Source organism: Zea mays, chromosome 1 (genome assembly GCF_902167145.1).
Source record: "Zea mays cultivar B73 chromosome 1, Zm-B73-REFERENCE-NAM-5.0, whole genome shotgun sequence".
Classification (NCBI taxonomy): Eukaryota; Viridiplantae; Streptophyta; class Magnoliopsida; order Poales; family Poaceae; genus Zea; species Zea mays.
In genome coordinates, this window is record NC_050096.1 from 183,789,337 (window position 1) to 183,861,425 (window position 72,089).

The window sequence follows — 72,089 nt, forward strand, 5'->3', positions numbered from 1 at the left end:
CAATGGCGGAGTCCACGGAACTTATAAGCTTACGCCCCCATGGATCTCGATGTGCAGCTGAAGAAGCGGTCGCGATCCCCGCGCGGATTTCGGAGTTACAGTTGTGCCGGCGCGGCGTCCACGGGCGAACGGAGTTGAGCTGCGCGCGGAACATGCGCGCGACGATTATGACATGTGGACCCAGCGAAGTAGTCACACAGCGAGCGCACGGATAGCGGTATGACAACGTGGGACCCAGGCGTCAGCGGCTCACAGCGCAAGCAACGCTCTCGCCTGGGCTGCGCAGAGGGGGAGTGCGGAGCTGGGCCGGATTGGAGACAGTCGGCCCAGTTAGGGGTTTATTCCTTTTTTTACTTTCTTTTCTTTTGTCTTTTCCCTTCTTTCCTAATTCAAACTTCAATTCAATTTCAAACTTTGTGGCACTTTGTACACTGGCTAATTATTTATTTTTATCATACCAACCGTGATGAAGTTATTAAATTATAAATTTTATTTGTATTGAACAATATTCCTTCCTCTCTATTTTCATGGTTTTATTCCCAAGTTAGAGTTTAAATTTTTATGGATCCATTGATATGTTGTTAATGACTCATTTATTTTATTAACCACAAATGCGCAATCGAGTAAAACTCAGCATGATGCAAGATTTATTTAGGTGTCTTTGGGGTATTTATTTAATTGTGTAAGTGGTGTGTTCACATATGATAGTAAGTAGAAATAACACACACAAATAGATAAAGGGATTAATTCCTTCTATTTTATTATATGTTACAAACTGGGTGTTACATCAAGTAATGGAGGAAGAAGCACAACCGGCACCTCCAACTCAAGTCCGAGCGATGATTCAAAGGGATCATCCCGTCGACCAAATTTTGGGTGACATTAGCAAGGGAGTAACTACTCGATCTCGATTAGTTAATTTTTGTGAGCATTACTCTTTTGTCTCTTCTATTGAGCCTTTCAGGGTAGAGGAGGCCTTGCTAGATCCGGACTGGGTGTTGGCCATGCAAGAGGAGCTCTATAACTTCAAGAGAAATGAAGTTTGGACACTGGTGCCTTGTAACACCCTAAAAGGTCAATCATGCGAAAATGAGGAAAATTCTCCGGAGGTTTTTAAATCAAAACACCTTTCCTTGAGAATAGTCATAATTTCAAAGTTACTACTCCCAAAAGTAATATAATATTTTTTTAAGACTAAAAAAAATACCTAGATAAAATAAATTATTCTTGGAGTGAAATTATATGAACTATGACTAAACTAAATCTTAATATATAAATTATATTTCCCTAAAATTTATGAGAAGTGAACTATTCTCTAAGTTCATGATTGGAATGATGTGTAAAAGAACTAAAATAAAACAAATATATATATATATGGTTTTGCATCCATGCTGGTGTTTTATTTGTGCATCTAAAAGTAAAAAACTTTGGAATTCAAACTTGAGTTTGATTTGAATTTTTAAATAGAAGGAAAAATAAATAAATAAAAAGAAAAAGAAGAAGGCCTCACCCTGTGCTACGTGGGCCACTTCTTCCCTCGCGGCCCATCTCCCTGGACTCCGCGCAGCCCAACTGGTGGAAACTCTGCGTGCCTGTTAAACCCTCGTGAGTCGCTGACATGTGGGCCGGCATGTCAGGCTACGATTTTGGTCACCGCCGTGTGGGGCCGCGCTGTCTGGTGCTTTCCCCTTCCCCCGCTCGCTCGACTTTGACCCAATCTCAACAGCTCACGCCTAAAATCGCCGATAATCTCGCCGGATTGTTGCGTCAACTCGACATCTTCCACCGTGCCTGGCGTGTATAAATGGACCTCCCCTTGGCACTCGACACCGTTCCCCAACCATGGGGTGAACCACCGTCGCCGCCATTGATTCAAGTGCAGATGGTCGTTCGGGCCACGTATGGCTGATCTATGTACTTACCGGGTGCTTTGGCACCTGTTCGTTGTGGCAAATACCGACGTGATGGAGAGGAATAGCTTGAAGTCGTGCAGCCCTGCCGTGGTTCCGCTGCACGCCATGGGCGGATGGTACCTTCGGCGTTCAGAGTCTAGCTGCTGGTCGGGGGGAATCGCATGATCGGGTCGATTCTCTTCGTGGCGCCTTCGGACGGTGAAAGCCACCAGCTCCAACAGAATTCCAGTCGGTGGGAGCATGTGATGGGCAGGATTTCTCACCGGCGGGCCAGCATCGTCGCAGACCCGCGTGCCGCGGTGGGTGGCCCTACTGCCACCTTCATCGTCGATGTGGTACTCCCCTCTTGTTTTGCTATCGCATCCCCTCGGTTTCGGCATCAAACAGAAAACAAATGGCGCTAGGAATCAGGGTGTGTGTGCTCGTCGGCGAGCACCACCGCGAGCTTAGCGCCGCCGCATCGTTGGGGTCTGTGGTTGGGGGTGGCGTTGTGGCCGTTGAACGGTTGTTGGACGGCCTAGATTAAAAGCGGGGAAGAAACTACTCGGACCGTCGATCCTAGTTGGATGGCTGTGATTAGAACCACGTATTCCCCGTCGCCGGTGTATTCTGTGCCGTGGATCTCAAATCCGTGGGTCGGTATGGGATCTCGTTTGCGTTAAATCTTGAGCGTTGGATCTTGATCCAACGTCCAGGGCTGCATACCGGTTCAATTTAATGTTGATCTAATCCTAGCCACCGAAATCTAATCGGGCGGTTGTGGTTTGCCCGTACCCCTTCACCGTGCACTTCTTTCAAAAGAACCCCTCGGTTTTCTTCAAAATAACCCACAGTCCCCGCGGGAGTAGTCTGAGTCTGGTAAAGTTTTGCAAACTTAACCCTGGGCTCTCTGATATTAGTGTCCATGGTCCAGAATACTTAGGATATTCATAAATTAATAAAGAAATAGGTTTTTAGTATAAAAATAAATCCATAAATTTGTTTAATCTGTATTTAATTTATTCTAACTCCGAATTGACCCATTTCAGTTTCTATAATTTTGTATTAATATTGTTTATCACCTAGTACCTTTGTTTAACCATGAAACTTGAATTAAAATTTCTCAATTCAATTAATCTATTCTAAGTGCTAAATAATTTCAGAAATTTATAACTTAATAACTGTAGCTCCGAATTTAGTGGTTCTTGTTTCTACGATCTCGTTACGCAGCGTAGAATATTACTATGCAATTTGATCTTATGTTTGGTGTGATGTTAATTTTGCCCATACCATGTTTGTTTGTATTGCTACGACTAGCGCGAGGTTACGAGTCATATGAAGATCATCCTGGTACCTGGAATCTCAAGTCCCAGGCAAGTTGTGCCCTTGATCACTTCTTTTACCAGTCATGTTCTGATTAATCATAATGATCTGCATAGGTTAATTTTGATGGGACCCAATAGGTTACCCTAGTTTGATTATCTTTATACCTTGACTCCACTAAACTTTTTGGGTAGTACCTGCTATTGCTTTATGTGGTTTTGGGTATGAAGATTACACTATTCATGATTATACTTTTGTTATCAGTTGTTATTTATTGTTCATGTTAAGATCATTATGTTAATTGGAACATGGAGAACCACCCGGGAAAACAGTGCTACCACAAGGGTTTATGGACGCCCTTGGCTGATTAATTAGAAAAGCTAGTGGATGACTACCTTACCCGAAAGGGGCAAGGGCAGTAGGGGAGTGGTCAGTGTAGGGAGGCCCTTGGGATGATTTTGCTGCAATGGCGGTCATGCGAGGGATTCCTGCATTGGAGCTTCCTATAAACTGTAGCGGGTTTTCTGAAGCTAGTGGAACTTTGTAAAGGCCTCGTATTGTTACCCTGCCTCGCCTCCTCGGTAGAGGTGTATGGGATTGACCGTCTCTTGGCAGATGGGTAACATGACTTGTGGGTAAAGATGTGCAACCTCTGCAGAGTGTAAAACTGGTATACTAGCCGTGCTCACGGTCATGAGCAGCTCGGACACTCACATGATTAAATTATGGAACTTAAACTCAATTTGTCATAAGCATTGCATCGCAGGTGAGGTTGTTACTTTTGTTCTACTATTTAATTGGGTTGGTAGTTACTTGTACTTAGTAACTGCTAATAAAATTTTGACCAACTTTAAAAGCAATGCTCAGCTCTAACCATCCTCTTTGGTAAGCCTTACACTTCACGTGAGCTCCCATCTTTGGCGAGTTCATGCACATTATTCCCCACAACTTGTTGAGCGATGAACGTATGTGAGCTCACTCTTGCTGTCTCACACCCCCCCCCCCCACAGGTCAAGAATAGGTACCGCAGGATGAGGCGCATGGAGGATGCTGTGGCGAGTTCGTGAGAGGTCTAGGCCGTCGTCTCCCAGTCAACTTTGGGTTGCTGGACCGTTGTCTCCATATAATGTAATTATTTATTTATTTTGTACAAAACTCCGATTATATAGTAAAGATGTGACATTCGATCCTGTGCCATGATTCATCATATGTGTGAGACTTGGTCCCAGCACACCTGGTGATTATGTTCGCGCCCGGGTCTTGGTGCCCCGAAACCCGGGTGTGACAGAAGTGGTATCAGAGGAATGTTGACTGTAGGACGAAACCTAGATAGAACTGGACAACCATTGTCTACTTACCTTTGCTACTCTATTCTTTTCTAAACTTATCTTAATCTTTTCTCATCTATTTCCGCTTTACTCTGATTATTCTTACATTTTCTTTCTAAAGACAGATGTGGATTTCGCACTTTGAAATCCTGTACCTAAAATGACTTCTAGGAATAGGAGACCTAATCTTAGGAACAAAAAAATCAAAACTATTTTCGTAAATATTGATATGCTTGAATGCTTGTTCTTATGATACTTGTGTGATTTGGATCTTTGATTGATTGTGATGAGTTGTGGAGTAATATCCACGATTACATCTACATATACGTATAGGCATAAATAAATAAATAAATAAATAAGATGAAAACTAAGAATACCCCCTGTTAAAATATATCTAGTTTATTAGCCATCTTATCTTACAAGGTTCTCTCTTATCTTAATAGATCCATCTTATCTTAAAGGATACTCTATTACCTTAGTGGATTCATCTTATCTTGAAAAGATTTTTATCTTATCCGAATAGATCTAACTGATCCCAAAAGATTCTACCTTATCCCTATGGATTCATCTTGCCCTAATTAGCATATTTATTCCACGCTAGAATAACAACCTTGAGCTAATCCACAGTTTATTTAGATCTTACCTAGTCTAATCTAATCATATCTAATCTAATCGAGATCTGATCTAATCTAATATGATCTAATCTAGTGTAAGTTACTTAATGCTGGTACGAAGGATAAAACCATACCCCTAGGTCACTTAAGCCTAAGTTAGTGCCGTAGATCAACTCAGCCATACACTCCCAATAAGTTACATAATCCATCTATGTGAACCTATCGATTAAAAAAATGTATCCCCCATAGACCCCAACTATCTCAACTATATCTCCCTAGCTCAGATGGAGACACCAAGATTGGAGACCAAAGATGATCAACCTCATCAAGAAAGGATAAGCACCAATTCAAGTCTTCAAGGACCAAGCGGGATCACCAGATGAGTCAGGATCCACTACCCATGATGAAGTATTTTCCTTGCCATAATCTTTCACACCTCAACATGTCCAGCCTATATCTCACATACCTATGCTCTCCTAATCATCCACTATTGACTATAAAGAAAGTGAGACTCTGAATTTTTGAACCAATGATAGACTAAAAGCTGAATTACAAACCAATCATGTTGTACCCCTTTTATTACAAATCTCGAGGACGAGATTATTTTTAAGGGGGGTAGGATTTGTAACACCCTAAAAGGGTCAATCATGCGAAAATGAGGAAATTTCTCTGGTGGTTTTTAAATCAAAACACCTTTCCTTGAGAATAGTCATAATTTCAAAGTTACTACTCCCAAAAGTAATATAATATTTTTAAGACTAAAAAAATATCTAGATAAAATAAATTATTCTTGGAGTGAAATTATATGAACTATGACTAAACTAAATCTTAATATATAAATTATATTTCCCTAAAATTTATGAGAAGTGAACTATTCTCTAAGTTCATGATTGGAATGATGTGTAAAAGAACTAAAATAAAACAAATATAAATATATATATATGGTTTTGCATCCATGCTGGTGTTTTATTTGTGCATCTAAAAGTAAAAAAATTGGAATTCAAACTTGAGTTTGATTTGAATTTTTAAATAGAAGGAAAAATAAATAAATAAAAAGAAAAAGAAGAAGGCCTCACCCTGTGCTACGTGGGCCGCTTCTTCCCTCGCGACCCATCTCCCTGGACTCCGCGCAGCCCAACTGGTGGAAACTCTGCGTGCCTGTTAAACCCTCGTGAGTCGCTGACATGTGGGTCGGCATGTCAGGCTACGATTTCGGTCACCGCCGTGTGGGGCCGCGCTGTCTGGTGCTTTCCCCTTCCCCCGCTCGCTCGACTTTGACCCAATCTCAACAGCTCACGCCTAAAATCGCCGATAATCTCGCCGGATTGTTGCGTCAACTCGGCATCTTCCACCGTGCCTGGCGTGTATAAATGGACCTCCCCTCGGCACTCGACACCGTTCCCCAACCATGGGGTGAACCACCGTCGCCGCCATTGATTCAAGTGCAGATGGTCGTTCGGGCCACGAATGACTGATCTATGTACTTACTGGGTGCTTTGGGACCTGTTCGTTGCGGCAAATACCGACGTGATGGAGAGGAATAGCTTGAAGTCGTGCAGCCCTGCCGTGGTTCCGCTGCACGCCGTGGGCGGATGGTACCTTCGGCGTTCAGAGTCCAGCTGCTGGTCGGGGGGAATCGCATGATCGTGTCGATTCTCTTCGTGGCGCCTTCGGACGGTGAAAGCCACCAGCTCCAACAGAATTCTAGTCGGTGGGAGCGTCCGATGGGCAGGATTTCTCACCGACGGGCCAGCATCGTCCCAGACCCGCGTGCCGCGGTGGGTGGCCCTACTGCCACCTTCATCGTCGATGTGGTACTCCCCTCTTGTTTTGCTATCGCATCCCCTCGGTTTCGGCATCAAACAGAAAACAAATGGCGCTAGGCATCAGGGTGTGTGTGCTCGTCGGCGAGCACCACCGCGAGCTTAGCGCCGCCGCATCGTTGGGGTCTGTGGTTGGGGGTGGCGTTGTGGCCGTTGAACGGTTGTTGGACGACGTAGATTAAAAGCGGGGAAGAAACTACTCGGACCGTCGATCCCAGTTGGATGGCTGTGATTAGAACCACGTATTCCCCGTCGCCGGTGTATTCTGTGCCGTGGATCTCAAATCCGTGGGTCGGTATGGGATCTCGTTTGCGTTAAATCCTGAGCGTTGGATCTTGATCCAACGGCCAGGGCTGCATACCGGTTCAATTTAATGTTGATCTAATCCTAGCCACCGAAATCTAATCGGGCGGTTGTGGTTTGCCCGTACCCCTTCGCCGTGCACTTCTTTCAAAAGAACCCCTCGGTTTTCTTCAAAATAAACCACAGTCCCCGCGGGAGTAGTCTGAGTCTGGTAAAGTTTTGCAAACTTAACCCTGGGCTCTCTGATATTAGTGTCCCTAGTCCAGAATACTTAGGATATTCATAAATTAATAAAGAAATAGGTTTTTAGTATAAAAATAAATCCATAAATTTGTTTAATCTGTATTTAATTTATTCTAACTCCGAATTGACCCATTTCAGTTTCTATAATTTTGTATTAATATTGTTTATCACCTAGTACCTTTGTTTAACCATGAAACTTGAATTAAAATTTCTCAATTCAATTAATCTATTCTAAGTGCTAAATAATTTCAGAAATTTATAACTTAATAACCGTAGCCTCGAATTTAGTGGTTCTTGTTTCTACGATCTCGTTACGCAGCGTAGGATATTACTATGCAATTTGATCTTATGTTTGGTGTGATGTTAATTTTGCCCATACCATGTTTGTTTATATTGCTACGACTAGCGCGAGGTTACGAGTCATCTGAAGATCATCCTGGTACCTGGAATCTCAAGTCCCAGGCAAGTTGTGCCCTTGATCACTTCTTTTTACCCAGTCATGTTCTGATTAATCATAATGATCTGCATAGGTTAATTTTGATGGGACCCAATAGGTTACCCTAGTTTGATTATCTTTATACCTTGACTCCACTAAACTTTTTGGGTAGTACCTGCTATTGCTTTATGTGGTTTTGGGTATGAAGATTACACTATTCATGATTATACTTTTGTTATCAGTTGTTATTTATTGTTCATGTTAAGATCATTATGTTAATTGGAACATGGAGAACCACCCGGGAAAACAGTGCTACCACAAGGGTTTATGGACGCCCTTGGCTGATTAATTAGGAAAGCTAGTGGATGACTACCTTACCCGAAAGGGGCAAGGGCAGACGGGCAGTAGGGGAGTGGCCAGTGTAGGGAGGCCCTTGGGATGATTTTGCTGCGATGGCGGTCATGCGAGGGATTCCTGCATTGGAGCTTCCTATAAACTGTAGCGGGTTTTCTGAAGCTAGTGGAACTTTGTAAAGGCCTCGTAGTGTTACCCTGCCTCGCCTCCTCGGTAGAGGTGTATGGGATTGGTCGTCTCTTGGCAGATGGGTAACATGACTTGTGGGTAAAGATGTGCAACCTCTGCAGAGTGTAAAACTAGTATACTAGCCGTGCTCACGGTCATGAGCAGCTCAGACACTCACATGATTAAATTATGGAACTTGAACTCAATTTGTCATATGCATTGCATCGCAGGTGAGGTTGTTACTTTTGTTCTACTATTTAATTGGGTTGGTATTTACTTGTACTTAGTAACTGCTAATAAAATTTTGACCAACTTTAAAAGCAATGCTCAGCTCTAACCATCCTCTTTGGTAAGCCTTACACTTCACGTGAGCTCCCATCTTTGGCGAGTTCATGCACATTATTCCCCACAACTTGTTGAGCGATGAACATATGTGAGCTCACTCTTGCTGTCTCACACCCCCACAGGTCAAGAACAGGTACCGCATGATGAGGCGCATGGAGGATGTTGTGGCGAGTTCGTGAGAGGTCTAGGCCGTCGTCTCCCAGTCAACTTTGGGTTGCTGGACCGTTGTCTCCATATAATGTAATTATTTATTTATTTTGTACAAAACTCTGATTATATAGTAAAGATGTGACATTCGATCATGTGCCATGATTCATCATATGTGTGAGACTTGGTCCCAGCACACCTGGTGATTGTGTTCGCGCCCGGGTCTTGGTGCCCCGAAACCTGGGTGTGACATGCCTCGTCCCAAGCAAAATGTTGTGGGAACCAAGTGGGTGTTTCGCAACAAACAAGACGAGCACGGGGTGGTGACAAGGAACAAGGCTAGACTTGTGGCAAAAGGTTATGCCCAAGTCGCAGATTTGGACTTTGAGGAGACTTTTGCTCCTGTGGCTAGGCTAGAGTCCATTCGCATTTTGCTAGCATATGCCGCTCACCATTCTTTCAGGTTGTTCCAAATGGATGTGAAGAGCGCTTTCCTCAACGGGCCAATCAAGGAGGAGGTGTATGTAGAGCAACCCCCTGGCTTCGAGGATGAACGGTATCCTGACCACGTGTGTAAGCTCTCTAAGGCGCTCTATGGACTTAAGCAAGCCCCAAGAGCATGGTATGAATGCCTTAGAGACTTTTTAATTGCTAATGCTTTCAAGGTTGGGAAAGCCGATCCAACTCTTTTTACTAAGACTTGCGATGGTGATCTTTTTGTGTGCCAAATTTATGTCGATGACATAATATTTGGTTCTACTAATCAAAAGTCTTGTGAAGAGTTTAGCAGGGTGATGACTCAAAAGTTTGAGATGTCGATGATGGGCGAGTTGAGCTACTTCCTAGGGTTCCAAGTGAGGCAACTCAAGGATGGGACCTTCATCTCCCAAACGAAGTACACGCAAGACCTGATCAAATGGTTTGGGATGAAGGACGCCAAGCCCACAAAGACTCCAATGGGAACCGACGGACACACCGACCTCAACAAAGGAGGTAAGTCCGTTGATCAAAAAGCATACCGGTCCATGATAGGGTCTTTACTTTATTTATGTGCTAGTAGACCGGATATTATGCTTAGTGTATGCATGTGTGCTAGATTTCAATCTGATCCAAGGGAGTGTCACTTAGTGGCCGTAAAGCGAATTCTTAGATATTTAGTCGCTACGCCTTGCTTCGGGATCTGGTATCCAAAGGGGTCTACCTTTGACTTGATTGGATATTCAGACTCCGACTATGCTGGATGTAAGGTCGATAGGAAGAGCACATCGGGGACGTGCCAATTCTTAGGAAGGTCCCTGGTGTCATGGAGTCCCAAGAAACAAACTTCCGTTGCCCTATCCACCACTGAGGCCGAGTACGTTGCCGCAGGACAGTGTTGCGCGCAACTACTTTGGATGAGGCAAACCCTCTAGGACTTTGGCTACAATTTGAGCAAAGTCCCACTCCTATGTGATAATGAGAGTGCTATCCGCATGGCGGATAATCCTGTTGAACACAGCCGCACAAAGCACATAGACATTCGGCATCACTTTTTGAGAGACCACCAGCAAAAGGGAGATATCGAAGTGTTTCATGTTAGCTCCGAGAACCAGCTAGTCGATATCTTTACCAAGCCTTTAGATGAGCAGACCTTTTGCAAGTTGCGTAGTGAGCTAAATGTCTTAGATTCGCGGAACTTGGATTGATTTATAGCATACATGTGGTTATGCCTTGATCATGTTCCTTAATAAATATTGTTGTTTATTTATGGTGCTCAAGTTGTACAAGCACTCCCCGGACCTCACAAGTCCATTTGCAAGTGATGCACAAATTTAGGGGGAGATGTGCTACAACTTGACCCTTTGAGACTAACTGTGCGGTTGAGTTTGCTTAATTTAGTCTCAAAGAAGGTTTGAAAGGGAAAAGGTGGACTTGGACCATGCAAGACTTCCACTGCACTCTGATGAAAGAGTAACTTATTCCAAGTTCATCTTTATACTCCTATTGCCTTTTTCCCCTTAGTTGAAGATTTTGGTGAGGCAATGAGGTTAAAGGGCCAACATTGATCCCGTTTTGGTGCTTGATGCCAAAGGGGGAGAAAATAAGGCCAAAGCAATAAATGGATCAGCTACCACTTGTGAATTTTGAAAATAGTAGAGTTAGAGTTTTTGTTTGTCAAAATACTCTTGTTTGCCTCTTATTGTCAAAAGTTGGTCTCTTGTGGGGAGAAGGCTTAATTATGGGAAAAGGGGGAGTTTTTTAATCCTTGATCAATTTTTCGTGAAATATCTCTCTTTATGTTTAAACATGTGTGTTTGACTTCGAGATAGGAAATTGAGGTTGATTTGCAAAAACAAACCAAGTGGTAGCAAAGAATGATCCATATATGTCAAAGTTGAATCAAAACAATTTTGAGTTCTTATTTGAATTGATTTTGCACTCGTTCTACTTGCTTTATGTTGTGTTGGCATAAATCACCAAAAAGGGGGAGATTGAAAGGGAAATGTGCCCTTGGGCCATTTCTAAGTATTTTGGTGATTTAGTGTCCAACACAAGTGCCTAAGTGTTAAATGGTGGACAAAGTACAAACCAAGTATAAAGGTATGTTTCTCAGACTTAGTACATTGTTTTAGAAACTAATGTATTGTGTCTAAGTGCTGGAAACAGGAAAAATCAAGTTGGAATTAAAGATGACTTTGTTCAGCCTATGTCAGCTCTGTCTGGGTGCACCGGACTGTCCGGTGGTGCACCGGACAGTGTCCGGTGCGCCAGGCTGGCTCAGGCGAACTTGCTGCTCTCGAGAAGTAATTAACGGCGTACGACTAAAATTCACCGGACTGTCCGGTGAACCAACGGTCGGTTGGGCCAACGGTCGGCCGCGCGATCCGCGCGGGACACGTGGCCAAGCCAACGGTTGGAAGGGGGCACCGGACTGTCCGGTGCGCCAACGGCTCCCAAGTGCCAACGGTCGGCTTCGCCAAATAAGGAAAGAGATCCGCACCGGACAGTGTCCGGTGGTGCACCGGACTGTCCGGTGCGCCAGGCGACAACAGGCAAGAATTGCCTTCCTGGAATGCACTCAACGGCTCCTAGCTGCCTTGGGGCTATAAAAGGGACCCCTAGGCGCATGGAGGAGTACACCAAGCATTCCTTGAGCATTGTTGATCACTCACACTTCATTCTTGCGCACTTGTTCGATATTCTTAGTGATTTGAGCTCCGTTCTAGTGTGAAACTCGTGATAGTCTCTTGAGCTCAAGTCTGGGTCTTGTGTGTGCGTATTTGTTGTGATCTTTGTGTCTTGTGTGAGTTGCTCATCCCTCCCTTACTCCGTGCTTCTTTGTGAACATCTTTGTAAGGGCGAGAGACTCCAAGTTGTGGAGATTCCTTGCAAGAGGGATAAAGTAAAGCAAAGCAAAACACTGTGGTATTCAAGTAGGTCTTTGGACCACTTGAGAGGGGTTGATTGCAACCTTCGTCCGTTGGGACGCCACAACGTGGAGTAGGCAAGTGTTGGACTTGGCCAAACCACGGGATAAACCACTGTGTCTATCTGTGTTGATCTTCTTGTGGTTATTGTGTTTTGCTAAGACTCCTCTCTAGCCACTTGGCATTATTTGTGCTAACTCCTAATCAAGTTTTGTGAGTTAAATATCAAGTTTTTACAGGATCACCTATTCACCCCCCTCTAGGTGCTCTAAATAACATATATTCTATCTGGTGTATTAACTTGTGTTGGACTGTATTTGAAAGTTCCCTTTACCCGAGAACAGATCTGGATGTCGCCTAGAGGGGGTAAATAGGCGAATAAAAAATAACACTTAAAAACTAGAGTTTCTTACTCTACTCGAAGGCTGTACCGCAGAGGAATGAAAAACACTTCGAGTAGATCGTAACGGAAATATAATGAAGTTCATGTCTCAAAATACCCTGCACTTCAAAGACAACTTATACCACAGATAAGTATTGAAGTGCAAGTATAAAAACAATAAAGGCAAAGAGACAGAACACAAAGCAAAGCACATAGACACAAGGATTTATCCTGATGTTCAGCCAAGTCTGAAATGCTTGCCTAGTCCTCGTTGGAGTTAGCCACACCTTGGGTTGGAGTATCTTACTACGTCCTCTGTTGGTTTAGATATGTCAAGCTGATAGACAGATCCTTCCACTATGTCGATGTTGGTTACAACGATGTCGTAACTGTTTATAGTCTTCTCGACAGCACTCCGGCAGGGTAACAGTACGCTCAAGATATTGCTCTAACTCTTAGCAGCACTTCTCTTCTCTATAATGGCTTATAACTTTATCACTATAAAAACTAGAGAGGTACACACGAGAGAGATATAATTGATCACACATTGTCTATGCTTGTTGGCTGCACGTTTGCCCTTCAAATGGGCGTCTAGGGGTCCCTTTTATAGCCCCAAGAGAGCCCCTAATCATTGTCCCTTTTCTTGTGAAGAAGATCCAAATTTCCTTCTGTTCGCGGGTGCACCGGACACTGAACAATTAACAATTTGTTTCCTTCTACGACCGAGCCGACCGTTGAAGCTTCGACCGCCTGACACACCGGACAAGGCGCGAGCACGACTCGCATGAGGCCACGACATGCCCGAGGCCACGACTCGTACGAGGCCATGACTCGTTTGAGACCACGATTCACCTAAGGCCACAGCTCTCCCAAGGCCACGACTTGTTCGAGACCACGATTCACCTGAGGCCACAGCTCTCCCGAGGCCATGACTAGTTCGAGGCCATGGCTCGTCCCATACCACGATTCACCCGAAGACACAGCTCTCCCGATGCCTTGACTCGTTCGAGGCTACAACTCGTCCGAGACCATGATTCACATGAGGCCACAACTTTGTCGAGGCCACAGCTCGCCCGAGGCTAATCGTCCGATACAGTCACGACTTGCCTGAGGCCAACATTGGTGGAATACGTAGCCACGGTTCGCCCAAGGCCATCCTCGGATGGGAGACATATTCACGGCTCACCCGAGGCCATCATCGGACGTGAGACGCAGTTCCGATTCGCCCGAGGCCAACCTCGATGAGAGACACGGTTCTGATTCGCCCGGGACCACCATTGGACATGAGACACTATTCTGACTCGCTCGAGCACAATCACGACTCACCCGAGCGTAGTCACGACTCGCCCGAGGGTGTCTCGGGTGACTATCTAGAGAGGCACAGGTAGATCCTAACTTCTCCAACTCTTCTCCACTTGATTTCAACTCTTGGAAGGATCTTCCTGTGACTTAGACAAACACATTTAGAGTGCAATTCAATTGACTAAGTCCCAGAAGATTACCTCTTCTCCTAGCTTTTCTGTTTCAGGTCAAACAGAGGTCCAGATGACACTTTCTCTATAGACAAGGTTAGAGAGCAAAACCAAAATGCCATATGCATAGTAGAAGGTGTATGCAACATATTTGAACACTCAAACCTGCATACTTAACCTTTTGTCTTCATTTTGCTCCTTTTGGCATGTTTGAGGCCGATGTTGGACTCCAAAACTCCAAGTCCCCAAGACTTGATCTAGATTGTCATCTATGAGCTCCAACACCCTGCATAGGTCACACAAAACATATCCAAACACCGGAACAACCCAAACTCTAGGTCCAACATATATTTGGAGGGTGAAAGAACCTTATAACCAAAAAAAGAAGAAAAAAATTCGCTGTCGTAGCGAGGTTAGCTAGAATCCTTCGAGAGTCGACGAGCGCTATACTGAAAGTCAATTGGGACCCGAGATCTGTTAAACCATGGGGAAATCCTCTATTAAGGTTAGAGTACGAGGAATTCCACAGATACAGATTTAGGAAAAATTCTCCCCCATTGGGTATAGGTGTGGGGAAGCAAAATCAGAATATGATTATCCATGAATAATATTCACTCATTAAAATTAGACGTGTAGCCTAATAACCAAAAAGTCCAACAGCTAACCCATGCCTCTCCCAAACCTTTTAAGCGCCCATCCACCCCAACGTAGGCGCGCAGCCGCCCCTGCACACTAGTCCATGTGTCACTTTGTGTGTTTTGCTGTTTTCGATGACTAAACAACGACGTTTTTGCTTGTTACGTGTTAGATTCATTTCGTGAGGTGTTTTTGTTGGATGCCGTGTATATACTGTTAATGTCATACAAAATATGATGTGATAATATTTTTATTATCGGAGATAGAGACCTATTGAAGATCCGATACTTGAATAAGGATGTGTATGGAATGAATCTTATGTCCATAAGGTACGAGGATGAGGATAAATAATGCGGATATATATAGAACGTCACCCGATATAAAATTCTTCATTAACACCTCTACACTACACGTACGGAAATGCAGAATGCTTGCACGGACGGATGGACGGACGGACGGACGGTCATGAGTCTCGTGACGCTGCCGTGCGTACGTGACTGCAAACCAAACGATGGAAGAAAAGTGACGGAGACGTCCGGCAAGGCGGCCACGTACCTTGGCCGGCCCAGCGGACCCTGCCGTGGAAGAAGTTGGCGCTTCACATCTCGTCCGTCCGTCCGTCCACTACAGGCGAGACGGGGTTTGCGTTGGGCCTGGGCCTTGACATTGACCCACCCGAGCGACGAGTCCCGGTCTACTACTACTACCTACTAATCTGCTATGTACAGACAGTGGCCCAACGCGAACGCGTTCCCTAATCCCTTCTCTGACCGCTTGTTCGTCATTCAGCTTTGTCTACCATGCTTCGTTCAATACGATAGTCCCCATGCATGGGAATGCGAATGTGTAGCGCTTGACTGGGTGGGTGTGATCGATGGCGACACGTACGATAGATGCCACCGATCGAAACGTCCAAGGTCCTCTGGTCATTATTCTACTATTTCTTTGGCTGATGTGGCGGCCAGGCGTGCTCAACAATTCAGCCGTCCAGTCCAGCTGAGCATTTCATATTGTATATTAGGTGAGTGCTCGTGCGTTGCGACGGAAGTAACAATGGAACTGAAAACGAATAAAGAGTGCAAACATCACTATAATATACAAAATCCGGACAAGTACATAACTTCTGTTCATAGCAAGAGCCATATAAAGCTGATAAACAAGATTAGCTCAAAAAAATATGATACCAGCAGGAACAAGATTGCTAAGAAACTCGATTACATTTACTTCAACAAAGGTTCCTCATAATACTCTGTTCTTGCAGCTGGTTCTGTCATAAAGGTCATTTTACATCTTACAGGTTCACTATAAATCAATCACTGAAACATGACGCATCAGATGAAATAGCACCAAGATCTAAAAAAACTTGAGTTACATGTAGCAAGCTAGAATAGTAAGGCACTTACGACAGGCACATAGAGATCCTGGTAACTCCAAAGAGCAAGCATGTACTTATCCAAGAAGATAGGTCTATATCCAAGTAATTCAGTTTACAATGCGAAATTACAAGTCGTGTAAAATGCAGAGAAACAAACAAATAAAAAATGATGCCCCACCGCATAGCTGTAGCCCGGTGAAATCAGCAAGGAGACATATGAGATCTAAGATTTTTTTTACCAAAATTTCAAAATCGTGCTGAAACAGCTGACGAATTCAGGGTATTAAGAACACCACACAAACAAATCGATCCACAGAAGTTAAGAAATGAGCACAACCTCATAATCCTTTTCTCCTCTTTCTCTTGTACAGTACACTTTGCCCTGAGGCGTGGAAACGAGCGAGGCATGGATCATGTAGTCTAAATACAATCATAGCATAAACAATCCCCCCTAATCCTTCAAACAGGCCGCAAGCGGAGAATACAAAGCAATGGAACATCAGGACAAGCAGAAGAGCTGTCAACAAACAACCAGAAAAATCTACACATGGTTTCCATCTGTAATTCATGACTTGCCTATGTGGTGTTATCGGGCTACCGTGTAATCGTCATCTGCAGCGATCCATCCTTTTGCAGCTTAAGGCTCAGGCTTGTGAACCGCTCTCTCGAGTACTGTCTGGATGCTTTCCTCCCGTCTGTTCCGGCCTTCATCATCGTCGCAAACTCATCGTAGCTTATCTTGCCATCCTGAGGAACACGACAACGAGAACAGTTTGAGATACTCTGAACCACAAAGTTCAGACTTTTGATCATTACACCGAATGAGCTAAACAAGAAACGAGAAAGAAGCTGGCATCCATTTACAACTAATCGATCAACAAGTACCAACCTTATCGGTGTCTACATCACGGATGATGGCATTGATAATCTCTTCACGGTTTTGTCCAAGGTCATCAGCTAATGACTCACGGAGTTCATCAATTTCAATATAATCGCTCTGGTTCCGGTCGAAGTATGCAAATGCCTTATGCAGATGCTCATCATTTCCGATCTTTCTTAGATGAACAAATAATGTAACAAATTCTCCATAATTCAAGGACCCATTTCCATCAGCATCCGCCTGGTACAACATGCACAACAGTAACTATAAAGCGCCCAACACATCACCTTCGTGACAGAATGCTCGATTAAAATGAAAAGGAAAAACATTAAACCGAGTTGATAAAACACTATCCAAAGGTATTTGACATAAACAAAAAAAACTCCAGTACAATATTAAAGGGGTGCAAATTAAGTTTCTGTTGTGGGGGAAAAGAATGTAAACTCACCGCTTCCATTAGTGTTTGAACATCTGCATCAGGCATTTGCTGACCAAACTTATGCAGACCAAGCTTCAGCTCCTCGAAACTAAGCATTTGATCCTTGTTAAGATCCATCTTCTCAAACATATCCTTTATGTCAGCAGCCTCTTCTACCCAAAGATGCTCAGCTATAACCTGTTTTCAAATATGTGAGAAAATTCAAGAGTAAGTATGACAATTAAAGGGGTACCATTTGTGGTCAAGTCAAATTGAAATGTACCCTAAGTGCATGCTTCTTGAACTTGTTCATCACAGAGAATTGTTGGAGTCTGGCCTTAACGGTTTCACCCAAATTAACATTTGGAGCCTTCTTAATGTTCTGCAACCATGGGTGACCTGGAGAGAGATACAAGGTTATTAGACAAATATATAGGGAAGAACACTAATGAAATATTATAACATTATCTTCCATCAATGCTAACGCAAGGTTCAGCAATCTAAGATAATAATTTTTCACCGGTTTAAGATTGAAAAAACTGAGCAAAACACAATACAACCATCTAGTGTGAAAATGGTTATTACCAAGCACTTGGTGAGCTGTCAATCGTCGTTTTTGGTCCGGATTCAGCATTCCTCTGACAAGGTCTTTGGCATTATTAGACACCCTTGGCCATGGATCTCTTTTGAAATCAATGACAGATCGAATGATTGCCTGAGCAACACCCTGTTCCGTTTCTACATTGCAACATTGAAACACACAAAAAGTAAAAAAAACATTTAACAAAAAAAATTTAAGATGCATTTTTACATTTTTATCTTCTACAGCCCCATCTCCCAATCACCACACCCAAATTCAATGTCAAGAAAATGAGTATCAGTCCACAGCATACCATATTGAGCATTTGAATTTACAAGTGATTAGAACGTATTTCTTTTCTGTTATTCTCAACATTCTAAACAGTTAATGTATACAGATGTATCAAAACTGTCCACCATTCCAGATACAAAACTAACCTGCCCAGAATGGGGGGACACCACAAAGAAGAATGTACAGAATCACTCCTGCACTCCAAACATCAACCTCTGGGCCATAGTTTCTCTTTAGCACCTCTGGAGCCATGTAATAAGGACTTCCAAAAATCTCAGAAAACCGTTCGCCTACACAAATTCAAATTCGGTTCTTCAACATATGCCATGAAACCAAGCAGCAAAAGGGATAAGACAGACCGCCACAGTCGAGTGATCATATTGTCAACAAGATGACATTATTGACAATGGCTGATGAAGAAAAATGACAAATAGATAAAGGAAAACAAACTGCACCTGGAATGAAAAATACAGACAGGCCAAAATCAATGGCCTTAAGTACCGCTGATTCTTTCTTGTTTGCAAACAAGAAATTTTCTGGTTTGAGATCCCTGTGCATCACTACATGCTTATACCTAGGAAACGGAGGGCAGCGGGGCGGTCAGGAGTGCGGTGACAAGATAATGGAGTCCTCTCCTTGATCCCCAAACCCCTGAAGAAAAGACACAATGAAATCAGAAGCGAACAACCCTACCATATTTTCTCTTGAAACAAAGTTGAACCATCGTCACCAAGAGAAAGAGAAAAACAACACTTTCCTGCTCGGTTTCATGTGCGTTTAAGATTTTTCTAGTTCAATTTCTCTGATTGGCAGATATTTTTATATCTACGATTAAGCACGAGAAGAAATCATGAGAATTCCAAGTCGCCACCGCCACGAATTGGCATCCAAAGGTGTGCTCACCTCCATGAAGCTGCGGAGAGTCTCCCCTACTCCTGCCATTGCCTCCTTCTTTGGCTCATCCTGCTCCACCTCGCTGCCCACAGCGGCGTTCTCAACTACGAACAATTTCCCCACCATGAGACGGACGCAGTATCCTTGAACCTATTCATGATAGCATAACTATCATATGAGTAGCAGTATCCTTTATTTAATTTATCTATTAAATATCTCCATAGGTGCAGTAAGTAGAGCACTACATAACTGAAAACGACAACTATCAAAAATAGTTCTAGAAATTTATAATTATAGCCTTGAGTCTTGACACATTACTAATATTCTTGTGAATAAGCATTTATTCATTCCATCTGTGATTTGGCCAGAATAAACCTGCGAAAACAAAACATAACAGATTTTAATGCATGAAACCCAGGTCTCCTGTACAGAAAAATATATATATAAGAGGTCCAAATTTCAAAACCACATACTGCAATTTTACCTTGCAATAATCAGTTTATCCCGTTGGAGTTCTTATATGTTTTAGTAGTTCTTCTATAGGAGAAAAAACTGCAATACCTAGGAACAGATGTACGAAACAGCACGCAATAAAATCAAGAAACGTGAACTAATCAGTAATTAGAAGCTCCCCCCAAAATCTGGTTATGCGTGTTATTTTAGAGCAACCAACACTACATGAACTAATAAGAGTTTTTGTGACTGAACATAAAAGTTTTTGTTCATTTTCTGTATTCCAAATCAGAGTATACATTTTAAATCAGACTACCATATGTGATTCCAAATCAGACTACCATATGCCATTCCAAAAAAAAAGCTGGAATGGCTTACTGTTGTGAGTTTTCTTTATTTTTATGTTGATTGGTAGCAAAGATATAAAATTATGTGTTTATATAGACGGCTGGTCTTGAATAATCCTAGCTGGAAAATAATGGTGCTGAAAAAATTGGTGGCCTTTCTAATTCTAGTAGTGGTTCTTCAATGGGCAACAGTGATCCTAAGAACAATATTTAGTTTAACATTTAAAGAAACTATTTATGTAAGAACCAAAACAGTCACTGATCAACCAAAACAGTCACACAGGATGGGAATTGTTACCCTCTATGCTAGGCTGATGAAGTAAGATCATGGTACTCTGAAGCTATCTACGAAGCAGAAAATGAACTTGTAACTATCACTGGCACATATTTGATTAACCAAAATAAAAACAGAATAGTTTGTTATTATCACTCATAATCCAATAACCACAAACACAACACTATGTTAGATCAGTACTATGTTTAGAATAGTCTAAGTTGATTCTGGTTACTGTATGATTGACAATCTTCATCTATTGTTCCAAAAAAGCTGGTTTGGAATCGTCTAAGTTGATTCTGGTTACCCCCTATATGCAAACCAGCTTAGAAGGTTTGCTCCTAATTAATCCAGTTATTCAGTCTGCATCTACGCCACCTCCTCCTAAGAGTGACCAATGCACTACCAAGTAATTTAGTCCATGTTATTTCTTCTATTGTTTCTCCTGATGTATTAACAGTTTCTGAGGTAGTCCTATAATTTGGATGAGGAGATGGTTGATCATGAACTAATCCAGTTCAGCTTATTAAAGTTCAAATACACTTTATACTGACATAAAAATGACATAAAAACTGGATTACTGTCTGCGCATAGTGTAACTTTAATTTGAGACGTGGTATAAAAAATCTCAGAACTGGTTTACCGCCAGCATCATATGCAAAACTGGTTTACTGCCTGCGCAGAGTGTAGCGATGTGGCAGAGAATATTTTGTCAGGCTGAGAGGGCAATAATAAAGTGCACACAATAGTAGTCTGTGCATGGAACATTCGGTTGCTACTTTACTATTGCTGTTCTTCCTAAAGTCCTTTGACATATAAGTGTTGGCTTGTTAATGGTCTCTACAATTTCTCCCTTTGATTAATGCAACTTATGAGATTAAGGTTTTCTACTTCTTGTGCATCAAATTGAATCATCCTTTAGCTTATATTAACTGCTCCTACATTTTGAGATATCATGAGCATGAGCGAAAGTAATTGGTTCTATGTCTATTTTATAAATCATATCACCAACCAATACAATCATTACTCTATAATATTACTGTAAACACATGTTCTTTTTTGTTTTATTGTATTCGATGCCTAAATAATCAAGACTACAAGACACAACAATGTCACAGACTCACAGTAATTACAAGCAGCTATAATGAAGTGTATGCTGGGGGCAATGAACTACAACAATGCTCACCTGCTCACTCATAAATCTTCATGCTTCTTATTTTTAAAAATTGGAGAAATGTTTTCTTTCATAAGCTCTTACCATTTGGGCACCCCGACACATTTGGTGAATCTACATGCAGCAGGGACATGGATGCCACTAAACAGATGATGTTGGCACTCCTTGAAGTGGTGGGAGTAACACTGGTGGCTCTAGGACTGGCCTATTTAGAATACCTATTTTAGGTGGTTTGCACAGTGCAACTATTGGTCATAATTTAAATTGCATTCATGAGATCTAGACCTCAAATTTTCTTACTTCATCCTCTTATGAGCTACTTTCAGAGCTGCTGCTATCAAGCTTAACATGTTTTGAACCATTACCAACTGCTATGACAGGCTTCTTTGAAAGGACAGTGGTCTTTTTTACAGGTTTGTTAGCTTCCTCGACGACATCTGCTGAACGACATATGCACTCATCATAATTGACATCTTGATCACGGTTCAATATCGATTTATTTTTACCTAGGCCATCAATTTTGTCTTGAGTGATAATGACTTGCTCTATTAAGATTATGACCGGTTGTCATATCCAGAAAATTACAGTTGGAATTTTGCATCTATTCCCAATATCATGGTGTGTGAATGGTTGTGAATTATAAACATCAGTAAAAATCCATGAGCATAATGAAATTAGCAGCCAAACAGAGGATAAGAGAGAATAAGGCTGACCACACCACAATGGAATCATCTCTGGTGGATAGACAAATTCAGGAGTGAAGCTTGTGACCTCTTCACCGCCGAGCGCGAGCGTCACCGGCCTGCTCTCGCCGTTGAACTGGTCCACCGTGCTGAGTTGCGGCAGAGAGGGAAACCATGGTGAGCTAGACTGAGACCACCGGATTACCTGGACTCGATCTGACTCAAAGTCTGGAGCTGTGCAGCACGCGTCTCCAGTGCACGCGTCGAACAGCAACGCTATGGCGTCTGGGAACTCCACCACGCACCTGTGCACGAAGTAGTTGTTCGCGCGGCGGCACACGTAGTTGAACTGCACCAGGTCGCCCTCCCGCACCTCGCCCCCTTGATGACATCTTCAGAGTTCAGATCAAGAAGCGAGCACAATTCTTCCATGAGCCATCAGAATTCAGAAACATAGCTCAAAACCACGAGAAACATGTATGTATGTGACCGCTACCTTTGAGTATGACTCCACTCCCCAGCTTCCGGTACCTAAAAGCTTGAAGAAATAGAAGCATCAGGTCAGGTGGTTGCGTGGCCACCGGAGAAATATGTATGTCTACGACGACGACTCGTGCCACGGCGTTACCTGGTGATGTCAGGCTGCTCTGCTCGCGCTGGCGTGGGCGTGGAGAGGGCCATGGCGTCGACAACCGCCATGTCTGAGACCGCCCTCCGCCTGGAGAGCGCGCAGGTCGCCTTCAGATACGGAGCCCTGCTGCGGGCCGTCGGCCCGACGGCCGCAGGTACAGGGAGTAGCCTCGAGGTCGGAGACACCCATGGCGAGGAGGAGCTTGTCCGGTCGATCTGCGGGGACGAATCGACGCCGGGTGTCCTCGTCACCGGGGTGGAGGCGCGGTCGCTAGGGTTTTGAGCGAGATGACCGCGATCGCCGCGCGGGGAAGGGGTCACAGAGCGAGATTGGGGTGGCGAGGGCGAGATCACGGAGCGAGATTGGCGCGGACCGGGGGCGTGCGCGGACTGGGGGGGGGGGGGCAGCCGTCGGGCAGAACCGTGCACCGTGTGATTGTGGACGTCTACGTTAGTGTCTTATGAAGTAGTATAGATATACGTATGCAGGGATAACACAATCTCTTGCATGCTGCTCTCTATGCTTTGGTGGTCATGAGATAGAAACATTGAATCCATTAACTAGAGCACCTCAATTGTCATATTTGGCACAACTTATTTTCAGCTTCTTCACAGATTTAAATAGAAGTTGTGCCAAAATATGTAGCTTCCGCAGCAGCTTATCAGATAATAATAATAAGCCACTTTTTTAACAAGCAACAGCTATGACAAACATGGCTAGTACTATTTTTTTTTGGTAAATTTGACTGGTAGGTAAACCTATTTTACTGCAGGCACAGGTCGACCTCCAACGGTACGTACGTTACGTCCTTGGGTTTACTGGCCGATCTTGATCAACTCGATGATGTCCCTATATATCCTGAGGGGATATCTATCGGATAAGAGAGTTTTAATATTTTCTTATAGTTTTTTTATACAACACGTTTTGAATACATTTTTATGGAAATTAAAAGAGGAGGTAGGCAGCAGACACAGGCAGGGGCAGCTGGAGAGGATATATAAAACAGTGGCAAGGTAGCAGTAGAAGGAGGTGATGAAGCAGCGCACGTACGACATGAGATCACCATGCATCACATCGAAGCGGGTGACCCCTATATTGCTTAGCTTAGCTTTAGCTAGGTGGTGGATCGGTAGCACCGAGGTCCCGGTGGTGAACGGCGGCGATGCATCTGAGGAATGACCTCGATATTCTACTCGATCTATTCCCCCCGTCCGGCGAAACTGACGAGCACGAGACGACGACTGCCATCGATATCCTGAGCTACCAGTTCAGACTTGAGAGAGAAGCAGGCAGATCGAGACGGGCGCCTTCCAGCATTGACCGCCGCACTTCCTTCGGAATTTCGGTCCCGACCACGTGGCGGTGCTGCGTCGTCGTCGTCCCTCTCGCTCCCGGGGCTTCTACGCCACGCGTACTACTCGCACAGACGACGACGACGACCAAGCCTAGGAAATATATAGTCTATCGTATATATATTGGCAGGCACTCCACACGCGTACGCTCTCATCCGATCCACTCTCCCACCTGCGCTGCGCCTCCTCGGTCTCTCCTTCCACCTCCACACCTACCGCGGCTCCTCTCGGTTCTTCCAATCCAATTAAGAAACAAACTACAACCAAGCAGATACAGCATCTACGAACGAAATGGAGCTGCCGCAGGGCCACGAGAAGCCGCCGCCCGCCGCCAACGGCCGGGGGGCGTGGCGCGGCGGCGCGTCGTCGTCGTCGTCCTCCTCCGCGGCGACCCCGCCCAAGGTGTACCGCGTGGAGCCCCGCGAGTTCCGGGACCTGGTGCAGAGGCTGACCGGCGCGCCGCCGCCCACGGCCTTGCGGCGGCCGCAGCAGCAGCACCAGCACCGCGCGGCCGTCGTGGCGCCGGTGGTGCATCCGCAGCCCGTGCGCGCCGGCGGCGGCGGCGGCGGAGAGCAGCTGGCGTACGGCGCGGCGGCGCCGTGGTCGTTCTCGTTCCCGATGGCCGGTGGCGGGGTGGAGGCGGCGGCGCAGCCCCAGCACGGCGCTTTCCTCTAGCCGCCGCCCGTGGTGGCGTGGTGCTGTGCTACTGCGCTACTCATGCATGCACGGTGGACGCTGCATCGTCGTCACAAAGAGATGACCTGATCAATCTCTCCTTTTGTAATAATTACAATAATTACCCTGCATGTACGTACGTACGGCCGGCGATGGGATGACCTGCTCCCGGTAAGGTAACATCGCATCGCATGCAATGCAAGTACGTGTTGTGTTAACTACAGCAGTTAATTAGCGCGAGGGAGTATATAGTGAACTAGTGACACATACTGTACTAGATAGGCGCGGCGTACACAGCTGTACTGTATATGTTCAATAATATTACCCCAACGACATGTCGTATTATTACTGAACAATAGTATTTAGTTGTCGATCGTGTGATGTTTCTGTTTAATTACGAGTAGTATCGTAAGTGCACACGTATTTGGTTGGTTTCTTTGCATTCCAAAAACAGGCGTGTATGACAAGAAATAAGCTGCACAGGACGACTTTGGTTTGGTTTGGTTTGGGTAAAGCACCATTTGTGTCACTACGTTTTATCTCTCTAATCTTTACCTCTCTGGCTCTACCGACGTTTTAGACGGTCTCAAGACAAACACTCTAGGATATTTCCTTCTCAATATGGTCTTTTCGAGAGTGAGATCCAGATATTGTTAACAAACATTGCTTCTCTGTGCACACGTGGACCGTGGACCGTCTGGCCACTAAACAGAGACCGTTCTGCTTGTCAGTAGGAAACTCTCGTCTCTGCATTAGGTCACGGACTGTCCAGTTTTCAGCTGTGAATCGTCTCTATTAACATCATAGTGACTGATGCTTAGATCAGCATCAACTGTTTTGCATCGCATGAGCCGGAATAGCCGGTCAAACACGCTGTTGCTGGCATGCTCGATTCAAGATTCCGAGTGCTACACACACGGAATTGAATGCGACGATGATTCAATTCAAAGGCGTTGACTGGCCCGGCCGACACATCCATCACGCTGTTCGACTTCGGTTCTGCATGACTGCATGCCAGACCACAGATTCAGTTACAGTGCCAGATACCACACATGTTATACTTATTACTGTATGTATATAAAAAGGTAAAAAAAACCAGTAGGGAAAATATAATCAATATGAAAGAATGGGGGAGACTTACTAACTGCATAAGAAAAATGAAAAGGGAAAATTTAACAACAGTACACTGTTGGTATAATCAACAGGAAAAGAATGAAAAAAAACATAATAACTGCATGGGGAAAATAAAAAAAAAACTAGTTGGAGATGCGGGGGATCGAACCCCGTGCCTCTTGCATGCAAAGCGAGTGCTCTACCATTTGAGCTACATCCCCATGCTGCTTTTTCCGTTGTGTTCATAATATATAACGTCTGGTCAATGGTTGCGCCAATGAATCAATGGTGTACGCAGCGTGACTGCGTGAGTAACTGTGTGAGCGAGCCTTTTCCGGCTCCAGGTGGCTTACATTACAGGAGCTTCAGCTGGAAATGCAATGATTCCATCTCCATCAGATTGCGTGCAAAATTCGTTATATGTAATAGCTGATGAAGCACACTGCATGCATGGCCGACATCGATCATGCGTGGCGTGATCCAACGCCTTATTCATTAATTAATGAACCAGCAGCAGCAGCAGTTCATCGTAATTCATAGTTCCTCTGAAATTAACCAGCTGGTACTGCAAGAGCAAGGGGCCGATTACTATTGTATACTGTATATATATATATATATATATATATATATAGTACAAGCGCACACACACTGTATGTAGTAGTATATATCGTCATCGATCGAGTGGAGAGCCATGAGCAGATAGCTAGTTAGCTCTACCCGTCGATCCATCAGCAGGTGGCGGTGCACTTGTCCTTGCAGTCGACGGTGCAGGACCCGCCGCCGCCTCCGGCTCCGTATCCGCTGCCGGAGCGGCTGTAGGACCAGAAGCAGCGCTTGGGGCACGCCACCTTCTTGCCGTAGCAGGGCCCCTTGTCCTGGCACATCACCGTCGGCGCTTCCACGCCGCCGTGTGCGTACCCGCCACCGCCGCCGGAGCCCGCGCCCCACCCGCCGGCGCCAGAGACGCCTGCAGGTCCGTAGCCCGCCGGGACGGCGCCGTAGCCGCCATGGTAGGAGTAGTAGTTAGGCTCGGGAGGGTTGTTGTTGTCGTTGTTTCGGCCAGCGGCGGGCGCCGCGACCGCGACCGCGAGCGGGTTGGCTGCGTCGAGGTCGCGCGCGGCGGAGGCCACGGAGAAGAAGCCGGCCGCCGAGAGCATGAGCATCGCGAGGAGGTGCGGGGCGTGGTGACGCGCGGCCATGGCTATGACGACGGTGATGATGATGATGATGAAACGAAGCCTGTGGAGTGAGTTGAGTGCCGATGGCCGTGTCACTGTGCGATGGCGACGCCAAGCAGCAAGAGAGTGTCAGTAATCAGTAGTCTCTCCGGCACCGCATATATTTACATGCACCGGGCCCGGCCCGGGGCTGGACTGCTGGAGGTTGTCACCAGCTCCAGCTGAGCTGACCAGCAACATCATCCAGACTGGTTGTGCTGATCATGCATTGGTTACAGCTACCTACTACTACGAGTACATGCATATACAGTAACAGGATCATGTTCCATGCCATGCTCGCTAGCTCCACCATTCCACACTACATACTGTCTAGCTATCTACACGTACAAAAGTCCACCATTCCACTATATATATACAGGAACAGGAAACAAACAAAGGAAAAAGAAAAACACGAACAAAATTCCATATTTCTATTATGCGTACTGTAGTCTGTAGGCGACGTGTGAGCGTGACCATTACCTGACCCAGAGCTGGAAACACAAAAGGGGTTTGGAAGCTGTCCTGTCGCCGGCCGGCCGGCCATTTTACACGTTTGCGTGGACGACTTCCGTGGATCGATGCTTGCTTTGTTGTGCAGCAGCACGGTGGCCACTGCTTTACAGACTACAGAATGAAGCATGTGGCCCTTCTATTCATTCCTCGATGATGCCCTGCCCACCCTGTTCTGTTCATGAGCACATGCATGGACGCGGACACTCGTGCGCGCAGGAGCCACGGAAGCCGCAGTTGGGTGCAGCCGTGCAGTGCAGGTGGGCCGACGTTGAGGAGCCCGCGGCACTACTATGGTCATCACTCCACTCGCTAATAATTAAATTAAACTTGCCGCCAAAAAAGAAGAAAAAAAATGATTCGTTTCTTTTTCATCTTTTTATAGGCAATGGCGCGGTGTCGTAGCGAATCACTCACTCGCAGGAGCCATCAGATCACTCCACACCTCACTATAGTTAGTAGTATAGCCAGCAAGCTGCTGCAAACCAGACTACCAGACCATGTCAACACTCGCCGCCGCCGCCTCCTCCTCCTCCTCCTCCTCCTCCTCCGCCACCTCCTCGCCGCGGTGCGTCCCCTTCGCTTTCCGCCGCGGCGCCGCGAGGAGGCGTCTGCCGGCCCCAGGCGCAGGCGGCTGCGGCAGGCCGCTGTGCCGCCCCGCCGAGGCCCTCGGCGGGGGCATCCAGAGCGCCTTCTTTGCGTCCCTGGACCGCTGCTCGTGCGTCGAGATCCGCACCAAATCGTTCAAGGAACCGGAGCCGGACGCCGTGCCCCTTGTGCCGCCGCCGCCGCCCCACGACGACAGCAGCAGCGCCGCCGCCGCGGGAAGTGGATGGAGGAGGAGCGGGTCCGCCGCCGGCAAGCCGCGCCGTGGGCTCGGCTGCTGCACGCCCACTACAGACACCTAATCGTGCATGCATGCATCGTCGTCCTCGCTCGTCAAGTTAAACATATATCTTGTCTTAATTAGAGTATACGCGTGCAGTGTGTTGTTGTTAAGTAGGTTCGTGCTCAATCCGCGGTCATCAGTCTGTAATGTAACCCGAGCTAGCTAGCAGCTAACTAGCTGCTGGGCGTGTTGCGTCCATTTCTCCATAATTAACAAACAAACTAAGGACTGATTTGGTGATCGGGGATCCCTAGGGGAAGAAAACCACTTGCTATTCAAAATTGAATTGGAAGGGGATTCCTCCCCGGTGGATCCCCTCGGGATCCCTAATCACCAAATCAGCCCTAAGTGTGGACTACTTCCCGGAATTAGACCGGCCCGGCCGAGCCTATTATGCTTCGGATCAAACAGGTTCGAGTTAAGAAGGTCTAAATTTTTTTTAGGTCGTGGCGTGACAGACAAAGAGCAAAAATAGTAGTCGAACCAGACCCTAAAACACGTTATGATTTCGTTCGGCCGCCGTGCCCGCCCAAACCTTTCCATAAAATCGAGATATTACAACTACATAAAGTCTATAGCTTACTAAACTGAAGATAATAAACAATGCTAGCATCATTTGACCACATAAATCTAAATATTATAACAATATAAAGCCTACAACTTACTAAATTAAAGATATTAAACAATATGGGTGTAAAACCCTGAATTTAGGGTAGAATCTTCTTCTTTAATACTCACCAAATTCAGTCGTTACTATCTTTTCTCTTCCCGTTTCGCTCCTTCTTCCCATTTTCAAAGCAATATAACGACTGGTGTCCATATCGCGTGTAAACAAAAACCTAAGTTGACATGGGTGTTGCATCATGCCGAAGCATAAATCTTTTGTCTGATGTTGTGTTTCATCGCGCGTCCGCCTCGCCTCGTTTCGGAGTTCGATTCGCTATTTGTTTCCGATCGGTGGTCGTGTGCATTGTGGGTTTCCGTCCCGGCCCATGGCCCAGCCCAGCTCAGCCTGGCCCCGCGCTCCCCGCGCGCCCCTGGCGCCCATCCCCCCATGCGCGCCCCCTCTCTCCCTTTCTCTCATTTGTTTTTCCCGAGCAACAACTCCCTCTCCCTCTCTTCCACCTCTCTCTCCCACCTCGTTCCCTAGGTGATCCGGTGACGGTTATCGCCGAATTTGGATCCCCAAGGTGAGCTCTCCCTCTCCCTCCCTCTCTCTCTCTCTCTTTCTCTCTCTCCCTCTCTTTCTCTCTCTCCCTCCGTCCCCTTCCCCTCTTCCCTGTGCGCGTCCCCGCCCTTCTCTCCTGCGCATGCGCCCCTGCGCGTGGTCTGGCGCGGCTCCGGCGGCCACTTGGCGCGGCCCCGGTGGCTCCCCTGCTTGTGGCCCTAGGGCTCGCCCTAGCGCCGCCCCTGCGCGTGGCCCCGGCGGCTCTCTCCGGCGCGCCCCGCGCGGCCCCGGCGCGGCGTCCCCGCCCTGCCCGGCGCGCACAGCGCGTTCCCCCGCGCGCAACCCTAGCGTGCGTGACGTCTAAATCCTGGTTTAATTAATTTTAAACTTAGCTTAGCTAGTGTGCTCCGTCGCGCGCTTCGTCACACGGCGAATTAGTTTAATTTCAGATTTATTAGTGTGCTGCGTCACGCGCTTTGTCGCGCGACGACCCAGTTCAATTTTAGATTATTTAGTGTGCAGTGTCGCGCGACGATTCAATTTATTTTTCAGATTATCTAATAGGTTGCGTCGCACGACATTTCGTTTTAAATTCAGTTTAAGTGACGTATGCTGTCGCGCGCTTCGTCGCGTGACGCTTGACGTTATTTTCGTAATTAATTCAAGTGTTTCGTGGCGCGCTTCGTCGCACGACGGTCCATTCAATTTCAAGTTTAGTCTAAGTGTCGCCTCACGCACTTCGCGGAGCGACGATTCATTTTATTTTCGGTTTAATCGCGTGTGCCGTCGTGCGTTTCGCCACACGACAATTCTTTTAAACTTTCCGTAAACTGTTCGTAATGATTAAACGCGTAGCACAACTTTATTTTATGCATAGCGTGATTTTCAGATTAATATGGTTATGTTTAGGAAAATACTTTAATCCATAACTGCTTAACGTAATTGTCTTTCGACCGTAGCCTCGGCCGTTGTTTTCTCTTTCTCGCTTAGTCATAGGTGCAAGCCCTGCGCTGAGCGTCTGCTTATTTGTTATATTCTACTGCATGGTGTACTGTTCTTGTTGTATTAAATTAGTGGAATGTATGTTTGAACTCGTATAGATAATGATCAGTTGGTGGAGTCCGAAGGAGTTGTAGGTGAAGACCCTGAGCAGCAGCTGGTTGGTGAAGGTAAGTGTCCCTGGACCCATCTATGTCCTATACATTTTATAATTCACTCCCCGCATTTACACAATTTATACCTAAGGATTGACTAGCTTTCGATTATCTTGTCCTTGTTTACCTATTTAGGTTGGGTTATTTTGGTTTAGCTTTATGCTAGTGCTTCACATTAATCAATAAACATGATGAGATTATCTATGATACGTTGTTTTCCCTTTTGATTATGATGATGATACTATGACATTTAAAGAGACTCGAGCGGTTTCTCGAGTGCCTCTCCGTAAGGACTGGTTCGTTGGATGACCGCCCGGGAAAACAGTGCAACCATGAGGGTGGAATGGGACGCCCTTAGCTGAATAATTAGAGGAACTGAGGTGTAGTTCGCTTCGCCGTCGTGCCGTTAATGGGGCTCGGTGTATGCGGCTCGCTCTACCGAGGGTGGTTTGCCCCTTGGGGAGGAGTGCGGTACATTTAAGAAACCTAACGGGCGGCTACAACCTCAGGAAATCTTTGTAAAGGCTACGTAGTGAAACCCTGCCTATTCACCTTGGTAGTGTTTAAGGGTTTGATCGGCCCGAGGAAAGAGGGAATCACGGCTTGTGGGTAAAGTGCACACCCTCTGCAGAGTGTTATGAAACTGATATATCAGTCGTGCTCGCGGTTATGAGCGACCAAGGGAGCTCCATTGATTAGAGATACATGATTAAAGATACTTTGATTAGAGATACATTGATTAGAGATACTTTGATCAGAGATGTTTGGTTTACAGGTGGTGACGAGGATGATGGTTATGATTATGCTTATGGTAATGTTTTTGGTATTCTTTCCGTTTGGAAAGGGTATTTTTGGGTTAACAACTCGGGTTAATGCTAAAACCCGACTCCCTACTAGTAATAATAACCTGACCAACTAAAAACAACTGCTCGACTTAACCCCACATAAAGCTAGTCCACTACAGCCAAACGGGACAATTGTTGAGTATGTTGATGTGTACTCACCCTTGCTTTACACACCAAACCCTCAGTATGTCCACTTTGCAACTACTGCTCAGGAGAAGATGAAGTCGTGGAGGAGGATTTCTATGAGTTCTAAGGGTACGATGAGTTCTAGGCGTGGGTTAGCGGCAAACCCCTAGTCGGCTGCCTGTGAAGGCCGTGTGTATCTACGTTTCTTTTCCGCACTTTGATAATTGTTATGACTATGTGGATGTCTCGGACATCATGATGTAATCGACTATTACTATCATTTATGTTATTATTTGAGTACTGTGTGATGATGTCCAGTTATGTAACTGTTGTGTATGTGAATTACTGATCCTGGCACGTACATGGTTCACATTCGGTTTGCCTTCTAAAACCGGGTGTGACATAGGTGGTATCAAAGCCGTGCTGACTGTAGGACCACTAACCTAGAGTAGAATGGTCGTTCTAAGGACTATAGACCCCTATTATCACCTTGACTTTGGTATCCCTTCAAATGTTGGTCATAACGACCAAATCTATGTTCTATTATATATATTATACCTTACTGAAAATTTTGTTTATTTCCATTTCCAAATTTTTTATGGTCTACTTGCTGGTCATACTAGTTCTGTTCTCACTCTTATGCTTACGGTGTCTTTTGTAGATGGCTCGACTTAGACACACCGCACGGAAGTCAGTCATTCCTTTCTTGCCTTCTCGTCTCGCAGAGCGTCCGCTTCACCGTCCGGTGACTGGTCAGTCTAGTCATTTAGAGAGGCTGCACCACCGCCTGCACGAGGAGCAGGAGCGTCGACGATAGGAGTTGGAGAAGCAGGGCTCTTCTTCCTCACCTCAGCAGGAGGTAGAGTCTGTGAGGAGCTGCTCCCCTGTGCCCCTGCTGGAGGCACCCCCTGCACCACCACTGGGCGTCCTGGCCACTGGAGTAGCTGCTAGAGGAGACCCCGACGACGGAGGTGACGACAGCAGCTCGAGCCACATCACCGAACTTTCAAAGGAGCAGGAGCTGGAGGGATGGGTTGCTCGACCCATCACTCGTGATGCCGCTCGCGGGTGTCACTTTCACGACGCGCTCGACACCTTGCTGCGTCAGGCACTCGACTGGCGTACTTGGTCTATCGAGTATCGCTGTGTTGTCTTCCAGTACAGTCGCGGGGTTTATCCGAACCGCTGGGAGGCGACTTGCTTGGTGCACCGTCCGGAGAACAGCCTCCGGGGTGCGGAGGTTTGCTCAGAGCATTACTCTATCTCTGAGCGGGACTCAGCGGAGGCGGCCATGCAAGATGCCGCACGGCGTGCGCTTCCGCACTACTGCTCAGTGCTCGGTGGGGTGGCCGATGGTCTCGACCTGAGGTATTACCCCCACCGTCCATCTGGCAGCACAGGAGGCATGGTTGTCTCACCTGTTGGTGAGGACAATCCTAGGTTGAGCAGCACAGTCAACCTAGCCGCCGTGCTAAACACGAAGCTGGACCATGCTTTAGATGAGCTGAGTAGGGCTCGTGCTGAGATCGTCCAGTTGCGGGTTGAGCGCGCGAAGCGCGGTCACCTGGAGGATGGCTCTCCTGCCCCCGTCGGGACTCAGCACCCGTACCGCTCACCTCGGCGTGGACACCATGCCTACGATAACCCCGACTGCAGGACCAGGATAAATCTAGAACCATAGATCGTAGACGTCGGATCTTGTAATTAATGTTTAAAATAGAAGTCTTAGTCTTAGTCTTTCTCTCAGTTAGTTTTAGTTAGACATGGTAGTTTGCTTATCCTATGTTTTTATGTTTGTCATGATGGACTATGATGGATTTGGATCTTTGTAATGACTGTCGCCAGAGTGTGGGTACCCCCTGCACTTTGGTTTACCTGTTAATGTTAATAAAAATAGTTATCTAGTTGGGAAGCCCTTTTATTCTACTTTCCTCTTTATCAGAGAAGCTGTGTTTGCCTGTGTTGGGAGTCAGTGAAGATGCTTATCTGTTCGGTGTTGTGGAAGAATTCTATACTCTTTTCCAATGCTGCATGATTTGCAAGATCAGTTCTGATGTGTGATTGCATACTACAGATGTTAGACAACAGGCACAGAGGAGGAAGGCGTGCTCAGCAGGAGCAGGCAGCACCGCAAGATGAGGCACCTCAGTAGCAGTTGCCACCACCGCCCCCGATGACAATAGAGCAGATGTTATTGATGCAGACTTTAGCAGTCCAAGCCATTGGTCAGACTCTGGCCGCTATGCAGCAGTAGCATCAGCCCCCACCTCAACCTCAGATGCCTCAGATGCCCAGAGACAAGCGTGCTAAATTCATGAGAGGTCATCCCCCAGTGTTCGCTCACTCTGTTGACCCTATGGATGCTGAAGATTGGCTGCGTACCATGGAGCGGGAGTTGCACACTACTCAGGGTGACGACAGAGAGAAAGTGTTGTATGGTCCCCGTTTGTTGAGAGTAGAAGCTCAGTCTTGGTGGGAGTCCTACCTCGCCACCCACACCAACCCCGACACCATCACCTGGGAGGAATTCAGAGATAATTTTCGTCAGTACCATGTTCTAGCAGGTCTAATGACAGTGAAGAAAGAGGAATTTCTGGCGCTCAAGCAAGGGCCCATGTCTATCAGTGAGTACCGAGACAGGTTTCTGCAGCTGTCCCGCTATGCTCTAGAAGATGCCAGCACAGATGCCAAGAGGCAATATCGTTTCTTGAGAGGCTTAGTCGATCCCCTACACTATCAGCTGATGAACCATACCTTCCCCACATTTCAGCATCTGATTGACGGAGCGATCATGATAGAGAAGAAGCGCAAGGAGATGGAGGATCGCAAGCGCAAGATTGGTGGACCTCATCCTAGAAGTAGCAATCGCCCCCGTTTCTCAGGCAACCCACCTCAGCAGTTCAAGCAGAATCAGCGCCCGCCCCAACAGCAGTTTCAGAGGCAATACCCCCAGCATCAGCAACAGAATCGCCAGAACAGTTAGACAGGAGGAAGTTAGTTCCAGAGGCAGAATCAGCAGGCACCTTGCCTCCCCGCCCCATCAACCAACCAGAGCAGTCAAGCAGCCCCAGTGCAAAGCGGAAGCAGGGCATGTTTCCATTGTGGAGAACAAGGCCATTGGGTGATGCATTGTCCAAAGAAGGCAGCCCAGCAGCAGTCAGGCCCTAGTGCCCCAGCGAAGCAGAATGTGTCTCAGCCAGGAGCAGGCAACCACGTTCAGACACGCTACAACCATGGGAGACTGAACCATTTGGAGGCTGAAGCAGTTCAAGAACACACCAGGCATGATGGTAGGTATGTTTCCAGTCGATTCCCATATTGCAGAAGTATTATTTGATACTGGAGCAACACATTCATTTATTACTGTATCATGGGTAGAAGTGCATAATCTTCCAATAACTACCATGTCAACACCCATTCAAATTGATTCAGCCAGTGGTAAAGTTCGAGCCGATAGTGTTTGCTTGAATGTAAGTGTGGAAATAAGGGGGTAGAGTTTCCCGCTAACATCATAGTAATGGGTACTCAGGGAATATATGTCATCATAGGGATGAATTTGCTAGATAAGTACCAAGCAATTATCAGCTGTGATAAGAGGACAATTAAGTTGGTGTCCCCACTAGGAGAAGAAGTGGTAGCTGAGTTAGTCTCACCCGAGCCAAGGAAAGGGTGTTGTCATCAGATGGCTATTGATAGCAAGGAGACAGATTCACTCGAGACTATCAAGGTTGTGTCAGAGTTTCCGAATGTATTCCCGAAAGATTTACCAGGTATGTCACGTGAGCGGAAAGTTGACATTGCCATAGAGCTTCTTCCTGGCACCGCCCCCATTTCTAAAAGAGCTTACAGGGTATCTGGACCTGAGTTGGTTGAACTCAAGAAACAAATAGATGAGCTATCAGAGGAAGGTTACATCAGGCTAAGCACCTCACCTTGGGCCACCCATGTCTTGTTCGTGGAAAAGAAGGATGGCACTAGGAGGATGTGCATCGATTATCGAGCTCTGAATGAGATCACAATCAAGAACAAGTACCCCTTGCCCAGAATAGAAGATCTGTTCGACCAGCTGAGAGGAGCCAGTGTGTTCTCAAAGATAGATCTGAGGTCAGGTTATCACCAGCTCAGGATTCGACCTTCAGACATTCCGAAGACGACATTCATTACTGTCACACCCGGTTTTAGAAGGCAAACCGAATGCGAACCATGTACGTGCCAGGATCAGTTATTCACGTACACAACAATTACATAACATGGACATCATCACACAGTGCTCAAAATGGTATTAAAAGGGAATAATAGTCGATTACATCATACGTCTGAGACGTCCATATAGTTCTTACAGTAAATCAAAGTGCGGAAAAGAAACGTAGATAAACGCGGCCTTCACAGGCAGCCGACTGGGGGTTGCCGCTAACCCACTCCTAGAACTCGTCGTAGTCTTGGAACTCCTGGAAGTCTCCTTCCACAGCTTCATCTTCGCCTGAGCAGTGGTTGCAATGCTGACAACCTGGGGGGGGGGGGGGTTGGGTGTGTAGAGCAAGGGTGAGTACACATCAACATACTCAGCAAGTATCCTGTTTGGCTGTAGTGGACTAGCTTTATGTGGGGATAAGTCAAGCAGTTGCTTTTAGTTGGTCAGATTATTACTTACTAGTAGAAAGCCAAGTTTTAGCATTACCCAAGTTATTAACCCGATGTACCCTTTCCAAACGGAAAGAATACCACTTACCAGCACCATAGTCATAACCAAAACCATCGATTCTCATAGCCACCTGTACCACAATGTCTCTGATCAAGTACCACTAATCACTGGAGCTCCCTTGGCCGCTCATAACCGCGAGCACGGCTGATATATCAGTTTTCAAACACTCTGCAGAGGTTGTGCACTTTACCCACAAGCCGTGATTCCCATTCTGCCCGGAGATCATGACTCTCCATTGATCACTACCAAGGTGACCCAGCAGGGCATCACTACATAGCCTTTACAGAGATTCCCCGGGGCTGTAGCCACCCGTTAGGTTTCCTAAATGTACCGCACTCCTCCCCAAGGGACAAATCAACCTTGGCAGAGCGAGCCGCATACACCGAGCCCTATTGACGGCACGACGGCGAAGCGAACTACACCCCGGATCCTCTAATTATTCAGCTAAGGGCATCCCATTCCACCCTCATGGTTGCACTGTTTTCCCGGGCGGTCATCCATAGAACAGGTCCTTACGGAGAGGCACTCGAGAAACCGCTCGAGCCCCCTTGAGGCCACAAGTACAACATCATAATAAGAGAAGGGAAAACAGCGTATCATAGATAATCTCATCATGTTCATTGATTAGAGTTTGAGCAATAGCATAAATCTAAACAATAATAATCCAACCCAAGTAGGTGAACAAGGACATGGATCACAAAAACTAGTCAATCCTTAGGCATAAATGTGTAAAGCGGGGGGTGAATTAAAGAATGAATAGGACAGAGATAGGTCAAAGGACACTTGCCTCCACCAACCGACTGCTGCTCAGGGGCTTCTCCTGCGAGTTCCTCGGGCTCTTCGACCGGATCGTTCTCTATGCGATTGCAAGCATACATACATTCATCCATTCAAATTGGGAAACAAACAGTACATCATACAAGGGAACAAATAAAGTGAATATGCATCAAGTATGACATTCGATATCGCATTCATTATGGTTAGAAAGAAACGGGAAAAGGTCTCGCAGAGGTTAAAGCTTATGCACTAACGATTAGTTACAATTGGTTCTAACAAAAGAATTTAGTTATATGCACTAATGGGAACCTAGTCATTTTTAGTTGATCAATATTGAACTGGATAAACAATTGATTATATGAATCAACTAGCGTAACGGAATTCCAAATTAAATTTCCTGTTTCAATAACATGAACAATGATTAACCTGCCTAAAATAAAACACATACCAGTAATAAAAATAAAATGAAAATAAAAAAAGAGGGGGGGGGCATGGGCCAACTGGGCCCAAAGGGGCGCGCGGGGGGCGGCTGGGCCGGCCAGGGCGCGGCCCACGGCGCGGGGGAGAGAAAAGGAAGAGGGAGAGAAAGAAAAAAGAAAAAGAAAAAGAAAGGAAAAGGTTTTTCTTCTTTTCGAAATCCGATCTTCTTAGATGAATGCACTTACATTCCTAAGCAATCAAAGAATGCATAGTTCGGCATGGTGCATCAAACAACATAAGGTAATTTAGGGTTTTTCTTAACACGGGAATTCCAAGCCGAACCCCGCTAAAACTTTGGAAAAGGTCAAAGTTTAGCGAGGGAACGAGAAAAGAAAAGAGTAACGCCCGAATTTGGTGAGAGAAAAGAAGAAAAAATTCTACCCCCAAATTCAGGGCGTTACAAACCTATCCCCCTTAAAAGAATCTCGCCCTCGAGATTCAGGGCTGGCTAGCAAAGAGCTCTGGGTACTTAGCCATCGGATCATCTTCACGCTCCCAGGTAGGTTCCAACTCAACTGTGACTCCTCGAGAATTGTTCAGAAATCCGAGACTCAACCTGTCAAACTCTTTGGCCAACTCATAAGGCATCGGACGAGCGACCATCAGATTGACTTGACTCTTTCTGCTCAAAGCATCTGCCACTACGTTTGCTTTGCCTGGATGGTAATGAATCTCCAACTCATAATCTTTGATCAACTCTAACCATCTTCGTTGCCTCATGTTCAACTCTGACTGAGTGAATATGTACTTCAGACTCTTGTGATCTGTGTAAACATCACATTTCTGTCCATACAGATAGTGCCTCCATGTCTTCAGTGCGTGAACCACTGCTGCCAATTCTAGATCATGGATTGGGTAATTCTTCTCATGAACCTTCAGCTGTCGGGACGAGTAAGCCACAACTCTTCCCTCTTGCATCAACACACATCCCAAACCTGTGTAACAAGCATCACAATACACCGAAAAGGGCTTGTGCACATCAGGCAAGACTAAGACAGGCGCTGTAGTCAACTTCTCTTTCAGCGCTTCAAAGGCCTCTTGGCATTTCTGGGTCCACTTGAACTCAACCTTGTTGCCTAGCAACACTGTCATAGGTTTCGCAATCTTCGAGAACCCTTCAATGAATCACCGATAATATCCGGCCATTCCAATGAAACTCTTGATTCCTCGAGCATCTGTTGGCGCTTTCCAGTTCAGAATGTCTGCCACTTTCTTCGGATCCATAGCCAATCCTTCTTTGTTGATTATGTGACCCAAGAACAGGACTTCATTGATCCAAAATTCACACTTGCTCAACTTTGCATACAACTGGTGCTCTCGCAATCTCCGCAATACCATCCTCAAATGATCTGCATGCTCTTCTTCGCTTTGAGAATAAATCAGAATGTCATCAATGAATACCACCACAAACTTATCAAGGTAATCCATGAATACACTGTTCATCAAGTTCATAAAGAACGCTGGCGCATTGGTCAAACCAAAAGACATCACTGTGAACTCATACAAACCATACTTGGTAATAAATGCCGTCTTCGGAATGTCCGAAGGTCGGATCCTGAGCTGATGATAACCTGACCTCAGATCAACCTTGGAGAACACCCTGGCTCCTCTCAACTGGTCGAACAGATCTTCTATTCTGGGCAAGGGATACTTGTTCTTGATCGTGACTTCATTCAAAGCTCGGTAATCGATACACATCCTTTTGGTGCCATCTTTCTTTTCCACGAACAAGACAGGAGCGGCCCAAGGCGAGGTGCTTGGCCGGATGTAACCTTTCTCTGACAGCTCATCAATCTGCTCCTTAAGCTCAACCAACTCTGGTCCAGATATTCTGTAAGCTCTCTTAGAGATAGGGGCGGTTCCAGGAAGAAGCTCTATGGCAAACTCAACTTTCCGCTCTGGTGGCATACCCGGTAAGTCCTTTGGAAACACATCTGGGAACTCGGACACAACCTTGATACTCTCAATTGGGTCTGCTTCACTGCTATCAACGGCCATCTGATAACAACTTCCTTTCTTTGGCTCAGGCGGGACTAACTCGGTCACCACTTCCTCTCCTAGTGGGGACACCAACTTGATTGTCCTTTTATCACAGCTGATAACTGCCTGATACTTATATAGCCAATTCATCCCTAGGATGACATCTATTCCCTGAGTACCCATTACTATAAGGTTGGCGGGAAACGCTATCCCCCTTATTTCCACACTTACATTCAAACAAATGCTATCGGCTCGAATTCTACCACCGGCTGAGTCAATTTGAATGGGGTTTGACATGGTAGTAATTGGAAGATTATGTGCTTCTACCCATGATGCAGTAATGAAAGAATGCGTTGCTCCGGTATCAAATAACACTTCTGCAATATGGGAGTCGACTGGGAACATACCTACTATCATGCCGGGGGTCTCCTGAACTGCTTCAGCCTCCAAGTGATTCAGTCTCCCATGATTATAGCGCGGCTGAGAGCGATTGCCTGCTCCAGGCTGAGACACGTTCTGCTTTGATGGGGCATTGGGGCCTGACTGCTGCTGGGCTGCCTTCTTCGGACATTGCATCACCCAGTGGCCTTGCTCTCCACAGTGGAAACATGCTCTGTTTCCAACCTGAGCTGGTGCTGCCTGACCGTTCTGCTGGGTTGCTGGGGCAGGAAGACGAGGTGCTTGCTGATTCTGCCTCTGAAACTGACCTCCTGACTGATTGCTCTGACGGTTCTGGTACTGATGCTGAGGATACTGCCTTTGGAACTGCTGATGCTGCTGAGGTGGACGCTAGTTCTGCCTGAACTGCTGAGGTTGATTGTCTGAGAAACGAGGACGATTGCTGCTTCCAGGCTGGGGTCCACTGATCTTGCGCTTACGATCTTCCATCTCCTTACGCTTCCTTTCTGTCATGATTGCTCTATCAATCAGGTGCTGGAATGTCGGGAAAGTGTGATTCATCAGTTGGTACTGCAGAGGGTCAACCAAGCCTCTCAGGAAACGGTACTGCCGCTTGGCGTCAGTGTTGACATCTTCAGGAGCATAGCGAGACAATTGCAGAAATCTGTCTCGGTACTCACTGACAGACAATGGCCCTTGCTTGAGGGCCAGGAACTCCTCCTTCTTCACTATCATCAGACCTGCAGGGACATGGTACTGACGAAAACTACTTCTGAACTCTTCCCAAGTGATAGCGTCAGGGTGGGCATGGGTGGCGAGGTAAGACTCCCACCATGATTGGGCTGCTCCTCTCAACTGACGGGGACCATACAGAACTTTCTCCCTATCATCGCACTGAGCGGTATGCAACTCCCGCTCTACAGTGCGCAGCCAGTCTTCAGCATCCATGGGGTCAGAAGAATGAGCGAACGTTGGTGGATGACCTCTCATGAATTCAGCACGCTTGTCTCTGGGCATCTGAGGCATCTGAGGCTGAGGTGGGGCCTGCTGCTATTGCTGCTACTGCTGCTGAATGGCGGCCAAAGTCTGACCGATGGCTTGAACTGCCTGAGTCTGCATCAGAAACATCTGCTCGATGGACATCGGGGGCGGGGGCGGCAGGTGCTGCTGCTGGGGCACCTCATCCTGTTGAGCGGCTCGCTCCTGTTGAGCACGGCTTCCTCCTCTGCGCCTGTTCTCTGACATCTGCAGAATGCAACCACACATCAGAACTGATCTGGCAAGTCTTGCAGCATAAGAAAAGAGTAGAGGATTCTTCAACAGCACTGAACAGATGAGCATCTTCACTGATCTCCAACACAGACCACACAGCTTCTCAGATAAAGAGGAAAGGGGAATAAAAGATTTCCCAACTATATAACTAACTCCATTAACATAATAGGTAAACCAAAATGCAGGGGATACCCACACTCTGGTGACAATCATTACAAAGATCCAAACCAAACATAGTTCATCATGACAAACATAAATGCACAGGATATAGCAAACTACCCTGTCTAACTAAGACTAACTAAAACTGAGACTAACGCTAAGACTGAAGCTTCTATGTATATATATTTCGTATTAATTACAAGATCCAACTCTAACGATCTATGGTTCTAGAGTTATCTTGGTCTTGCAGTCGGGATTGCCATAAGACTGGGATCCACGCCGAGGTGAACGGTACAGGTGCTGAGTCCCGACGGGAGCGGGGGAACCATCCTCCAGGTGACGACGTTCCGCGCGCTCAGCCCGCAGCAGGGCGATCTCAGCACGAGCCCTACTCAGCTCGTCCAATGCATGGTCCAGCTCCGTGTTTAGCACGACGGCTAGGTTGACTGTGCTGCTCAACCTAGGATTGCCCTCACCGACGGGTGAGACAATCACGCCTCCTGTGCTGCCAGATGAACGGCAGGGGTAATACCTCAGGTCAAGACCATCAGCTACCCCACCGAAAACCGAGCAGTAGTGCGAAAGCGCACGCCGTGCAGCATCTTGCATGGCTGCCTCAGCTGAGTCCCGCTCAGAGATAGAATAGTGCTCTGAGCAGGCCTCCGCACCCTGGAGACTGTTCTCCGGGCGGCGCACCAAGCAAGTTGCCTCCCAGCGGTCCGGGTAGACCCCGCGACAGTGCTGGTAGACCACACAGCGATACTCGATGGACCAAGTATGCCAGTTAAGTGCCCGACGTAGCAGGGTATCGAGCGCATCGTGGAAGTGACACCCGCGAGCAGCGTCGCGAGTGATGGATCGAGCAAACCATCCTTCCAGCTCATGGTTAGCAGAGAAGTCGGTGTCGTGGCTCGAGCTGTCGTCGCCATCTCCGTCGTCTGGATCTCCTCCAGCAGCTGCTCCAGGGGATGGGGCGCCCTGTGGTGGTGCAGGGGGCGCCTCCAGGGGAAGCACAGGGGAGCAGCTCCTCACAGACTCTATCTCCTGGTGGAGCGAGAAGGAAGAGCCATGCTGCTCCTGCTCCTGTCGTCGACGTTCCTGCTCCTCATGCAGGCGGTGGTGCAGTCTCTCCAAGTGGCTGGACTGTCCGGCCACGGGACGGCGAAGCAGACGCTCAGCAAGGCGGGAGGGTAAGAAGGGGATGACGGACTTACGTGCAGTGTGTCTAAGTCGAGCCATCTACAAAAGACATCGCAAGCAAAAGGGTGAGAACAGAATTAATATGACCAGCAAATAAGGAATCATAAGTAAATGAAGGATTAGAATAAAACATGATTTTCAGCAAGGTATAATATATAGTAGAACATAGGTTTGATCGGTATGACCAACTTTTGAAGGGATATCAAAGTCAAGGAAGGGACAGAGGTCTATAGTCCTTAGAACGACCATTCTACTATAGGTTAGCGGTCCTACAGTCAGCACGGCTTTGATACCACTTATGTCACACCCGGTTTTAAAAGGCAAACCGAATGCGAACCATGTACGTGCCAGGATCAGTTATTCACGTACACAGCAGTTACATAACATGGACATCATCACACAGTGCTCAAAATGGTATTAAAAGGGAATAATAGTCGATTACATCATACGTCTGAGACGTCCATATAGTTCTTACAGTAAATCAAAGTGCGGAAAAGAAACGTAGATAAACGCGGCCTTCACAGGCAGCCGACTGGGGGTTGCCGCTAACCCACTCCTAGAACTCGTCGTAGTCTTGGAACTCCTGGAAGTCTCCTTCCACAGCTTCATCTTCGCCTGAGCAGTGGTTGCAATGCTGACAACCTGGGGGGGGGGTTGGGTGTGTAGAGCAAGGGTGAGTACACATCAACATACTCAGCAAGTATCCTGTTTGGCTGTAGTGGACTAGCTTTATGTGGGGATAAGTCAAGCAGTTGCTTTTAGTTGGTCAGATTATTACTTACTAGTAGAAAGCCAAGTTTTAGCATTACCCAAGTTATTAACCCGATGTACCCTTTCCAAACGGAAAGAATACCACTTACCAGCACCATAGTCATAACCAAAACCATCGATTCTCATAGCCACCTGTACCACAATGTCTCTGATCAAGTACCACTAATCACTGGAGCTCCCTTGGCCGCTCATAACCGCGAGCACGGCTGATATATCAGTTTTCAAACACTCTGCAGAGTTTGTGCACTTTACCCACAAGCCGTGATTCCCATTCTGCCCGGAGATCATGACTCTCCATTGATCACTACCAAGGTGACCCAGCAGGGCATCACTACATAGCCTTTACAGAGATTCCCCGGGGCTGTAGCCGCCCGTTAGGTTTCCTAAATGTACCGCACTCCTCCCCAAGGGACAAATCAACCTTGGCAGAGCGAGCCGCATACACCGAGCCCCATTGACGGCACGACGGCGAAGCGAACTACACCCCGGATCCTCTAATTATTCAGCTAAGGGCATCCCATTCCACCCTCATGGTTGCACTGTTTTCCCGGGCGGTCATCCATAGAACAGGTCCTTACGGAGAGGCACTCGAGAAACCGCTCGAGCCCCCTTGAGGCCACAAGTACAACATCATAATAAGAGAAGGGAAAACAGCGTATCATAGATAATCTCATCATGTTCATTGATTAGAGTTTGAGCAATAGCATAAATCTAAACAATAATAATCCAACCCAAGTAGGTGAACAAGGACATGGATCACAAAAACTAGTCAATCCTTAGGCATAAATGTGTAAAGCGGGGGGTGAATTAAAGAATGAATAGGACAGAGATAGGTCAAAGGACACTTGCCTCCACCAACCGACTGCTGCTCAGGGGCTTCTCCTACGAGTTCCTCGGGCTCTTCGACCGGATCGTTCTCTATGCGATTGCAAGCATACATACATTCATCCATTCAAATTGGGAAACAAACAGTACATCATACAAGGGAACAAATAAAGTGAATATGCATCAAGTATGACATTCGATATCGCATTCATTATGGTTAGAAAGAAACGGGAAAAGGTCTCGCAGAGGTTAAAGCTTATGCACTAACGATTAGTTACAATTGGTTCTAACAAAAGAATTTAGTTATATGCACTAATGGGAACCTAGTCATTTTTAGTTGATCAATATTGAACTGGATAAACAATTGATTATATGAATCAACTAGCGTAACGGAATTCCAAATTAAATTTCCTGTTTCAATAACATGAACAATGATTAACCTGCCTAAAATAAAACACATACCAGTAATAAAAATAAAATGAAAATAAAAAAAGAGGGGGGGGGGCGGCATGGGCCAACTGGGCCCAAAGGGGCGCGCGGGGGGCGGCTGGGCCGGCCAGGGCGCGGCCCACGGCGCGGGGGAGAGAAAAGGAAGAGGGAGAGAAAGAAAAAAGAAAAAGAAAAAGAAAGGAAAAGGTTTTTCTTCTTTTCGAAATCCGATCTTCTTAGATGAATGCACTTACATTCCTAAGCAATCAAAGAATGCATAGTTCGGCATGGTGCATCAAACAACATAAGGTAATTTAGGGTTTTTCTTAACACGGGAATTCCAAGCCGAACCCCGCTAAAACTTTGGAAAAGGTCAAAGTTTAGCGAGGGAACGAGAAAAGAAAAGAGTAACGCCCGAATTTGGTGAGAGAAAAGAAGAAAAAATTCTACCCCCAAATTCAGGGCGTTACAATTACCAAGTATGGGTTGTGTGAATTCACCGTCATGTCTTTTGGCCTAACAAATGCACCAGCCTTCTTCATTAATCTGATGAACAGTGTATTCATGGACTATCTCGACAAGTTTGTGATGGTATTTATTGATGATATTCTTATATATTCTCAAAGTGAGGAGGAGCATGTGGATCATTTGAAGATGGTATTGCAGAGATTGCGAGAGCACCAGCTGTATGCAAAGTTGAGCAAGTGCGAGTTCTGGATCAATGAAGTCGTGTTCTTGGGTCACATAATAAACAAAGATGGATTGGCTGTGGATCAGAAGAAAGTGGCAGACATTCTGAACTGGAAAGCGCCAACAGATGCCCGAGGAATTAAGAGCTTCACTGGAATGGCCAGATATTATCGGCGATTCATTGAAGGATTTTCGAAGATTGCGAAACCGATGAAAGCTTTGCTAGCCAACAAAGTAGAGTTCAAGTGGACCCAGAAGTGCTAAGAAGCCTTTGAAGCACTGAAATAGAAGTTGACTACAACGCCTGTCTTAGTTTTGCCTGATGTGCACAAGCCCTTCTCGGTGTATTGCGACGCTTGTTACACTGGCTTGGGATGTGTATTGATGCAAGAGGGAAGATTTGTGGCTTACTCGTCCCGGCAGCTGAAGGTTCATGAGAAGAATTATCCAATCCATGACCTAGAGTTGGCAGCAGTGGTTCATGCACTGAAGACTTGGAGGCACTATCTGTACGGGCAGAAATGTGATGTTTACACATACCACAAGAGTCTGAAGTACATATTCACTCAGTCGGAGCTGAATATGAGACAACGAAGATGGCTAGAATTGATAAAAGACTATGAATTGGAAATTCATTACCATCCAGGCAAAGCGAACATGGTAGCAGATGCTTTGAGCAGGAAAAGTCATGTCAATATGATGGTCGCTCATCCGATGCCCTATGAATTGGCCAAAGAGTTTGACAGGTTGAGCCTCGGATTTCTGAACAGCATGCGAGGAGTAACAGTTGAGTTAGAACCCACCTTAGAGCGGGAAATCAAGGAAGCACAGAAGAATGATGAGAAGATCAATGAAATCCGGTAACTGATTTTAGAAGGAAGAGGCAAAGACTTTTGGGAGTATGCAGAAGGTGTGGTATGGTTCAAGGATCGCTTGTGTGTTCCCAATTTCCAGTCCATTCGGGAGTTGATCCTCAAGGAAGCTCATGAGACAGCTTATTCCATACATCCTGAAAGTGAGAAGATGTATCAGGATATGAAAAAGAAGTTCTGGTGGTACAGAATGAAAAGGGAGATCGCAGAGCATGTGGCCGTATGTGATAGTTGTCAGAGGATCAAGGCAGAGCATGAGAAGCTAGCTGGATTGTTGTAGCCGTTGCGAATTCCTTAGTGGAAATGGGATGAAATCGGGATGGACTTCATAGTCAGATTGCCTCGCACTCGACTCGGCTACGATTCCATTTGGGTAGTGGTGGACCGCTTAACCAAGTCAGCACACTTTATACCCGTCAAGACTAGCTACAACAGTGCAGTACTGGCAGAGCTATACATGTCCCGGATCGTTTGTCTTCATGGCGTGCCAAAGAAGATAGTGTCAGACAGAGGAACACAGTTCACCTCTCATTTCTGGTAGCAGTCACATGAAGCCTTGGGTACACATATGAATTTCAGTTCAGCATATCATCCGTAGACAGAAGGTCAGATTGAAAGAACTAATCAAATCCTCGAAGATATGCTAAGATCATGTGCGTTGCAAGATCAGTCCGGATGGGACAAGAGACTACCTTATGCAGAGTTCTCTTATAGCAACAGCTACCACGCTAGCTTGAAGATGTCACAATTTCAGACGCTTTATGGAAGGAGTTGTAGAACTCCGTTGAATGGGATCGGCCTAGAGAAAAGCAAGTGTTTGGGCCAGATATTTTGCTCGAAGCTGAGGAGAACATCAAGATGGTTTGGGAGAACCTGAAGATAGCGCAGTCAAGACAGCGAAGTTATGCAAACACAAGAAGGAGAGAACTGAGTTTCGAAGTCAGAGATTTTGTCTACCTAAAGGTATCGCCTATCAGAGGAGTCAGAAGATTCGGAGTCAAGGGCAAGCTAGTGCCACGATATGTTGGTCCGTATCAGATTCTCGCAAAGCGCGGAGAAGTGGCCTATCAGCTCAGTCTGCCAGAAGGTTTATCAGCGGTGCATGATGTCTTTCATGTGTCTGAGTTGAAGAAGTGTCTGCGTGTGCTAGAAGAGCAGTTGCCAGTGGAAGGTCTGGAAGTCCAAGAAGACTTGACCTACATAAAGAAGCCAACACAGATTCTTGAGACTGCAAACAGGGTCACCCGAAGGAAAACTATCAGAATGTGCAAGGTCAGATGGGGTCACCACTCTGAGGAAGAAGCAACCTGGGAGCGTGAAGATGATCTAATGGCCAAGTATCCCGAACTCTTTGCTGGCCAACCTTGAATCTCGAGGGTGAGATTCTTTTAAGGGAATAGGTTTGTAACGCCCTGAATTTGGGGGTAGAATTTTTTCTTCTTTAATACTCACCAAATTCAGGCGTTACTCTCTTTTCTCTTCCCGTTTCACTCCTTCTTCCTATTTTCAAAGCAATTTAACGACTGGTGTTCGTATCATGTGTAAACAAAAACCTAAGTTGACATGGGTGTTGCATCATGTCGAAGCATATTTCTTTTGTCTGATGTTGTGTTTTATCGCAGGTCCGCCTTGCCTCGTTTCGGATTTCGATTCGCTATTGGTTTTTGATCAGTGGTCGTGTGCGTTGTGGGTTTCCATCCCGGCCCGCGACCCAGCCCAGCCCAGCCCGGTGCGCCCCTGACGCTCATCCCCTCATGCGCCCCCTCTCTCATTTGTTTTTCCCGTGCAACAACTCCCTCTCCCTCTCTTCCACCTCTCCCTGTTGCACCTCATGCCCTAGGTGATCCGGTGATGGTTATCGCCGGATTTGGATCCCCAAGGTGAGCTCTCCCTCTCCCCCTCTCTCTCTCCCTCTCCCTCCCCTTTCCCCTCTTCCCTGCGCGCGTCCCTGCCCTTCTCTCCTGCGCGCGCGACCCTACGCGCGGTCTGGCGGCGCGGCCCACCCCGGCGGCCCCCTGGCGCGGCTCCGGTGGCTCCCTGACGCGGCTCCGGCGGCCCCCTGGCGCGGCCCCATGCGTGGCCCCGCGGCGTGGCCCCTACGCGGCATCCCCGCCCTGCCCGGCGCGGCCTGCGGCCCCCGGCGCGCGCAACGCGTTCCCGCGCGCGCAATCCTAGCCAAGCGAAGTCTAAATCCCGGTTTAATTAATTTTAAACTTAGCTTAGTTAGCGTGCTGCGTCGCGCGCTTTGTCGCACGATGACCCAATTCAATTTTAGATTATTTAGTGTGCTGCGTCGCGCGCTTCGTCGCGCGACGATTCAATTTATTTTTTAGATTATCTAATAGGTTGCGTCGCGCGACGTTTCATTTTAAATTCAGTTTAAGTGACGTATGCTGTCGTGCGCTTCGTCGCGCGACGCTTGACGTTATTTTCATAATTAATTCAAGTGTTTCGTGGCGCGCTTCGTCGCGCCATGGTCCGTTCAATTTCAAGTTTAGTCTTAGTGTTGCGTCGCGCACTTCGCGGCGCGATGATTCATTTTATTTTTGGTTTAATCGCGTGTGCCGTCGTGCGTTTCGCTGCACGACAATTCTTTTAAACTTACCGTGAACTGTTCGTAATGATTAAACACGTAGCACAACTTTATTTTATGCATAGCACGATTATCAAATTAATATGGTTATATTTAGGAAAATACTTTAATCCATAACTGCTTAACGTAATTGTCTTTCGACCGTAGCCTCGGCCGTTGTTTTCTCTTTCTCGCTTAGTCGTAGGTGCGAGCCCTGCACTGAGCGTCTGCTTATTTGTTATATTCTACTGCATGGTGTACTGTTCTTCTTGTATTAAATTAGTGGAATGTATGTTTGAACTCGTATAGATAACGATCAGTTGGTGGAGTCTGAAGGAGTTGCAGGTGAAGACCCTGAGCAGCAGCTGGTTGGTGAAGGCAAGTGTCCCTGTACCCATCTATGTCCTATACATTTTATAATTCACTCCCCGCATTTACACAATTTATACCTAAGGATTGACTAGCTTTTGTTTATCTTGTCCTTGTTTACCTATTTAGGTTGGGTTATTTTGGTTTAGCTTTATGCTAGTGCTTAACATTAATCAATGAACATGATGAAATTATCTATGATACGCTGTTTTTCCTTTTGATTATGATGATGATACTATGACATTTAAGGGGACTCGAGCGGTTTTTCGAGTGCCTCTCCGTAAGGACTGGTTCGTTGGATGACCGCCCGAGAAAACAGTGCAACCATGAGGGTGGAATGGGACGCCCTTAGCTGAATAATTAGAGAAACTGAGGTGTAGTTCGCTTCGTCGTCGTGCCGTCAATGGGGTTCGGTGTATGCGGATCGCTCTGCCGAGGGTGGTTTGCCCCTTAGGGAGGAGTGCGGTACATTTAGGAAACCTAATGGGCGGCTACAACCTTAGGGAATCTTTGTAAAAGCTACGTAGTGAAACCCTGTCTATTCACCTTGGTAGTGTTTAAGGGTTTGATCGGTCTGAGGCAAGAGGGAATCACGACTTGTGGGTAAAGTGCGCAACCTCTGCAGAGTGTTATGAAACTGATATATCAGTCGTGCTCGCGGTTATGAGCGGCCAAGGGAGCTCCATTTGTTAGAGATACATTGATTAGAGATACTTTGATTAGAGATACATTGATTAGAGATACTTTGATTAGAGATACTTTGATCAGAGATGTTTGGTTTATAGGTGGCGACGAGGATGATGGTTATGATAATGCTTATGGTAATGTTTCTGGTATTCTTTCCGTTTGGAAAGGGTACTTTTGGGTTAACAACTCGGGTTAATGCTAAAACTCGACTCTCTACTAGTAATAATAACCTGACCAACTAAAAGCAATTGCTCGACTTAACCCCACATAAAGCTAGTCCACTACAGCCAAATGGGACAATTGCTGAGTATGTTGATGTGTACTCACCCTTGCTTTACACACCAAACCCCCAGGTTGTCCACGTTGCAACCACTGCTTAGGAGAAGATGAAGTCATGGAGGAAGATTTCTAGGAGTTCCAAGGGTACGATGAGTTCTAGGCGTGGGTTAGCGGCAAACCCCCAGTCGGCTGCTTGTGAAGGCCGTGTGTATCTACGTTTCTTTTCCGCACTTTGATAATTGTTAATGACTATGTGGATGTCTCGGACATCATGATGTAATCGACTATTACTATAATTTATGTTATTATTTGAGCACTGTGTGATGATGTCCAGTTATGTAACTGCTGTGTACGTGAATTGCTGAACCTGGCACGTACATGGTTCGCATTCGGCTTGCATTCTAAAACCGGGTGTGACAATGGGCTTCATTGGGCCGTGTCGGTCCAAGCTCGGCCCATGTGTGTGGGCCATGCCAGGTTCTCGACGGGCCGGAATTTGAGACCCGGTCTGTTGGGCACCCGGGAACGGGGTGCCCAAACAAATCCAAGAAGTCCCTGCCGAGCAACCTCACGAGATGGAGCAGTCGACCAAGTCCCTGTCGGGTGTAAGGAAAATGGACCCTGTCCGATTTGTCTAAATGATTTTGGTGTTTGATGATCAACATAACCTGTGGACTAATGTGTTTGATAGTGTTTGTGTTTATAATTCACAGGATACGAAGAGGATTGGACAGAGGCACTGAGGATGCAACACCTCAAAAGAATACCTAAAAGATGCATAGAAGTCTAGGACTCAAGAACAAAAGAAACCCAAAAGAAATAGTGAAGAAATCCATAAAGTGGGTAGTTGGTCAGCGCTCTGGTAGCGCACCAGACAGTGTACAGTACATGTCCGGTGAGGCACCAGACAGTCTGCGCAGAGAGCCCACAACCATGGGCTCTCAGAGCTGTAGCACCGGACTGTCCGGTGTGTACCGGACAGTCTGAGCAACGGTCAGATCCAACGGTCGACTGCTACAGACCTCAACGGTCGGCTGATGTGGGCAGGGCACTAGACATGTCCGGTATGCACCGGACTGTCCGGTGCGCCCGATGACATAGCAGCCAACTTTCTGTCCAACGACTAGAATTGTGGGGGATGTTATAAATACCCCACCAATTGGCCATTTGAAGGTGTGAGAGCCCAAAAAATATACTAAGACATATTATAGACATTTCCAGGTGCTCATACACCCAAGTGCTTAATAGAATCACTCGGTGATTAGCGTAGGTGGTTTGCGAAGTGTTTAGGTTAGTTAGACCGCTTATGCGCTTGCTCTAGGTAAATCCTAGTTAGTTGAATGAGTTTAGAAAAAAACCACACTGTAGGATCTAGGTCACCAGCTAGAGGGGGGTGAATAGACGATTTTAACTAAAATCAAAGACACTAGAGAAATTTAATCAAAATAACAAGAGATATAAATTTGTAGCTATGATAGGCTAACAAAATATGATGAGCAATTTATGTCAATATTACAAATGATAGATAATACACAAATTACTAACTACTTTTAAGTAATGAGTAAAGAGTGAGAGAATGACACCGAAATTTATCCTGTGGTATCGATGATTTGTTGATCACCCCTAATCCACGTTGAGGTGGAATTCAAGCTCTCACTTGCTCCTCTATCAAGACTCGGCTTGATCTTTAAGCCAAATGGACAAGAACTCATTCAATACCTCGTTTCCACTAGTGTCGCCTTTGCCGCTCCGGCGAGGTCGGCGCGAACCAATCACAATCAACACTGCGGCTCCTCCATAATCTTCATGGAGAGCTCGACGGAGACAACACCTGAGCCATCTGGGAGGCGACAACCTCCAAGAGTAACAAGGCAATGAAGCTTGCCTAGTGTACCACCTAGTGCCTCAAAAGATCACAATGGATGCAAATGCACTAGAAGCTCTCTATCACTCACCAGAATGCAATCTCAATCACCGAGTATTAGAGTTTGAGTTAGAGGATCACAAATGAGCTCAATGTGCTAGGAATGGCTAAGAGAGCTCTCACACACGAGCTTCACTTCTATTTATAGCCCCTAACACAAAGCTAGCCATTATGTGCAACTAGCACATATTCTGCGCACATGCGGACGGTCCGCAGTACCAGTAACAACTATAATTCCCGTTTGAAACCTATCAGTGCTGTCAAAAAAAATCAAGCCCGGATGGTCGACCAACCTAGGCCGGACAGTCCCAGACCTGTCAACATGAAATGCCAGAGCACTGACCATATTGAACAACATGGGCGGACTGTCTGTCAACCATGGTCGGACTGTTCGCCCCTAGACCACGTACTGTCCGGACAAAAACTCCAGACAATTCATAGTACAAAGACATAAAAACACATTGTCCTTGCCCAATTCCATTTTGGCACATGTGGACGGTCCGCCAACCCTGACCGAAAAGTCCGCACTAGAGCACGAGGACATGTGCGTTAGTAGATCCCTCTGGCAGAGTCGCGGATGGTTCGGCCTCCTGGACCGGACGGTCCGTCGACCGAGAACTCAGTAATTTTAGATTGCGCTTTAACAAAAAACTTTGAGTTTTGAAAAACAAAACGTTGTTAGTCCTCATGCAAATGCAACAGTTTATGCTATATGAGACACAAAGTTTGCACTGATCAAGTTCATTGACCCCTCTTAATAGTATGGCTATCTAGCCTACCAATCCAGTCAATTTCTTCTCTAAACTCCTGATGACCGGCAAAAACAAAACCTATGTTATACCTTTGCCTTCACTTGATCCACAATCAATGGTTATAAGTCTCCAAGACTTTCCTTTTTCCTGTGGTCCAATCCTGCATTCTTATTTCTCCAAGAATTGTTAGTCTACAAGCAGATGTCATTAATTACCAAAACACCATTAAGGGGCCTAAATGATTCACAATCTCCCCTTTTTCGTAATTGATGACAACACTGCATATTTCATAGAAAGTAGATTTTGTTTTTCAAACCTTCCTTACATACTGGGTATAAGAAAGATTTGAGATGAGTTTTGAGTGACTTATCTTAATTTAAAGATTATTTAAAATATTGTTAAGTGAGCACAGAAAACTCAAAGTGTAGGAATGGCTCCCCCTACATGTGTGCATGATATATCCAGTTGAAGAATTCACACACATAATATATCAGAGTTTTGACGGATATCTTCCTACAATCATTTCCTACAATCATGGTTATCGAGGTATACAAGTATAATAATATGAGACATAGACGTAGCAAGATAAATAGCACCTCGATTCATTACAAGTTCATAAGATTTCGAGCTAATAGAACCTTAATAAGTCAAACACGGTTCAAAATAACATAGTCGGGGCGTGGGGGCTCAGTCGGTGCACAAGCGTGGGGACGACTCGGGCAGGCGCAAGGGGAGTTGCGCGGGGGCGCAGCCACACGCGAGCGTCGGGTGAGTGGGGCGGGCACACGCCGGGCGGTCTAGGTGATAGACCCAACGGGTCCATCACCTAGGGTGATGAATAGATCTATCCTCTGTCTCTGTATATATATAATTTTGTTGTCGTATTTTAATCTGTGGCTTAGTCTGGCTAATAGAGAGTACTCTTTTCCTCAAGGATATTTAGTTGGCTTAATGGAACATATCCCGTGTGTTTGGTTGCCTGTATTCGCTGGTGCTTGCATCGAGCGAATGCAATGAGCTGGTGTTTGGTTGTTGTCAACTAGACTCTACGCATGCGAGGTGTGTGTTTGGTTATCTGCATGCAGATGTGGAACCAGGCTCGCACGATACTCAAAGCACCTGGGTCAGGCTCTGCAGTCGCGAGCAAATTGGTCGCATCTCTGGAGCTAGGCTTCCGCCGGCCTGGCTTATGCAGCCAGGCTATGGAGAGAAGCCAACCAAGCAGGATAGCAGGATAGCTAGTATGGGTCACAAAATATGGGTCAGATGGAAATTTCTTTTCGATGGACATTTTATTCGTATTCCTTACAGATATATATATCTCCTTTGCTGACATGTGCACAATAGCTTTTCAAAAGTGATCGTATATATGCCCACTGAGGCTGATGAGGTATAGCTAGTACGTTATATACTATATGCTACATATAAATCCGAGCAGCATATATATGATGCATGCATGGTTCGATTCCCAGAGCACTATATATATAGAAGAGACATATATATGCATGATCGATGTACACCGTAGCTTTGTAGCTTTATTTATTGGTAGCAGAGAGAGTGTGTGTATATATATATACACGCGAAACGCAACGTGTAAGTAGCGCAATTGCTTCGGCACTACGTATTCCTTCCATAAGCAAATGCATTGGGCGCCACGCTTTAGTTCTTCCTCAACCGTACGTGCATCCAATAATAATGCAATTAGTTATTGGATATCTTCTTTTTTAGGATGGAAGAACGAAATTAAGAAGCCTCTGACAATGATTAATTCCAGAAACAACCAATTCCGGCCCACCTAGCTACGGGTGGTAATGGATCACGGTCCAAATATCGCTTTTCACAATTCATTTGAGTCATTAGTTAATTTTAACTCAGAAATAAATAGAAATAGAGCCTAATTCTAATCTAATCCGATCATTAAATCTTATAACCTAACATTTAGAGCCCACATTACCACCGGTCATACCCTAGCTAAGAAGCAATTGGTTCTCTGCTATTGGTAACTGTAAGTCGCCTAGAGGGGAGGTGAATAGGCGAAACCTGAAAATTATAAACTTTGAACACGCACTATGCCCGAGGTTAGTGTTAAAAATAATTTAGAGTGTGAAAGATAGTTCTCCTTGCTATGAGTTCCTCAATTAATGCGGATAAACTTGGGAGCAAACTCAAATCAATATGAGCAAGGGAACTTTAGAGAGAGAAAAGTGGAGAAACAAATCGAGTGGAGATCAACACAAATAAACACGCGATTTGTTTACCGAGGTTCAGTTCCAAAGAACCTAGTCCCCCATTGAGGAGGCCACAAAGGCCGGGTCTATTTCAATCCTTTCCCTCTCTCAATCGGTCACACAGACCGGTCGAGTGCTTCTCCTTAATCACTTGGATCACTAAGACCCCGCAAGGATCACACCACACACTTAGGTGTCTCTTGCTAGCTTTACAAAGCACTTATAAGTTTAGAGTGAGAAGAATAAACAAGAGCAACAAAAGAAACACAAAACACCCTCTCTCAAGTCACTAAGCAATTGAGTTGATTTTGAGGCTTCGAGATGATTTGATCTTTTGATTGTGTCTTGGAGTGTATGCTTTTGCTCTTGTATTAAATCTGGAGTTCAGAAAATTTAGATTCCTTGAATGCTGGTGGTTGGGGGTATTTATAGCCCCAACCACTATTCTAGCTGTTGCTGTCGATGGGCACACCCGATAGTCCGGTGGTGCACCAGACATGACACTGTTCATTGTCCGGCGCCTGTCACGCCAGCAGACCGTTGGGGTTTGGAGCGGTTGACCGCTGAAGTCCTTTGTCCTCTTGCGGCACCGGATAGTCCGGTGGTACACCGGACAATCCGGTGCGTCCTGATTCGCAGTTCTGACTTCTGACCTCTGCACTGTTCACTTTGCACAACAGTCGACCGTTGGCGCGTAGTTGACCGTTGTTCCGTTGACTCACCAGACACTGTCCGGTCCGGTGCACACCGGACAGTCTAGTGAATTATAGCGAAGTGACTCTGAAAAAACCCGAGAGCGGCCAGTTCGTGGGGTGCTCGGCCTGGGCACCGGACAGTGACTGGTGAGCCACTGGCTGCGCCTATACTTGTCTTTGCTCCAAACTTTGTAGAGTTCCCAAATTATTTTATTTGTTAGTTTATGTTGAACTTTATGCACCTGAGATAAATGACAACTAGGCAAACTAGTTAGTCCACTTGGTTTATGATGGACGTCAAACATCAAAATCGATTATAGGAAATGTTTTAAGCACATTTCTCTTTCAATCTCCCCCTTTTTGGTGATTGATGCCAACACAAACCAAAGCAAAAATAAAGTGTAGGAATGTAACTAGTTTGCAATTTTGACAGTTGTGCATAAGTTACTTTGAATTTAAACCAACTGAAAGTATTTCTAAGTATATATGATTGCTGTTGGGGGCCTTCGTCTTCCGAAGGTCCTCAAAAACACAACTAACATGTTTTCCAAGTGTAATATACTGTTACAGGAACCTTTGGGGTGCGCACGGTATGAAAGGAACAATCTGGAAGAAGGATGAATCAGTTCCAAAGCTATGGATGATGAAGCTTCGGCTTAGCGCAAAGACAGTGATAGAGAATGAAACCGACCTAAAGGGGAAAAGACTGCTTAGTCCTCGACAGATTATTCCTTAGTCAATAGAAAATGTCAAGGACTTGGATGTAATTTTACCTAGACTGTGTCCTGTGCCTATAAATAGATGAACAGTAACACCGTACTGTTCACGTTGACTTGTATTTACTCGCACGTCACTTTTGGATTCTTACCTTCTGTCAAGCCAAAGGTATAAATGTAACTCAATACCGTTAATATTTGTTCATGATCATATAATAAGAGTATAAATAATCTAATGATTTAATATGATTATTCATATTCTTTATATGTATCATATGTTCCTGCTTTTCATTTTATATTGAGATGATGAAGGTACGTCCTTTGTAACTGAAGCGCCCCAATCCTCTGGGACTCAAATATGATACAATTACTAGTCCCAGGAGGCTAGTAAACACATTTATACATCAGATGATTACAGATCTGCTTAAACGATACAAACCTATAAAGGTGGCGAATAACTTTAAGAGTTGGTCCACAACTCGGGACATATCATCAGAGTGGGGCTGAAGCAGCCCGATATACGCAGCGAAGCAATTCAGTGGTCCAACAGCCACATGCAAGGTTGGGAACAATCGTAACTCTTACCCGATCTCCTTTTTCTGAAAAACAACAAATAAGCAAGGGTGAGTACAAACGTACTCAGCAGCCCACCTTCACCCGCGGAATGGGGAAATCAGATATAATGCATGGAATATCTGGAGCTCAGGATATTTTTGCAGAAATAGCAATATTTTATGCAGGGTTGTTTTGTAAAACATTTTGTATTTTGCACAACGCATCCTCTCCCAAAGGAGCAGGAAGTTTTTCAATATAGAACAAAATCCCCTGGACTAAACCATCCAGGTATCTCAACAGTTTCCTACGGGTTTTCATTTTCAAAAACAGCTACTGGACTTCCCGTCCACCATAGCTCACGACTCAACCGCCGGACCTTTTAAAAACCATTTTTCTGAAACGCACCCTTTTTTGAAAACAAAACATTAATTGCCATACCATACCAGACTCGTCCATTCTTGTGGACACGGACTATTCGAATAGGTTTTCAAACTCTGCGCAGAGGTGTACACTTTACCCACTAGTCCGGTTTCTGCGATCTCACTGTCGTGAGACCCGAATGCCGAATCTCTTTCTTTCCTCGCACGTCCTAACCTTAACGGTTATATCGGAAGGAGTCAGGCCACCGCCATGTCCAAACCGGACAAAACATTCCCCCTCCTTATCCTCCCGGTGCTCCCCAGCCTTCATAACCCTGGGATTGGACCGTACGAGTTCATATTGAGTGACTGCCCACACAGTCTCGAGTGGTTGTACTTATCATGAGTACAGGTAGTGAAGGATGACAAACCGATCCTTATGTGAGGGGACAATCCTTCTGCTCACACCTAAACCAGCTGAGCCATCACCTTAGGCCCTCCCCTAAACCTGGGAGTCCCTGATCATCCCTACTCAAAGGTGATAAGGGTGAAAACCCTTCATCATACACATTTTGAAAAGCATTTTCTTTTGAAAACTCCCACCTTTCCTCAAATCATTTGTAACAAATATATTAGGGATTGATTGCGGCAATCGACTGGGTGGCCATAATAACTTGTCTCAAAATCATATCATGCATAAAATAACAGGCTGAGGGTTGTGGTTGAAAAACATAGGTAATTTATGCAATAAAGGGATCCAGTGAGCTTGTCGTGCTTATCTGGCGAAGGGGGAAGAGGAGCTCGTGGAACTGGCTTCTAGCTCCACTGTCTGGCGTAGACTTGCAGATCTGGCCTCCACGAGACAGCACGAACGCTCCGATAACTATGCAACATGAACAAACAAACATACAAACCAACAAGTATACCAACAAATATTTAGTATAGTGGTCAGAATAGCGATATATGGATGGGTAGAGTTGTGAGTAGAATCTGTGTCATGTGGTGTTGAGATACTGTTGGTGGTGGAGCGAAGGTGCTTACCAGGAGGGTGGACTGGAGACGAAGCGACACTATGCGTGTAGCCGGCAGAGCGGAGTAACTGAGTGGGTGGGGTGTTTGCCTTGGCTGAGGGTGTTGAGTGTGTGGAGTGGGAGAGGGTAGCTAGGTGTATTTATAGCTTGGTGTATGTGGTGTAGCACAGTGAAGTTCACTGTTGGTGAGAATAGTGACGAATGAATCGTTTGACTTAATATGAACAGGAGAGTTATAGGTAGAATATGGGACAAGAGTATTTTGGGAGTTTTCTAGAATATGAACCATGCTTAAGGGATGACATGGTTGGATAGAGAATAGTTTGACAAGAATTTTAGAAACAAGAATGACTGAAATCTGAGTTTGGATGGAGGAGTTTTGGATTTTATAATCATAGGGAGAAAAAGAAAAGGAAAGGAATATTCTTGGAATATTCTAGAATTTGAATATTTAGAGATATTTGGAAAATCAAAAATACAAATGTATTTTTGGGCGGGGTGCGAGGAATTATTTTTGGGCTTTTCTTGGGCAGAGGTTTATGTTGGTGGAAACTATTCCTACCTACTGTGTCACATCAGACAGGAGTGAGGCGGGACCCAAATAGCTGGAATGTTGTGGTATTCTGGTCCGAGTGGGCTGTGGTATCTTGGGCCAGGTTTTATAGGATTGAAGACGTATCCATGCAAACATGGTTTGCCTTTCTTTTTGGAAGTCTGGCTTGAAAGAATCCCAAAGTTAAGCGTGCTCAACTTGGAGAAATCTAGGATGGGTGACCAGATGGGAAGTTCCCTACTGGAATGAAAATCACAGTCACCAGAGTTCGTATGACTGGAATATGGGTCTGGCTGGTCTTAGGTGGACTGGACAGCATGATGGATGAGTAGTTGAAATTTGGGGTGATCGGATGATCGATGAATAGTAATGATGAATAGTAACGGTGAATAGTAATGGTGAATAGTGATGGTGAATAGGTCGTATGAACAAACGATGAACGATGAATAGTGACGATGAACGAAGAATAGGAACTATGAACGAACGATGAACGATCGAATGATCGAACGAACGAACGATCGGAATTTTGGCAGCATAACGGCAGGAAAAAGATTATTTGGACGAACGAACGGACGAACCATGAACGATCGGACGAACGGTCGAATGGACGAACGAACGAACAAACTAAGAACAGGGGGACGAACGATCGAAGAACGACCGAACGATCCTTGTGCTAGTGGGTGCTTGTGTGGGAGGTGGAGTGGGAGTGGGCGTGTGTGGGGGGGGGGGGGGGAGTTGCCATGAAATGGCTTGGGTGGGATGAGAGGAGGCCCTTGCCCCTCTATTTATAGCCATGGTGGGGGGATTAGGGGGAGGGATGAGAGGATTAGTGGGAGGATGAGAGGATTAGTGGGAGATTAGCATGGATTTGTCTTATATGAGTGTAATTAGCTTGTAGAGCTCACCGTATGACACCAGAGGCATACCTATACGTATGAGCATGAGGAAAGTTATGAAGAAAATATTTGTAGGGACTTCAAAAATGATTCTGAAGGTATTTCTCAGGAAGAAATTACTTGGAGATATATCAGTGTAATATTTGGGTAGTATTTCTGAAAGAGTTTGAGGATGATCACTAGAGAAATATTTGTAGGATATTTTGAGGAGGATTTTAGAGAGAATATAGACCACTATATTTTACTTGTTGATATCAACTTGCAAACAAACATTTTGAAACAAAATTTGAAATTCATTTTGAATTTAGAGCGAGTTTGAGAATATTTCAGAACTTGAATTTTTGGGATGCTACAAATCTACCCCACTTAAAAGGAATCTCGTCCTCGAGATTCGGCTTAGAAGGGTTATGGGTATAGCTTTACTTCAGCTACATATCTTCACTTTGCAGACTCTTCGAGGAGATAGAGTTTCAACAAAATCTGGCCTTTGAGGGGCATCTGGTTGCTGATTGCAAACGCTGATTCTGGCTACTCAAAGAATCATCTTCAGGCTTCTAGGTTTCGCTTGGCAGCTAGCTTATTGAGGAAGCATTGATGCCAACATGCAAACCTTTCTCTTGCAAACTCCCACATGGATTCCTTCCTTGATTAGTCTTCTGGTGCTTCATCAACAAAACTTGGGTGACCACTTCTCATCCAGAAACTTATATGCTTGGATGATCGGGTCCTCCACAAGCTTGCTACATGCCTTCTTCTTTTTATCCATAGCAGGAACCTTACTGGAACACTACCCCACTTAAAAAGAATGAGGGTAGAACTCTTGAATCTTGAGGATTTGAACTCCTTGAAGTACCTCATAACAAGGGTGTTATGGGGCCTTCTTCTGCTGTTGCTGCTTGACCAGGCTACAGAGAGATGACTGTCATAGGGTTGATTCTGGGAGAACCTTCTTCTTATCTTCTCTTCACTATCTTCTTTTCACTGACCCTTTCTTTCTCTTTGCTCTTCCCACCGAAGGATTCTATCAAAGAGTATTACCATCATACAGATGAGGAAACCAAAGATGTTGAACCATGTACAACAGTCTTCAACCCAAGAATCACCAAGCATTGTGATCTTAGGGGCGAGGGAGTGGGAAATGGGGTTGCTTGCGATTTGGTAGAGGGGATTTATCTGGAGTGTGCTTTGCTTTGAGCGAGATGGAAGTTGAGGGAGCTGGTGGGGGGTTTTATAGGCGAGTGGGGGTGCTTGGGTGAGGAGTGGTGGTGATGGAGCAGGTGACACACGGCAGCAGACGCGAGAAGGGGGAAGGGGGCATGTTGCCGGCGACGATGGCAGTAGTGGGTGTGCTGCAAAGGGGGTGGGCGTCGGTAGTGCACTGCAAAGGGGGGCGTGGGCGGTGGTGCTAGTGCGCATGGGCACGCGTGCGGGGGCACGGGTGAGTGGTGGGGTCAATGACCCTGATGTTTGTGGTCTCTGGTTCCAAGAATCTTTGCCTCTCTGTATGGTAATAACTCCTTCTGTCCTCTTTCCTGCTCACTTTGACTCAGGGGTAGTGCTTTGATTCTCGTGGTCGGTCCTTTTGACTAAGCGGCTGGATAGGTTTCTTCTGTAGCTTATTCCAGGCTTCAAGGGTAAGCTTCTCGGTATCTTCTTGGGTAAGGCACTTTTCTCTTCAGATGGGTTAAGATGAGAATGGAAGCATAAGGTGAGGATTAGCTCTAATTTGTGATTTATGTTTTTAGAGAAAACCTTTTTAAGAAAAATGAAAAGAAAACACACAAGCTCAGCAATGATAAGCACAAACAAATCAAATGTTTTGAATAAGGGAAGAATAGAGTTTTTTTTCAAAGCACGAACTACTCAGATTCGGGGGCTAAGCATAACGACTATTGCTTGGCTCCTGAATTGAGAACTATACTAAATGCAACTTATGAGCACTAACGTTAAAGCATCACATATGCACTCAAAAGCGAAGAAAACATCAAGGGAAATTCATTTTGAAATGCCATAGGGGGCCACACAATTAGAGTTTTGCAAAACACGAGTCTACACGATTACCTCTCATACATGCAGGGCTCTAGCCAAAGTGAAGAAAAACTTCACTACCCAATCCATGCAGAGGACTGGGCATAACTAACTTTAGACCAGGCAGCTTCTCTTCTGGCGAGGCTGGCAACCTTCAATCTGAGACATCTCCTGGATGGGTCAAGAGGGAGCTGATGTTGATGACTTCTTCTGGCGGCGAATGAGATGGCAGCACGGGGTCAAACTCTTCTTCAAGCTGGACTAGCTCTTGTAGTTCCTCAGAGGGTGGCGGTGCTGGCGGGGTGCTTGCTGCTTCTTCCTTGACTTCAAGGGATGGTGCTGGAATCTTCTTCATGGTAAGGGGCTCAAACAACTCCGGCGGGGGATCTTGGGAGGACTCAGGGTGCTCTTGCTTATTCATAGCCTGAGGGAAGACTGGAATTCCTTCCAAGACTATGGCTCCTTCCGGGAGTTCCCAAGCCTTCTTCTCTCCTCTGATAGAGACCGGGTAGGGATGGCAACGGGTACATACCCGTCGGGTAGTGCCGTTCCATACCCGTACCCATCAAAAAAACTTCTACCCGTCGGGTTACCCATATATGCTCGCAGGTATAAAATCATACCCATACCCGTACCCGTGCGGGTAATTTTACCCGTCGGGTAACCCGTACCCGCTAGGAAAGTCTTAAATTCCAATATATCAATCACTCAAAACATTAAATAAACATAAAAACAAGTCCAACTTCACATATAACAAATCATATGATTACATAACTTGGTAGCTAGACAAATGATAGCTAGAGAAGAGTTTTTATTTAGCTAAGATGGGCTCTATTAGATAATTATAGTGGTATTGTTGCGGGTATATTTTACCCATGGGTAGATGGGTATGGGTAGTACCAACTCGTACCCGTACCCGTCTACCCAATGGGTAGAGGATCTTGCCCATTAACATACCCACGGTAGAGAAATCATCCCATACCTGCCTTCATATCGAGTAAAACCCGTCGGGTAGTCGGGTTTCAGGTACCCATTGCCATTTCTATGACCGGGTGACCTTCAAGAATCTGGGGGTCTTCAGCTCTGATGGGTTGAACATGGTTGGATGAAGCAGGCTCTTGGATCCGCAGGGCTCTACGTTGGTTATGGGTTACCAAGTAGGCCTCCATCAACTTCTGGACGTGCTCATCCTTGGCTTGCTTCAGGGCTTCAACAGCAATGGCTTCACGACTTTCCAAGGCAGTTACACGGGCTTGAGCTGAGGTGAGATCCACATGGAGCTTACGGTTGAGCTTCTCTGCATCTTCTGCTCGGGCAATCATCTGACGGTGGTGCCGAGCCAAGAAATCATACTGCACATCCAGGGTGATCAGGTATGCAGTGAGGTACACGACTGTGGGGTCGTCCTCAAGCAACTGCTGCCCTTCCAATGCACGCATCCTGGACATCCAAACGGGACGGTTTCTCTGAAAGGGCGGAAAGAATCTGAGCGGGGTGTCGGCCACTTCTTCTTCATAGATCTGACACAGGGCCCTCAATGCCTTGCGGGCGACGACTTGACAGGTGTCTTTGAATCTGTGCCCAGCAGCAGTGACACTCCATTCCACATGGTGCGGACTGGATCCAATGTATACAGCCACGACACACTTCTCTATGCCATGCTCGACGAATTCACGACCATCATACTCTTGCTGGCTCCTGATTCCGAGGCGAACTGTGCATGCTTTTAGCAACTTGGGGAAACCATCTTCATTCTGGCAAAAGCTGGTTTGGCAGCGGACCTCCATCTGACTTCTGAGAGAAGGAAAGGGGGAAAGCTTTTTTGAAATGAAGGGATGAGAGCAAGATTTTTTTAAGAAAATAGTTTTGACTCAAAAACTTTTGATCAGGTTAAGGGTTACGTCATGCGGCCAACCTAACAGCTCCGATACCACCTGAAGCACCCCAATCCTCTAGGACTCAAATGTGATACAATTACTAGTCCCAGGAGGCTAGTAAACACATTTATACATCAGATGATTACAGATCTGCTTAAACGATACAAACCTATAAAGGTGGCAAACAACTTTAAGAGTTGGTCCACAACTCGGGACATATCATCAGAGTGGGGCTGAAGCAGCCCGATATACGCAACGAAGCAATTCAGCGGTCCAACAGCCACAGGCAAGGTTGGGAACAATCGTAACGCTTACCCGATCTCCTTTTTCTGAAAAACAACAAATAAGCAAGGGTGAGTACAAACGTACTCAGTAGCCCACCTTCACCCGCAGAATGGGGAAATCAGATATAATGCATGGAATATCTGGAGCTCAGGATATTTTTGCAGAAATAGCAATATTTTATGCAGGGTTGTTTTGTAAAACATTTTGCATTTTGCACAGCGCATCCTCTCCCAAAGGAGCAGGAAGTTTTTCAATATAGAACAAAATCCCCTGGACTAAACCATCCAGGTATCTCAGCAGTTTCCTATTGGTTTTCATTTTCAAAAACAGCTACTGGACTTCCCGTCCACCATAGCTCACGGCTCAACCGCCGGACCTTTTAAAAACCATTTTTCTCAAACACACCCTTTTTTTAAAACAAAACATTAATTGCCATACCATACCAGACTTGTCCATTCCTGTGGACACGGACTATTCGAATAGGTTTTCAAACTCTGCGCAGAGGTGTACACTTTACCCACTAGTCCGGTTTCTGCGATCTCACCGTCGTGAGACCCGAATGCCGAATCTCTTTCTTTCCTCGCACGTCCTAACCTTAACGGTTATACCGGAAGGAGTCAGGCCACCGTCATGTCCAAACCGGACAAAACATTCCCCCTCCTTATCCTCCCGGTGCTCCCCAGCCTTCATAACCCTGGGGTTGGACCGTACGAGTTCAGATTGAGTGACTGCCCACACAGTCTCGAGTGGTTGTACTTATCATGAGTATAGGTAGTGAAGGATGACAAACCGGTCCTTATGTGAGGGGACAATCCTTCTGCTCACACCTAAACCAGCTGAGCCATCACCTTAGGCCCTCCCCTAAACCAGGGAGTCCCTGATCATCCCTACTCAAAGGTGATAAGGGTGAAAACCCTTCATCATACACATTTTGAAAAGCATTTTCTTTTGAAAACTCCCACCTTTCCTCAAATCATTTGTAACAAATATATCAGGGATTGATTGCGGCAAGCGGCTGGGTGGCCATAATAACTTGTCTCAAAATCGTATCATGCATAAAATAACAGGCTGAGGGTTGTGGTTGAAAAACATAGGTAATTTATGCATCAAAGCGATCCAGTGAGCTTGTCATGCTTATCCGGCGAAGGGGGAAGAGGAGCTCGCGGAACTGGCTTCTAGCTCCACTGCCTGGCGTAGACTTGCAGATCTGGCCTCCACGAGACGGCACGGACGCTCCGATAACTATGCAACATGAACAAACAAACATACAAACCAACAAGTATACCAACAAATATTTAGTATAGTGGTCAGAATAGCGATATATGGATGGGTAGAGTCGTGAGTAGAATCTGTGTCATGTGGTGTTGAGATACTGCTGGTGGTGGAGCGAAGGTGCTTACCAGGAGGGTGGACTGGAGACGAAGCGACACTATGCGTGTAGCCGACAGAGCGGAGTAACTGAGTGGGTGGAGTGTTTGCCTTGGCTGAGGGTGTTGAGTGTGTGGAGTGGGAGAGGGTAGCTGGGTGTATGTGGTGTAGCACAGTGAAGTTCACTGTTGGTGAGAATAGTGACGAATGAATCGTCTGACTTAATATGAACAGGAGAGTTATAGGCAGAATATGGGACAAGAGTATTTTGGGAGTTTTCTGGAATATGAACCATGCTTAAGGGATGACATGGTTGGATAGGGAATAGTTTGAAAAGAATTTTAGAAACAAGAATGACTGAAATCTGAGTTTGGATAGAGGAGTTTTGGATTTTATAATCATAGGGAGAAAAAGAAAAGGAAAGGAATATTCTAGAATTTAAATATTTAGAGATATTTGGAAAATCAAAAATACAAATCTATTTTTGAGTGGGTGCGAGGAATTATTTTTGGGCTTTTCTTGGGCAGAGGTTTATGTTGGTGGAAACTGTTCCTACCTACTGTGTCACATCAAACAGCAGTGAGGCGGGACCCAAATAGCTGGAATGTTGTGGTATTCTGGTCTGAGTGGGCTGTGGTATCTTGGCCAGGTTTTATAGGATTGAAGACGTATCCATACAAACATGGTTTGCCTTTCTTTCTGGAAGTCTAGCTTGAAAGAATCCTAAAGTTAAACGTGCTCAACTTGGAGAAATCTAGGATGGGTGACCAGATGGGAAGTTCCCTACTGGAATGAAAATCATAGTCACCGGAGTTCGTATGACTAGAATATGGGTCTGGCTGGTCTTAGGTGGACTGGACAGCATGATGGATGAGTAGTTGAAATTTGGGGTGATCGGATGATCAATGAATAGTAACGGTGAATAGTAATGGTGAATAGTGATGGTGAATAGTTCGTATGAACGATCGATGAACGATGAATAGTGACGATGAATGAACGATGAACGATGAATAGGAACTATGAACGAACGATGAACGATCGAATGATCGAACGAATGAACGATCGGAATTTCGGTAGCATAACGACAGGAAAAAGATTATTTGGACGAACAAACGGACGAACGATCGAACGATCGGACGAACAAACGGACAAACGATCAAACGATCGGACAAACGGACGAACGAACCATGAACGATCGAACGAACGATCGGACGAACGAACGAACAAACTAAGAACAGGGGGACGTGAGAGCACCTAGAGGGTGGGGGGTGAATAGGTGATCCTGTGAAACTTAAACTTATAGCCACAAAAACTTGTTAAGTGTTAGCACAATAGTTGCCAAGTGGCTAGAGATAAGTCCAGACACAATAACCACAAGAAATCAAACACAGAGATGGCACGGTGTTTATCCCGTGGTTCGGCCAAGTACAAAACTTGCCTACTCCACGTTGTGGCGTCCCAACGGACGAGAGTTGCACTCAACTCCTCTCAAGTGATCCAATGATCAACTTGAATACCACGGTGTTCTTCTTTACTTTGATCTTTTCCCGTTTGCGAGGAATCTCCACAACTTGGAGTCTCTCGCCCTTACAATTGAATTTCACAAAGAAGTACGGAGTAAGGGAGGGAAGCAACACACACAAATCCACAGCAAAATGCGCACACACACGGCCAAGAATCGAGCTCAGAAGATTATCTCAAAGTTCTCACTAGAACGGAGCTCAAATCACTGAGAATGACAAACGAATGCGCAAAGACTGAGTGTGGATGATCAAGAATGCTCTAAGGTTGCTTGGTATTCTCCTCCATGCGCCTAGGGGACCCTTTTATAGCCCCAAGGCAGCTAGGAGCCGTTGAGAGCAAATCTGGAAGGCCAATCTTGCCTTCTGTCGTCGGGTGCACCGGACAGTCCGGAGTGTCCGGTGCCCGATTTCTTTCCTTAAACGGCGCAGCCGACCGTTGCAGATCTGGGAGCCGCTGGCGCACTGGACAGTCCGGTGCCCCCTTCCGACCGTTGGCTCGGCCACGTGTCCCGCGCAGATCGCGCGGCCGACCGTTGGCCCGGCCGACCGTTGGCTCACCGGACAGTCCGGTGCACACCGGACAGTCCGGTGAATTATAGCCGTACGCCGTCGGCGAATTCCCGAGAGCGGCCAGTTCGCCCGAGTTAGTCTGGCGCACCGGACAGTCCGGTGCCCCAGACCGAACAGCCTTTTGGCTGTACACAGCCAACTTTTCTCTGACTCGATTTCTCCTGTTTCAAGCACTTAGACACACTACATTAGTCTTCAAAACAATGTACTAAGGCTTAGAAACATACCTTTCCTCTTGATTTTCACTTTGTTCATCCGTGGGTATAGATTCACATTTAAGCACTTGTGTTGGCACTCAATTCACCAAAATACTTAGAAATGGCCCAAGGGCACATTTCCCTTTCAATCTCCCCCTTTTTGGTGTTTTATGCCAACACAACATAAAGCAAGTAGAACAAGTGCAAAATCACTTCAAATAAAAACTCAAATTTGTTTTGGTTCAATTTTGGCATATATGGATCATCCTCTGCCACCACTTGGTTTGTTTTTGCAAATCAACCTCAAATTTCTATCTCTAAGTCAAACACACATGTTAAGGCATAAAGAGAGTCATTCCAAGAGTATTTGATTCAAGATTTCAAAAACTCCCCCTTTTTCCCATAATCAACATTTCTCCCCACAAGAAGCCAACTTTTGACAAGAGAGACAATAAAAGAGTTTTGACAAAACAAAAGACTCTATTCTACTATTTTCAAAATCTCTCAAGTGGTAGCTGATCCATTTATCGCTTTGGCCTTTATTTTCTCCCCCTTTGGCATCAAGCACCAAAACGGGATCAATCTTGGCCCTTTAACCCCATTGCCTCACCAAAATCTTCAATTAAGAGCAAATGGCAATAAGAGTTCATGAGATGAACTTGGAATAAGTTACCCTCTCATCGGAGTGCAGTGGAAGTCTTTCATGGTCCAAGTCCACCTTTTCCCTTTCAATTCTCCTTCGAGACTAAATCAAGCAAACTCAAGCATATGGTTAGTCTCAAAGGGTCAAGTTGTAACACAACTCCCCCTAAATATGTGCATCACTTACACAAGGACTTGTGAGGTCCAGGGAATGTTTGTACAACTTGAGCACCACAATAAGCAACAAAATGCAGAATGAACATGATCAAGGGCATAAACACATGTATGCTACAATTCAATCCAAGTTCCGCGAATCTAAGACATTTAGCTCACTACGCAGCCTGCAAAAGGTCTTCTCATCTAGAGGCTTGGTAAAGATATCGGCTAGCTGGTTCTCGGTGCTAACATGAAACACTTCGATATCTCCCTTTTGCTGGTGGTCTCTCAGAAAGTGATGCCGGATGTCTATGTGCTTTGTGCGGCTGTGCTCAACAGGATTTTCCGCCATGCGGATAGCACTCTCATTATCACATAGGAGTGGGACTTTGCTCAGATTGTAGCCAAAGTCCCTGAGGGTTTGCCTCATCCAAAGTAGTTGCGCGCAACACTGTCCTGCGGCAACATACTCGGCCTCAGCGGTGGATAGGGCAACGGAGGTTTGTTTCTTAGAATTCCATGACACCAGGGACCTTCCTAAGAATTGGCACGTCCCCGATGTACTCTTCCTATCGACCTTACATCCAGCATAATCGGAATCTGAATATCCAATCAAGTCAAAGGTAGACCCCTTTGGATACCAGAGCCCGAAGCAAGGCGTAGCAACTAAGTATCTAAGGATTCGCTTCACTGCCACTAAGTGACACTCCTTAGGATCGGATTGAAATCTAGCACACATGCATACGCTAAGCATAATATCCGGTCTACTAGCACATAAGTAAAGTAATGACCCTATCATTGACCGGTATGCCTTTTGATCAACGGACTTACCTCCTTTGTTGAGGTCGGTGTGTCCGTCGGTCCCCATCGGAGTCTTTGCGGGCTTGGCGTCCTTCATCCCAAACCTCTTCAGCAGGTCTTGCGTGTACTTCGTTTGGGAGATGAAGGTGCCGTCCTTGAGTTGCTTTACTTGGAACCCAAGGAAGAAGTTCAACTCGCCCATCATTGACATCTCGAATTTCTGTGTCATCACCCTGCTAAACTCTTCACAAGACTTTTTATTAGTAGAACCAAATATTATGTCATCGACATAAATTTGGCACACAAACAAATCACCAGCACATGTCTTAGTGAAAAGAGTTGGATCGGCTTTCCCAACCTTGAAAGCATTAGCAATTAAGAAATCTCTAAGGCATTCATACCATGCTCTTGGGGCTTGCTTAAGTCCATAGAGCGCCTTAGAGAGCTTACACACGTGGTCGGGGTACCGTTCATCTTCGAAGCCAGGGGGTTGCTCTACGTACACCTCTTCCTTGATTGGCCCGTTGAGGAAAGCGCTCTTCACATCCATTTGGAACAACCTGAAAGAATGGTGAGCGACATATGCTAGCAAGATACGAATGGACTCTAGCCTAGCCACAGGAGCAAAACTCTCCTCAAAGTCCAAACCTGCGACTTGGGCATACCCTTTTGCCACAAGTCGAGCCTTGTTCCTCGTCACCACTCCGTGCTCGTCTTGTTTGTTGCGGAACACCCACTTGGTTCCCACAACATTTTGCTTTGGACGAGGCACCAGCGTCCAAACTTCATTCCTCTTGAAGTTGTTGAGCTCCTCTTGCATGGCCAACACCCAGTCCGGATCTAGCAAGGCCTCTTCTACCCTGAAAGGCTCAATAGAAGAGACAAAGGAGTAATGTTCACAAAAATTAACTAATCGAGACCGAGTAGTTACTCCCTTGCTAATGTCACCCAGAATTTGGTCGACGGGATGATCCCTTTGAATCATCGCTCGAACTTGGGTTGGAGGTGCCGGTTCCGCTTCTTCCTCCATCACATGATCATCTTGTGCTCCCCCTTGATCACACGCCTCCTGTTGATGAACCTGTTCATCGTCTTGAGTTGGGGGATGCACCATAGTTGAGGAAGAAGGTTGATCTCGTTCATCTTGTTCTTGTGGCCACACTTCTCCAATCGCCATGGTTCGTATAGCGGTCGTTGGAACATCTTCTTCATCTACATCATCACAATCAACAACTTGCTCTCTTGGAGAGCCATTAGTCTCATCAAATACAACGTCGCTAGAGACTTCAACCAAACCAGATGATTTGTTGAAGACTCTATACGCCTTTGTATTTGAGTCATAACCTAACAAAAACCCTTCTACAACTTTGGGAGCAAATTTAGAATTTCTACCCTTCTTCACTAGAATGTAGCATTTACTCCCAAATACACGAAAGTACGATAAATTGGGTTTGTTACCGGTTAGTAGCTCATACGACGTCTTCTTGAGGAGGCGATGAAGGTAGACCCTGTTGATGGCGTGGCAAGCCGTGTTCACGGCTTCCGACCAAAAACGCTCGGGGGTCTTGAATTCTCCAAGCATCGTCCTCGCCATATCGATTAGCGTCCTGTTCTTCCTCTCTACCACACCATTTTGCTGTGGTGTGTAGGGAGCGGAGAACTCGTGCTTGATCCCTTCCTCCTCAAGGAACTCCTCCACTTGAAGGTTCTTGAACTCGAACCCGTTGTCGCTCCTTATCTTCTTCACCTTGAGCTCAAACTCATTTTGAGCTCTCCTGAGGAAGCGCTTGAGGGTCCCCTGGGTTTCAGACTTATCCTGCAAAAAGAACACCCAAGTGAAGCGGGAAAAGTCATCAACAATAACTAGACCATACTTACTTCCTCCTATGCTTAGATAGGCGACGGGTCCGAAGAGGTCCATATGTAGCAGCTCCAGGGGTCTTGAGGTGGTCATCACATTCTTGCTGTGATGTGCTCCTCCCACTTGTTTACCTGCTTGACAAGCTGCACAAGGTCTATCTTTTTCGAATTGCACGTTAGTCAAACCTATCACGTGTTCTCCCTTTAGAAGCTTGTGAAGGTTCTTCATCCCCACATGTGCTAAGCGGCGATGCCACAGCCAGCCCATGCTAGTCTTAGCTATTAGGCATGCATCTAGACCGACCTCTTCTTTTGCAAAATCAACTAAATAAAATTTGCCGTCTAATACACCCTTAAAAGCTAGTGAACCATCACTTCTTCTAAAGACAGACACATCTACATTTGTAAATAGACAGTTATATCCCATATTGCATAAACCGATAGCAAATTATATCCAAGAGACTCTACTAAAAACACATTAGAGATAGAGTGCTCATCAGAAATTGCAATTTTACCTAACCCTTTTACCTTGCCTTGATTCCCATCACCGAATATAATTGAATCTTGGGAATCCTTATTCTTGACGTAGGAGGCGAACATCTTCTTCTCCCCCGTCATATGGTTTGTGCATCCGCTGTCGATAATCCAGCTTGAACCCCCAGATGCATAAACCTGCAAGGCAAATTTA

At 45.9% G+C, this 72,089-nt stretch overlaps 3 protein-coding genes and 1 non-coding gene across 4 annotated transcripts; 1 reads left to right on the plus strand and 3 right to left on the minus strand.

Annotated features, from left to right (window-relative positions):
• Window positions 1–16,555: 16,555 nt before the first annotated feature.
• LOC103640876 (calcium-dependent protein kinase 20) lies at window positions 16,556–18,984 on the minus strand. The gene is made up of 7 exons (XM_008664333.4): window positions 18,873–18,984; window positions 18,564–18,707; window positions 18,132–18,284; window positions 17,830–17,945; window positions 17,577–17,744; window positions 17,138–17,368; window positions 16,556–16,995 (listed from the first exon to the last, which is right to left on the minus strand). The coding sequence occupies exons 1-7, from the start codon at window positions 18,973–18,975 to the stop codon at window positions 16,843–16,845; spliced, it is 1,068 nt and encodes a 355-aa protein (XP_008662555.1). The 5' UTR covers window positions 18,976–18,984; the 3' UTR covers window positions 16,556–16,842.
• Window positions 18,985–24,382: 5,398 nt separating this feature from the next.
• LOC103640885 (VQ motif family protein) lies at window positions 24,383–25,248 on the plus strand. The gene has a single exon (NM_001159144.2). The coding sequence runs from the start codon at window positions 24,517–24,519 to the stop codon at window positions 24,898–24,900; it is 384 nt and encodes a 127-aa protein (NP_001152616.2). The 5' UTR covers window positions 24,383–24,516; the 3' UTR covers window positions 24,901–25,248.
• A 913-nt stretch (window positions 25,249–26,161) lies between these two features.
• Window positions 26,162–26,234, minus strand: TRNAA-UGC (transfer RNA alanine (anticodon UGC)). The gene has a single exon. It is a non-coding gene; the product is annotated as a tRNA-Ala (tRNA).
• Window positions 26,235–26,600: 366 nt separating this feature from the next.
• On the minus strand, window positions 26,601–27,548 carry LOC100382392 (cold shock protein-1). Its single transcript, NM_001175137.1, has one exon. It carries the CDS (start codon window positions 27,210–27,212, stop codon window positions 26,742–26,744), a length of 471 nt encoding a protein of 156 aa, NP_001168608.1. The 5' UTR covers window positions 27,213–27,548; the 3' UTR covers window positions 26,601–26,741.
• Between the last annotated feature and the right edge of the window lie 44,541 nt (window positions 27,549–72,089).

Coding starts and splice junctions, on each gene's coding strand:
- LOC103640885 (NM_001159144.2), top strand. CDS start 24,517: ATGGAGCTGCCGCAGGGCCACGAGAAGCCGCCGCCCGCCGCCAACGGC.
- LOC100382392 (NM_001175137.1), bottom strand. CDS start 27,212: ATGGCCGCGCGTCACCACGCCCCGCACCTCCTCGCGATGCTCATGCTC.
- LOC103640876 (XM_008664333.4), bottom strand. CDS start 18,975: ATGCACAGGGATCTCAAACCAGAAAATTTCTTGTTTGCAAACAAGAAA. Junction 17,369..17,576: donor TTCAAACACTAATGGAAGCG/GTGAGTTTACAT, acceptor ATGTTGTACCAG/GCGGATGCTGATGGAAATGG. Junction 16,996..17,137: donor GTGATGTAGACACCGATAAG/GTTGGTACTTGT, acceptor CGTGTTCCTCAG/GATGGCAAGATAAGCTACGA.